Source organism: Phaseolus vulgaris, chromosome 2, assembly GCF_051622355.1.
Source record: "Phaseolus vulgaris cultivar YP4 chromosome 2, ASM5162235v1, whole genome shotgun sequence".
Lineage (NCBI taxonomy): Eukaryota > Viridiplantae > Streptophyta > Magnoliopsida > Fabales > Fabaceae > Phaseolus > Phaseolus vulgaris.
The window spans coordinates 19,630,118-19,702,060 of NC_143499.1; the positions used below are offsets into that span (position 1 = coordinate 19,630,118).

General features: G+C 34.4%; 6 protein-coding genes across 8 annotated transcripts in view; 4 read left to right on the plus strand and 2 right to left on the minus strand.

Moving 5' to 3' along the window:
* Window positions 1-18,092: 18,092 nt before the first annotated feature.
* LOC137810882 (glucan endo-1,3-beta-glucosidase 14) lies at window positions 18,093-20,502 on the plus strand. 3 transcript variants are annotated; one of them, XM_068612364.2, is made up of 3 exons: window positions 18,093-18,351; window positions 18,528-19,582; window positions 19,876-20,502. In XM_068612364.2, exons 1-3 carry the CDS (start codon window positions 18,288-18,290, stop codon window positions 19,957-19,959), a joined length of 1,203 nt encoding a protein of 400 aa, XP_068468465.1. In that variant the 5' UTR covers window positions 18,093-18,287; the 3' UTR covers window positions 19,960-20,502. The 3 variants fall into 3 exon arrangements, with proteins under 3 accessions (XP_068468465.1, XP_068468467.1, XP_068468468.1); XM_068612366.2 differs by having other exon boundaries at window positions 19,879-20,502; XM_068612367.2 differs by having other exon boundaries at window positions 18,159-18,351; window positions 20,096-20,502.
* A 2,494-nt stretch (window positions 20,503-22,996) lies between these two features.
* SDH6 (succinate dehydrogenase subunit) lies at window positions 22,997-26,798 on the minus strand. The gene is made up of 4 exons (XM_068612363.2): window positions 26,504-26,798; window positions 25,885-26,093; window positions 23,772-23,874; window positions 22,997-23,514 (listed from the first exon to the last, which is right to left on the minus strand). The coding sequence occupies exons 2-4, from the start codon at window positions 26,068-26,070 to the stop codon at window positions 23,363-23,365; spliced, it is 441 nt and encodes a 146-aa protein (XP_068468464.1). The 5' UTR covers window positions 26,071-26,093; window positions 26,504-26,798; the 3' UTR covers window positions 22,997-23,362.
* A 5,279-nt stretch (window positions 26,799-32,077) lies between these two features.
* Window positions 32,078-33,690, minus strand: LOC137809175 (uncharacterized). The gene is made up of 6 exons (XM_090297898.1): window positions 33,455-33,690; window positions 33,242-33,380; window positions 33,069-33,156; window positions 32,405-32,994; window positions 32,210-32,324; window positions 32,078-32,091 (listed from the first exon to the last, which is right to left on the minus strand). Exons 1-6 carry the CDS (start codon window positions 33,688-33,690, stop codon window positions 32,078-32,080), a joined length of 1,182 nt encoding a protein of 393 aa, XP_090154024.1.
* Window positions 33,691-36,934: 3,244 nt separating this feature from the next.
* LOC137809644 (cytomegalovirus UL139 protein) lies at window positions 36,935-38,164 on the plus strand. The gene is made up of 4 exons (XM_068610743.2): window positions 36,935-37,093; window positions 37,191-37,378; window positions 37,434-37,596; window positions 37,744-38,164. The coding sequence occupies exons 1-4, from the start codon at window positions 37,016-37,018 to the stop codon at window positions 37,969-37,971; spliced, it is 657 nt and encodes a 218-aa protein (XP_068466844.1). The 5' UTR covers window positions 36,935-37,015; the 3' UTR covers window positions 37,972-38,164.
* Window positions 38,165-49,787: 11,623 nt separating this feature from the next.
* On the plus strand, window positions 49,788-53,015 carry LOC137810880 (uncharacterized). Its single transcript, XM_068612362.1, has 5 exons — window positions 49,788-50,072; window positions 50,169-50,309; window positions 52,230-52,469; window positions 52,549-52,608; window positions 52,716-53,015. Exons 1-5 carry the CDS (start codon window positions 49,962-49,964, stop codon window positions 52,818-52,820), a joined length of 657 nt encoding a protein of 218 aa, XP_068468463.1. The 5' UTR covers window positions 49,788-49,961; the 3' UTR covers window positions 52,821-53,015.
* An 18,085-nt stretch (window positions 53,016-71,100) lies between these two features.
* LOC137810878 (cytochrome P450 89A2) overlaps window positions 71,101-71,943 on the plus strand; it is a 1,858-nt gene continuing 1,015 nt past the window's right edge. Inside the window, exon 1 of the mRNA XM_068612361.2 lies at window positions 71,101-71,943. This exon is cut by the window's right edge and continues 1,015 nt beyond it. Coding sequence (XP_068468462.1) covers window positions 71,177-71,943 — 767 coding nt within the window. The 5' untranslated portion in view covers window positions 71,101-71,176.

Below are 71,943 nucleotides of genomic sequence, written 5' to 3' on the forward strand. Positions count from 1 at the left end.
CACACGTAGCTCCATCTCAAACTTCTGCAGGCACACAGCTTTTGTCTCTCAAATTGAACCAAAATCAATTAAGGAAGCCCTCGATGATGAGAAGTGGGTTGAAGCTATGCATGAAGAGTTAAATCAGTTCGCAAGAAATGAGGTATGGTTTCTTGTCCCTAAAACTAATGAAATGAATATTATTGGTTCGAAATGGGTTTTCAGGAACAAGCTAGGTGAAGATGGTGTGATCACAAGAAACAAAGCAAGGCTAGTTGCTAAAGGCTACAATCAAGAGGAGGGTATAGACTATGGTGAGACTTTTGCTCCTGTTGCTAGATTGGAGGCTGTGAGGCTGCTGTTAGCCTTTGCTTGTATTAAATCTAAAGCATAAGCATTCTCAATCTTTGTGAAAGTAAAATGTTTTCAAGCTAAGTTAAAACAACTGATTGTTTTGTCAAAACAACCGATTGTTTATACTTAGGTGTTTTGAGAAAAAAAAAAGATTGAAAACTGTTTTTTAAATGGTTGAACTGTTAAGTACCAAAACAACCGATTGATTCGATGAAACAACCGATTGTTTGTTTTGGGACCATAACAAAAAAATTGTTTTATCTTTGACTGAGCTTTAAATGTTTTAACTGCTTATGCTCCAATCATTAAATGCTTTGAACAATCTTTTAATGCAATTTAAGAGTTTGTTAAGATTTGATAACAAACTACATCTTTGAATATATTCAGAAAAACAGTTTTTGACAAAAAAAAAAAATCTTTGACAAGTTTTTGCTAAGAGTTTTAGAGTTTTCAAAGAGCTGAGATTGCTAAGAGTTTGTGATTTCAGATTATCTTCTATAACAAGTGTAATCCTTGTACTCTGTTAAACAAGTTTCGTTTCTATGTTTGCTGAGATTGGTTGTGTGTTCTTGACGGGATCAAGATCAGCAATCTTAGTGTTGGTGTGTTGGCCAAGGAGAGTGTGTTTCTTGAGGTGTTCAAGGTCATTCTCTTGATTGTTGTGTAAGTGATCAAGGTGTGGTTGCTTAGTGGATTTCCTCAGGGTTCTGAGAAGACTGGATGTGATATGATTCCAATAGCAAAATATAGATGATTCTTTGACATTTTATGGAATCAACTTGAGTTGGAGAATGAATAGGCACTTTTAATAGAAATGGATCAATGTTCTATGTTTCAAGAACTCACCAAAACTTGCACCAAACACCAAACTCACATGGAAGACCCATTTCTTGCCAATTGAACCGATTAAATTGAACAAGAAAGTAAATGAACCGATTGAAACTCTAAAGAAAGCAATTGAACCGAACAAAACATGAAAAGGAGCTACTGAACTGAATTAAAACAGTAAGAAATTGAAAAGAACCGAACAAAAGTGCAAGAAAAGGAAGATGAACCGAATAAAAGAAACTACACTTGTTTTAGAGTTCATATGGACATGGAAATGGAAGAACTAAATGGAGAAGAGAGGAAACTTATGTGGATGAAGAACTTGGTTGATGAACACGCCACTTGAAGTGTGATTGCTCCAAGATAAGTGTGAATTGCCGCCACTTGAGGGAACCAAGGCTCTCAAGATGAGACTAGGAAGAGGAGAAATCAAATCTCACTCACTCAATCACCAAATTGGGAGAGTTTCTTTACTACAAATTCCAAATCTGCATTATGAAGGACCTAAGCCCTCCTTTTATAGGAGCAAGGGCTGGTCATGAAGCTTACAAAACAAGCTAACCAAAAGTCCCTTGCATGCTACTCACTTCTAGCACCTAAAGTTAAGCATGAAGAGTCACCTTCTAGAAAATTCTAAACTAATGCCTAAAAATGCTTTTACAAAAGAGGTATCTAAGGTTTCCCTCTAAGCACCTTCCTAAAAACTATATATTTAAACATTCTACATTTTATAAAAGAAACTATAAAGAGAGATATTTATTTTAAGCCCATTCTTTGAAGGCTTGTAGACTTCTTTGGCTTTAGGCTTGATCCTCTCTTTATTTTATGTCTTCTTTTAATTTTGAAAAGACTAGAAGGAAGAACTTCAAATGTGTAGGTGAATGACCTCTCCCTTCATTAATAAAAGCCTCCTTTATTTGATTCTCATCAGGATGTAGCTCTGGGTTTGGAGTGAACCAGTATAAACAATTGTGTACAATCTCTCTATCTCTAACTCTTTAAATTCAGTTTTATTTTATTGTTTGCTAACCGATTGTTTCTGCAAAACAACCGATTGTTTTTCTGGTACTGCAGCTTTTGCTTGCTGTTTTGGCGAACTGAATTTCTGAATCAATTATTTCTTGAGATAATTTCATTCTTGTTTTAAAAGTTTGCGAAAATCCTATTTAAGCAATTCACCCCCCTTCTAGTTTAAAGCCATCTATTCTAACAATTGGCATCAAGAGCGTGGTTCTTGAAAGTTATTCAAGTTGATCTAAAAATCTATTTTAAATGGTTGATAGACTACGTTTTGGGGAAGGTGCTTCAATTAACAGACCACCTTTGTTTTGTGGTTTGAACTACCAATTTTGGAAAGTAAGATGGAAAATATTTATGGAATCTCTTGACAAAGGAATTTGGGATGCAATTGAAAATGGTCCTTTTGTCCCAAAGTTTGAAAAGGATGGATCTGTCATTGAGAAACCATGGTCTCAATGGACTAATGCAGAAAGCAAAAAGGCCAAATTCGATTGCATTGCCAAAAATATTATAACCTCTGCTTTAAATTCTGATGAGTTTTTCAGGGTCTCGCAATGCAAATCATCAAAAGAAATGTGGGACACTTTGGAAGTCACTCATGAAGGAACAAATGAGGTGAAAAGAGCTAGAAAGCATGCTCTTATCCAAGAGTATGAGATGTTTAGAATGCTTAAAGTAGAAACAATCTCTGAGGTGCTGAAAAGATTCACGCACATCATCAATCACCTTATGAGCTTTGACAAGACCTTTGATAAAGAAGAGCTTAACATAAAGATCTTGAAATGTCTTGATAGAGCATGGCAACCAAAGGTAACTGCTATTTTCGAATCTAAAGATCTAACATCATTAAGTTTTGCTTCTTTGTTTGGAAAGCTTAGGGAACATGAGCTAGAGATGAATAGACTCAATGTTAAAGAGAGTGAAGATAAGCACACAAGGAGCATAGCCTTGAAAGCATCCAAGCACAAGGGAAAGTAAGATTCTAGTGATGATAGTGATGAGGAAAACCTTAGCTTGCTGTCAAGAAAGTTCAGCAAATTCCTAAAGAGAAACCGCAACAAAGACAACAACAAAGATAGGTATGGAAACAAGAAATCCAATGATTTTAATTCAAATAACTATACTTGTTTTGGTTGTGGTGAGCAAGGTCATATAAAGGCAGATTGTCCAAACAAGAGCAAAGAGAAAAAGTCTAACTACAAAGAGAAGAAAGGCAAGACAAAAAGAGCCTACATAGCTTGGGATGAAAATGAGGTGTCATCATCAAGTTCTTCATCAAGTGAAGATGAGAAAGCAAACATATGCTTGGTAGCTGAAAATGATGATGAATCTTGCAACTCAAGTGAGGTAAGTTCATGTGCTTCCTTAAATGAACAAAATTACAGTGAATTGCTTGAAGCTTTTCAAGAAACACATGATGAAGCTAATAGATTGGTTCTTTCAAACAACCGATTGAAAAATCTTAACAGTTGGCTTGAAAAGAGAGTTAAATCACTTGAAGAAGATCAGGAAAAAGAAAAAAGTGATTTTGAAAAATTGGAAAACCATTTCAAAAATGTTTCTTGCAAGTGTGATACTCCCAATTGTGAAAATTGTGAAAATCTTGAGAAAAAGGTTCACTATCTTGTTGGAACTGTGGACAAGCTTTCAAAGGGAAAATCTAACTTTGAGAATGTCTTGGCATCTCAAAGCTGTGTTTTTGGAAAGGCTGGTTTAGGCTTTAATCCACAGAACAAGCAAGATAAGTTTTCAAAAAGTTTTTCAAGAAAATCATAAAAACAACCGATTGTTAAGACGAAACAATTGATTGTTACATGCTTTTACTGCATGAAGAAAGGCCACTCTGTTAGGTTCTGTAAAATAAGGAAATATTTTGTTCCAATGAAGAGGATTCCTAAGGGATGTGAAGTTTCTAACTGCAAAGAAAAGTCAAAAGGACCCAAATTTGTAAGGGGACCAAGTCTTGCTACTTGAAATCTTTTATGCAGAAAAACTAAAGAAAAAGAAGGGACTGAGTCATCTGATCAAGTTCTTGAAGAAAAAGACAGTCATTGAAGCTGAATCAATGTTGTGCAAAAGACCTCAACAGTGAAAAGAGGCTTCTTGATCATAAAGCACATGGCTCATTGAAGAATCAAAATAAGGATAAGACTTTCCTTTATTTGTTCTTAACTTTTGTTTCAAAGTTCTTTCTCATGGTTAAACAATATTTTTATGATCAATGTTATCTGCTTTGAACTCCTTCTGCTCATGGTTAAAATTCAAAAACAGTTTTAACTGCTGCAGAAAAACAACTGATTGTTTCTTCGAAACAACCGATTCTTTTGTGTCTGACAACACTATGAAGAAATTGCTTTAATTGCTAGTTTAAATTTCTATTCGTTGCAGATCAATTCAAAGAGAGAATCTTGGTCAAAGAATCTGTGTTGAAAGCTGAACATGTTCACAGAGAAGTCACAACAGTCATAAAGGAAAATATTCCAAAATCTTGGAAATTCAAGAGCCTTAATGACTAGTCAAAGATCACATGTGAAGACCATGTGATTCTCAGCTTTTTCTGACATTTTCTGTGCAGAGCAGAGTCAAGTCCTCTCTCTCTGAAAATCAGGTACTCACTAATGAAATTAAATGCTAATTGATTCGTTTTCTGCTATAAAATCTGGTGCAGATCTCTTCAACAAGAACAACCAATTGCAACATCTCTTGCAAAAATATGTGAAGTGAGTTCTTCTCTGTTTTCGTCTCTGCCATCATGGAATCAACTCCTCCCACTTCAAAGAGAGTCAAATCCAGAGCTGTAAGGTCTGGAGGAAGACTAGAAGGCTGGTTTTCTGGAGACAATGATCTAATTGAGAAGTATAGGTATGAAACAAGTATCAAGAAGATAAACAACCCCAAGGTTGTATGCTTTGATTGGCTGAAGAGTCAAAAGCTTGATAATGTGAGAAGACTGCTCAAGGATCAATCTCTCAAAAAGTTCCTGGAGATGAAGGGAAACATATATCCAGATTTGGTGAGGGTGATCTACACAAACCTCAAGTTTGAGGGAAACAATCTAGTTTCTCATGTGAAGGGTGTAGAAATGGAGATAACTCATGAAGTGTGGACTGCTGTTGCTGGTCTCAAGTTCTCTGGTCTTAGAATCAACAAGGGAAACCTTGGAGTGGTGGAGGATTTTAACAAAATCCAATTCTACAAGAGTTGCTTGAAAAATCAACATGCTCAAGTAAGTACATGCTCGGTTAGAGGTCTAAAGCTTGATGAGAGATTGCTTGCTCTCATTGTAACTTGGATTCTAACTCCAAGGGGGAGTAATCATTCTGTGCTAACTGAAGAAGATCTGGTATATATCTTCTGCATCACCAAGAAAATCAAAATCAATTGGATCCATATCATCAAAGAACACATGCAAAAAGCCATGAGGTTAGATGATTATCATTATCCATATGCTGTTTTGATATCTAAATTTCTACTCTATTTTGAAGTTAACCTTGAAGATGAAACTTCTGAGTTGGTCAAGTCCACTCAAGAGTTGAACAATGGATCACTCAGCAAGATGGGTTTTACCAAAGTAGGTGGAAAATGGATTAGTAAGGATGGTGATCATGGTGCCTCATCTAGTGGTGCTGCTAATCTTGGAACAAGATGAACCTGCTGATATGGATGTTCAACATGAAGATCCACCTGAAGATTATCAAGATGTTGGACCTAGTGCTGGTGCTAGAGATCAGGAAGATGGAATGCCAACTATGTCTTCTTTTGAAAGATACATGATCAATAGGCTTGATACTTTTGGGGAGAATCAAAGGAATCTTCATTATCTGTGTGTTAGCAACTTCCAGAACATTGATAACAGATTCAACAACATGGATGCAAGGTTCATGTCTCTGGATGAACAGATTGAAGCTGTCCATAATCAAATCTTTGATCTTCAGTTTGCTGATGAAGAAGAATGAAGGAAAAACAATCGATTGGTTATCGGAACAATCGATTGTTTTCTTGCTGTTATATCTGGTTTTTAAATTTCTTTATTTTTGTTGTTGCTGCTTTAATTCTGATGTAATCAAAACAATATCTTGTTTTATCTCTTATCTTTGTCTATTTGTGAAGACAAATAGGGGGAGATATATGTTGTGTTTAAGTTTCTGTTTTTGTTTGTTAAAACAGTTTGGGATGTGTAATATTTTATGATATTTAGCTCTGAAGTTTATTACTGTTTATATGTGCTAACCAAATATCAAAAGATATCAGAAGTTCTATGATTTGTTCAAAACTGTATTTTGCAGGAACTGCTTCAGATTCAATCAGGTACAACACAAGCATCAGGGATTTGTCTTCATCAAATAGGGGGAGATTGTTGAACCAAGTGGTGTTCAAGTTTTGAAGAATCCAAATCCTTTTAAGGATGTTGAAGCCTCTGTTGTGCTTGATGTTGCTGTGCTGGTTTAGCTTAGTTCTGGGGTAGTTTGGATGTTGTAATCCATCATTTGATTAAATCTAAAGCATAAGCATTCTCAATCTTTGTGAAAGTAAAATGTTTTCAAACTAAGTTAAAATGACTGATTGTTTTGTCGAAACAACCGATTGTTTATACTTAGGTGTTTTGAGAAAAAAAAAAGATTGAAAACTGTTTTTTAAATGGTTGAACTGTTAAGTACCAAAACAACTGATTGATTCGATGAAACAACCGATTGTTTGTTTTGGGACCATAACAGAAAAACTGTTTTATCTTTGACTGAGCTTTAAATGTTTTACTACTTATGCTCCAGTCATTAAATGCTTTGACCAATCTTTTAATGCAATTTAAGAGTTTGTTAAGATTTGATAACAAACTACATCTTTGAATAAATTCAGAAAAACAGATTTGACAATTAATCTTTGATAAGTTTTTGCTAAGAGTTTTTGAGTTTTTCAAATAGCTGAGATTGTTAAGAGTTTGTGATTGATCAAAATGTATGGAATAGGATTCTACTTGTATTGATTTCAGATTATCTTCTGTAACAAGTGTAATCTTTGTACTCTGTTAAACAAGTTTCGTTTCTGTGTTTGCTGAGATTGGCTGTGTGTTCTTGAGGGGATCAAGCTCAGCAATCTTAGTGTTGGTGTGTTGGCCAAGGAGAGTGTGTTTCTTGAGGTGTTCAAGGTCATTCTCTTGGTTGTTGTGTAAGTGATCAAGGTGTGGTTGCTTAGTGGATTTCCTCAGGGTTCTGAGAAGACTGGATGTAGCTCTGGGTTTGCAGTGAACCAGTATAAACAATTGTGTATAATCTCTCTATCTCTAACTTTTTAAATTCAGTTTTATTTTATTGTTTGCTAACCGATTATTTCTGCAAAACAACCGATTGTGTTTCTGGTACTGCAGCTTTTGCTTGCTGTTTTGGCGAACTGAATTTCTGAATCAATTGTTTCTTGAGATAATTTCATTCTTGTTTTAAAAGTTTACGAAAATCCTCTTTAAATAATTCACCCCCCCCCCCTCTAGTTTAAAGTCATCTATTCTAACTGTTTCAAGCTCTTCCAAATGGATGCCAATAGTGCCTTCTTGAATGGCTACATCAATGAGGAAGTCTATGTAGATCAACCACCAGGCTTTGAAGATCATAAGTATCCCAACCATGTCTTCAAGTTGAAGAAAGCTTTGTATGGACTGAAACAAGCTCCAAGGCAGTGGTTTGAGAGGCTTAGCAACTTTCTGCTATCTCATGGATATGAAAGGGGAATTGTAGACAAGACTCTCTTCATCAAAAAGTCAAATGCAGAAATAATTCTTGTGCAAATCTATGTTGATGATATCATCTTTGGTGCTACACAAGATAGTTTGTGTGAAGAATTTGTTGCTGCAATGAAATGTGAGTTTGAAATGTCTATGATGGGAGAACTGTCTTTCTTTCTTGGTTTGCAGGTTAAGCAAACAAAGAATGGGATCTTCTTAAGTCAATCAAAGTATTGCAAGAAAATTCTCAAGAAATTTGAAATGGAGAGTTGCAAAGAAGCAAGCACTCCAATGCCATCAAGTTGTTACACGGATGCTGATGCTGCTGGAAAGAGTGTAGATCAAACAAAATACAGAGGATTGATTGGATATTTGCTATATCTAACAGCTAGTAGGCTGGACATCATGTTTGCGGTGTGTCTATGTGCAAGATATCAAGCAAATCCTAAAGAGTCACACTTCAAAGCTGCAAAAAGAATTCTGAAATATCTCAAAGGAACATCATCTGGGATTATGGTATCCTTCTCACTCCCCAATTCATTTAATTGGTTATTCAGATTCTGACTTTGCAGGTTGCAAGCTAGATAGAAAGAGCACAAGTGGCACTTGCCACCTTCTTGGCTCAAGCCTAATCTCATGGCATAGCAAGAAGCAAGCATGTGTTGCTCTCTCTACTGCTGAGGCTGAATATATAGTTGTCGGTAGCTGCTGTGCACAAATCATGTGGCTCAAACAACAACTTGCAGACTTTGGATTACAAATCAGCAAGGTTCCTTTGATGTGTGATAACACAAGTGCCATCAATCTTACCAAAAATCAGATTCAGCACTCAAGGACCAAACATATTGAGATAAGACATCATTTCATCAGAGATCATGTACAAAATGGGAATTGTGAAGTGAAGTTTGTGGAGACCAAACTGCAGTTAGCTGACATCTTCACAAAGTCTTTACCAAAAGAGAGGTTTTTCTTCTTAAGAAATGAGTTAGGTATCCTTGATCTTAATAATCTCTCCTAAATCTGTTTTTGATACATGCTAAAGTCTATTTGTGAAGACAAATAAGGGGAGAATTAATTGGTTCTTGTATATCTTTATCTGATACTGTATAAAATGTTAAAATCTCTGATATGAAAGTGTTTTCTGTTGTTGCTGATAGAAACAACCGATTGTTTTGTGTAAACAACTGATTGTTTATCATGTTTTATGCTTTGAATGAGTAATAATCTAACTTGCTGCTGTAAGAAGCATTGGACAGTATAAATGTTATTTTTTGCAGGAACTGCTTCAGATTCAATCAGAACGAACACAAGCACCATGGATTTGTCTTCATCAAATAGGGGGAGATTGTTGAACCAAGTGGTGTTCAAGCTTTGAAAAATCCAAATCCTTTAAAGGATGTTGAAGCCTCTGTTGTGTTTGATGTTGATGTGCTTGATGTTGCTGTGTTGGTTTAGCTTAGTTCTAGGGTAGTTTGGATGTTGTAATCCACCCTTTGATTAAATCTAAAGCATAGGCATTCTCAATCTTTGTGAAAGTAAAATGTTTTCAAACTAAGTTAAAACAACTGATTGTTTTATCGAAACAACCGATTGTTTATACTTAGGTGTTTTGAGAAAAAGATTTATAACTGTTTTTTAAAATGGATGAACTGTTATGAACCAAAACAACCGATTGATTCGAGGAAACAACCGATTGTTTGTTTTGGGAACATGACAGAAAAATTGTTTTATCTTTGACTGAGCTTTAAATGTTTTAACTGCTTACGCTCCAGTCATTAAATGTTTTGACCAATCTTTAAATGCAATTTAAGAGTTTGTTAAGATTTGATAACAAACTACATCTTTGAATATATTCAGAAAAACAGTTTTTGACAAAAAAAAAAAATCTTTGACAAGTTTTTGCTAAGAGTTTTAGAGTTTTTCAAAGAGCTGAGATTGCTAAGAGTTTGTGATTGATCAAAGTGTATGGAATAGGATTCTGCTTGTATTGATTTCATATTATCTTCTTTAACAAGTGTAATCCTTGTACTCTGTTAAACAAGTTTTGTTTCTGTGTTTGCTGAGACTGGTTGTGTGTTCTTGAGGGGATCAAGATCAACAATCTTAGTGTTGGTGTGTTGGCCAAGAAGAGTGTGTTTCTTGAGGTGTTCAAAGTCATTCTCTTGGTTGTTGTGTAAGTGATCAAGGTGTGGTTGCTTAGTGGATTTCCTCAGGGTTTCTAAGAAGACTGGATGTAGCTCTGGATTTGGAGTGAACTAGTATAAACAACTGTGTACAATCTCTCTATCCCTATCTCTTTTAATTCAGTTTTGTTATTTGATAACTTGTATAAACAACTGATTGTTTCGGTAAAACAACCGATTGTTTTTCCAGTATTGTGCTTTTGCTTTATGTTTTGGAAAAACTGATTTCTTAATCAAGGTTTTCTTGAAGTATTTTCATTCTAAGCTTAAAAGTTTCTGAAAATCTTTCTTAAACAATTCACCCCCCTCTCGTTTAAGGCCATATATTCTAACATATATGGCTTTGTATGTTTGTGTTTGATTGAAAATAGATTCTTTATGGATTGGTAATTAATTTTTTTTATATATAAATAGTTTATCTTTATATGTAATGTTAATGTGGTGATGTATTATGATTGTACTATATACATGAAGAGATATAGATACAGGTGCAGTATAAATATATTAGAGTTTTACTTGTGACTCTATTTTTGTAAAAAAAAAAATATTTACAAACATATATTTTGTATATGTTAAACATATTTTAAAATACTATATATTTTGTAAAATTCTATGTTAGGTCTATAGTAAAAGGTATATTTTTTGTGAGGGTATTACAATTTTTATTTTTAAAAAAATTTCCCAAATAAAAAAATTATTTTATAAGTGTTTATGGTAATTTACGTAATTTTAGAAGAAAAACACTTCCATAATATCATAGGTAAACAAGTTAATAATCAATTTTAATTAAAACCCGCCTTTTGCAATTATAACATCACGTTAATTTTAAAATGCTTTTATAAAATCATTTATAAATAAATTACTTTTTAAAAAGCTATTATTTTTAAGCTTAATCAAATAAGGAAATAATATAGAGGTGTATTTACTGACTAAGGTTCAAATGAACAAGATCACCGACATCCACATCGATAAACCAATTCCCTTACGTTTAACAAAAAGTTTAAGCTTCTAGTGAGAGAGAGAAAAAAAATCAACTAAGTCAATTATTTATAAAGAAATAAGTCTTATTTTATCTAAGAAAAAAGATTAGGTGAATTTCTGAATTGGGGCACATGATCCATGAGGATAGCTTTGCCTAAAAATATTTCTAATGATAGATACGTTTTTCATAGTCAAAATCTTGAAAAATGAAATTATTGTTTTAGTATTTAATAAGAATGTGTAACATTTAAATGATAATATGGCATTAGTTTACATATAAACTATTTTGTTACTATATAATTGGTTTAAAGAAAAATAAAGAAAAATGTTTTGTTAACACCTATGTTAACTAACACAAACTTGATACCGTAGATGTGACACTGGGTGAGGATGTGGTAGTGAGGTTTTCTGTAACTCATATGGGAGTGATGTATCAGTTTTGTAAAAGTGTAAGAGTTTAGCTTTTGAGTGCGGGTGCGGAAGCGGCAGAATTTCAAACGAAAGGGAAGGTTAAACGAAAGGGAGAAAGAAGTAGCGACCTCGTCGGAGAGAGGGAGAAAGAAGCAGTGGGAAGCACATATATTACACCGGTTAGATGACTTAACTGGTGTAATATTGGTCGTATATTACACCGGTTAGATGGCTTAACTGGTGTAATATGGGCCATATATTATAGTCACCCTACCAGAACTGGTTACCCAACCATAGGTTCTGGCACACGCACACGCAAAACTGATTACCGTGTGCTTGTAAGTGGTTACTTCTGTGACGTTTATGGCCACCCACTCTTCATGAAAAAAAATTCAAAAAGTTGTCATATATTACACCGGTTGGATGGTTTAACCGGTGTAATATGGGTCATATATTACACCCATGGCAAAACTGGACACCTACCATATCAAAACTAGTTACTCAGCCACAAGTTCCTCCACATATACTGACACACGCAAAACTGGTTACCCGTGTACCTGTAAGTGGTTACTTATATGACGTTTATGACCACTCACTTTTGATGAAAGAAATTCTAAAAACTTTTGAATATGGGTCATATATTACACCGGTCAGATGGTTTAACCGATCTAATATGTTCTGAGTAAAAAAAGTAATATATTACACTGATTGTTACAAAGTGGTGTAATATAATTTTTTTATCCTATTTTAAAGTTCACGTCTCACTGCTCAATTATGTCACTACCCTATTTTAAATTTATCACGTCATTATCATCTGCAGCGTCAAATGTATGTTATTGTTTTTTAACTCAAAAATAAATTAAATAGTTTTATGAAAAACAATATAGTATATATTTTACACGTGTTTGTGAGTTTGTGCTGCGACGAAAAGTGGGAATCACACGTCACCGCTGAAAATTTTCATTACAAAAAGATGGGGAAGTCATAAAGGGTCAGTTCCGACTGCCGTACCAGTCTACTCCACAAAAGCACTCTGCCTAATATAAAATACTACATGCATTAATCAACATTGGACCCTAAAATATAATGTATGTGATTAATAATTGATATTCAACCACAACTTTTATATACATTAAGTGTAATTATTTATTTCATAAAAGGGAGTTACTATTTATTATAGTTACAAGAGCAATAAACTAGTTCCTTGCTTATTATTGTTTTAAAAATTAATGTATTTGAATAATTCGTAAATTAATATCTTAATTTTAAGTATCTCATAAATTTATATTTTTTTTAATTTTTTATGTTAAAAAAATTATTATATTAAGTCTTTAAAATATTTTTATTTTATTTAAATATTTACTTTTTTATTTTTATTGTCAAAAGATTGATATGATTGTTACTTGTCTTCAATTTATTAATCAACTTTTTCTTTTTTTTATTTTTTTCTAATTTGTTGAATAACATGCTCCTTCTATTTCGAAGAGTAAGTTGACTAACAGTTGAAAGATATTACAGAGAAAAAGTACAAGTTGATCAATAAATTGAAAATGAAAATACAGAAGTAATGATGAGTATTTCATTGGTAGCAAAATAAAAAAGTACTTACGTAAGAAAAAAAAAATTGAACATTCAATAAAATGTTTTTTTTAATTGGAACTCAATTAAAAATACTCATATTTATAAGTTAGTTAAAGCTAATTAAGCCTAAACTAATTATCAAGGCCATTAATTTTTTTTTTAAATCTAAAAATTCCTCCCAAATTTCTCACAATAGAAGATTGTGATGTTAGACGAATCTTTAAACTATTTGTTGCATAAGAGTAAGAAGATCAATTATTATTGTCTTGGGTGAAATCTTTTACATATTAGGAAACATTTCCTCGTGACATTGAATGTAAGAGTACATAGTCTAAGGGAGAAAATGCATGCACATTTGCACTTTCTCATAAATGCTCATTAACCATAACTTAGAAGTGAGATTTGCATTACAACCTTCGATGATAGATAAATTTTGAAGTATATTCTTAAATTGATGTGATTTCTTGAAAGACTATCCAAAGATTGTGAGACAACTAAAAGAAAGCATTAACTCTAAGAAAAGAGTTTGAATAAAAACAATTGTTAGGTTAAGAGTAATTTATTCGTGTAATAGAAAAATGAGACTATACATGTTGATTTTTATTGGTTCACCCCAACTTGAGTTACAATCAATTCCCCTTTTCAAACCATAAATGATTTCATTGATTAATACTCATTATAAGTATTATCAATGTCACTTCTAGCTTACAATGAGTACATAAAGTCACTTTTGACTATCTATTAATGATTACCTAAGATTAAACAACATTCATGACTAAGTACACAAAGTCTCTCCTAACCATACAACAAAAGTTGTTTATTTGCACGGTTATTGTTCTCTTAGTATTTGGTGATTCGGTCACTGACTTGGGCGTTGGAGTGCGATCGGCCGCAGCGGCGCCGCTCTGTTTCTTTGCAGGTTCTTGAGGTGGATCTTGAAGAGGAACGGAGGTGTGAAGCGGTGCACACGTCGATCCTTTGACGAGGCAGTTTCCAGCGTTCTAGTCAACAGGCAGGATCATCAAATACTAAGAGAACAAGAACCGTGCAAATCCTCTCTCACAGTCAGCTCTAATTCACCGAACAAATTTCAAGCAAACAGCGAACGATGGTTGCACCAGCACAAAGATATTACAAGGAAAATTCTCTACTAATGAATATTCAAATGACCATTTCATGTTTGTCACAATCATTAAGGATTTACAAATAAAGTTCACTTAGTTTTCTATTATATGCACTAAAAATTATAATGATTAGAAGCTTGAAAGCGTAATGTACATGTGACATTTATGTGAGGTATAGATTTTCACTTGTCCATTAGCTTTATCTACATGAAAAAGCTTCATTTTAAAGACATCTTAAATAAACTTATTGTAGTTTGCATGTTGTGGTGTGTTTATTTCATTGGCTTTTCATAGTCATGCTTAACTTTATGTTATCACATTTAGCTGTTGTACTCAAAGTGTTGTATAAAAAAAATATTTTTCTCTATTACTTCTCTATGCTTTTCACAATACCTTTTTAAGCACACAAATTCTGATAATTGGTGCATTATGTCAGGATCATCCTTGAAATGTGTTATTGGTCAACTTATTTCCATTAAAAAAAATCATAATAGAGATGTGTCTAGTGAAGAAAACTTGTAGTTTGTATTTGAGGTTCTTGACTAGTATGTATATATGAGTGAATTGTTGTCAAGTTTGCATGCTTTCTCACTCCTTTGTATAGACTCTCTAGGATAGACACCTTGATCTTCTTTTTAATCTTTTCCAAGTGATATGGCATAACCAATCACTCTACCTACTCCTCATGCACCTTCAAGGAAACCATAGCTCCATTGAAGTCATCATTTCCGCTTTCTTGGATCTGGCCTTTACACGTATCTTGCACTTTTGAACAATCTTAAAGTCTTTATCTAACTTCTTACAACTAAGCACCTTAGGGTTGATGTGTACTTTAAGACGACAAAGATCAAGAGGAGGTAGTCGTGTGCCTACTCAGTTTGAAAATCACTAATAGTTTAATCTTGGACGAATGTATTGTAGGGGACAAAGGCTAAGTTTTAAGTCTTGATGTTTGGTTTGATTAGAATATGAGTTAAGGCCTTTGGGTAATCTACTTGAAAGGTTATTTCATGGTGGTTTATGGGTACGTGGGTAAAGCATGAGATGAATGGAGATATGGTCAGGTTGAGGTTTTAGAGGCTTTTTGGTGTGTCAAAGAGACTTTGGACAAGAGATCTTTGTAGGTCAACCTAATGCAACTAATGGTGAAGCAACCATAGTTTACTTCTTCTTCTTTTTTTGAATTTTCCTTCCTTGTATACTCCTTGGGTAGACAAAGTTTAGCAAGACTTTGTGTTACTTGTAGCAACAATTTTCAACAACCTTTTAAAAGGATGTAATAGAGTTATCCCTAAATCTCACCTCCCATATAACACCAAAATGTATGTTTAAGTTTATATTAATGATATTATCATCACATATAACAATATTCATAAATTTCTCTCAAGGAATTGGGTGATTTGAATTATTTTCTTAGAATTAGAGTTGGTTATCAATCCAATGATTCTCTTCATCTTACTCAAGCAAAATACATTCAAGATTTACCTTCTAAGACTAATATGTTTGAAACTAAACTCATTTCCTTGTCAATGGTTAAAGGATTCAAGTTAATCAAAGATGACTATGCCACTTTATCGTATTCATCGTTTTAATTTATTATGGGCTCACTTTAATATGAAATCATCACTCATCTAGAAATAAGTTTGGCTATAAATAAAGTGTGTTAATACATGTTTTCACCTCTTGAGGATTGGACTAGTATAAAGTGCATTTTGTGCCATTTAAAAGGAACCATTTCAATGGGTTAACATCTCATACTTGCTTCTCCTTATTTGAATGTTTATTGTAATGTTGATTGGGTTATAAATTCATATGATCACCAATCTATACCTCAAGAGCCTGTGTTTTCTTGTCCAAACATTGTCTCTTGATGGTTTAAAAAGCAACTAATTATGACAAGATCTAGTATTGGGTTGAATATCATAGTCTTGCTTGGCTACATTAAAATTTATTTGATTTATCTTTATTATTTGTGTTTAATGTTTATCATAATATACTTATTTGATCTATTTTGAAAATGTTAACATTGTTCTCTTCACTCATAATCTAGTTTTACATGCAAGAACCAAACATCTTGAGTTAAATATGTTTTTTTGTCAAAGAAAAGGTTCTTAGTGAAAATTTTCAAATTGTTGATGTTCCTATAATAGATTAATAAATTGATATTCTTCCAAAATCTCATTCTCCTTCTTGATTTTGCTTACTTCATTCCAAACTCACTCTTAGTGATTATTCTTGTCAATGATCTTTATTAGTATTACTTATTAAAAAATAAAAAAACTTTTTTTGTAATTTATAGATTAAAATACTTTGTTTGTAATTTGTAAATTAAAATTTTAATTTTGTTGTATTTTTCTTTAATTTTTAATTCTACACTGTACTCTTTAAAAAAAATAGCTTTAGTTTCATTTAAGATTAGAATTCAATTGAAGATTCAATCAAAAGTCTAACTAATAGGAATTTTGGATAACAAAAGGGAAGGAAGTTTCAAAGAGAGATTAGGAAGCATGAAAAGATGACAAGGCATGTAAAACACATTGTATTTTCGGCCAAGAGGAACAACAGAACTTTTAGATTTAGGATTTAGGATTTGAATTTGAATTTTCCTTCTTAATTTCTATTTGAATTTCATCCCCCTTGCATGTAACTGGTTACATGTAGTCACCATTCACTAAAAAAAAATCTTTAAATTGAATAATTTTATAGATAAAAACTAATAAGTCACTCATTTGATACTATTTTAGAGATTAAAAAAATTATTAGTATCTAAAATAATTTCTAAATTTATAAACTAGTTTCTAAATTGATATCTAATTAGTTAGTTAGTATCTAATTAGCTACTAATGTTTTGGTTACTAATTTTAGAATCTAAAATTAGTTGGTAGCATACCAACTAACTAATTAGATACCAATTTAAAAACAAGTTCATAAATTTAGAAACTATTTTAGAGACAAGTTTATAATGATTTTGAATGAGAAATTGAGAAAATTTAGAGCATTTGTATATTGAGAGAGTGACTTTTTTTAGTCTTAACTTGAAATCCTAGAAATTCAAGTGGTGATTCTCTAATACAATTATCTTAATCTTTATATAAATTAGCGCGTTCTCCATTTCTACGTTTTCTCCACATTTTCTATTTGTTTTATTCTTAATTTCAATCACCACTTGTTCCTCTATCGTTTCGTTCACACTAATTCTTTTTTATGTTTTTATTCATGTAATTGTTTATGTTCTTAGTTCATTCTATATTTGCAAGGATATTAAAACTTACGAAAGCTTCAAGTGCCTACTTGTTTTCCCTCAATAACCCAATTTGAGCTTGCATTAAAGTATAAGTAATAAAAGGTACTTTTGCTTCAAAGTGTTTTTTTTTTTCTCTTTTACTATTATTAGGTTGTAGTTATTATGTTCTCTAGTTATTGGGTTGCAGGTATGTAAGTGACTTTTCACTCTTCAATAACATTGTTAGAATTCAAATTTCATTCACTATAAGATGTCATATCTGAATTGTATTTTATTTTTATGTATGTTCTTAATTATTTGATTATAATTAACTGAAAAGACGGTTATTGTTGTTGTGGGGACTAAGAATATTTGTAACTGCTAATTGGATAGTCAAACACTTGTACTATTTGATTCAAGTAAAGTATGCGTTAATAGTGAGGTGATGTATTTTGCGAAAATGCATGGAAGCATGGTAGTAATACGGAATCATACAGTATTTCACCTAACCTTAGAATCTTGCTGCGATGGCGGGCTAGCCTATAGTATTTTACCAAGTAGTGGAATTGGTCTTTGCTTTATGGTTGAAGAAAGTGACTTGTTAAAGAGTATTTACAAGAATTGGCAACTTGATTTGGGAAGAGACAACCCTGCCCAAAACAATATAAATACAAGGACAAGCTAAGAGAAATATTGAATACCCCTTATCACTAAGGAAACCAACCATACATAAATCCTCTTTTTTTTTTCCTGTGTGTTGCCTCCAAAATTTTGGAACAAGGAAAGAGAGGAAAAAACCTTGCTCAAGATAGTCCTATGTTATTATTAGCAATCGTATCTGAGTCATCATTTTGAAACTCTTCAATCTCATTCTGTCACCCTTAGTCACAATGGCAACATTTTTCCGAAGAATGGCAATCAGATATATATTTCTGACATTGTTTTTCTGCGAAGGTGCTTTGTTTGTTTCATTTTGTTTTGTTTTGTTTTCAGCTTTTTATGCATTGCATGTTTTGTATGTTTTAGCACTACTAAGTTGATAGCATTGATATGAAAAAAGTAGAACAAGTTTTGGTTGCCGTGAATGTTTCTTGGTGGAGTAACGATTTTTGCTGATTTTGCAACCACAGATAGTGGATTTTTTGCACGTGTTGCGTCATTTGGAATCAACTATGGCCAAGTAGCTAACAATTTGCCGTCACCGGACAAAGTGCTTGAACTCTTGAGCAATCTTAAGATCACAAAAACAAGAATTTACGACACCAATCCGGAGATTTTGAGTGTTTTTGCTAAATCAAACGTTGAGGTTATTGTGACAGTTGAAAATGTAATGCTAAGCCAGCTAAATGACCCCGAACAAGCCCTTCAATGGGTGAGTGGCCATATCAAACCGTACCTCCCAGACACAAAGATCACTGGGATTCAAGTAGGGAATGAGTTATTCACTAATGGTGATACCTCTCTTATTCAGTATCTAGTGCCAGCTGTGGTTAACATTCACAATGCTCTAGTTCGGCTAGGCATAGACTCTAACATCCACGTTTCAACACCAAGTTCCTTGGAAGTGCTTCAGGAATCTTACCCTCCTTCAGCTGGTAGTTTCAAAAGTGAGATCTCTGGGATAATGTCCCAGTTTTTGAGCTTCTTGAAGACCACTAAGGCACCCTTTTGGATCAATGCGTATCCCTACTTTGCTTACAAGGATGACCCTAATAGGATTCCATTGGACTATGTATTATTTAATCCTAATGAAGGAATGGTTGACCCCAACACCAACCTACACTATGATAACATGCTTTATGCTCAGGTAGATGCAGTCTCATTTGCCATTGCTAGATTGGGTTTTAGTGGGATAGAGGTTAGGGTCTCTGAGACTGGTTGGCCATCCAAAGGAGACCCTAATGAGACTGGTGCCACATTGCAGAATGCTCAAACTTACAATAGGAATTTGCTGAGAAGGCAAATGGCAAATGAAGGGACACCTCTGAGTCCTAGAATGAGGTTGGAAGCATACTTTTTTGCACTGTTCAATGAAGACATGAAGACTGGAGCAACCTCGGAAAGGAACTATGGCCTCTTTCAACCTGATGAAACTATGACTTACAATGTAGGGTTGGCTGCTTTTGCAGCCTCATCCACTTCATCCACTTCAATTTCTCTTACCTCCTCTGCCACTAAGACAAAGGTAAAATAAAAACCAGTCATTTTTTCCCCCAGCTTATAGCAAAACTTGTATGAAAGAAAATGAAAATGTAGTTTATAGGATTGGGAGAAGTGTATCAATTTGAAAGGGATTTTGTATGTACTGTCACATAGTCAAATTCATCCCAATCACAAATTTTAGCAAAATATTTTCAAATTTAATACTCTCGTGTTATTTTTAGTATGTAGTTAGTAGTTGGTGCATTCTTATGTGGGTCAATCTAATTATCTTTCTTTTTTTTTTCCTTCTCTAAAAAATCAAATTTTACATTGAAGCAGGCAGCATCAAAGGAATTTCAAAGCTTGTTCTTCTGGATGTTTGTGTGTTTGCTGACTTCAGCCTTTTGTGGCTTTGTTTGAGAAGAATATTATTGCATTATTATGGAGTGATTCATGTGTATATATCAAAATAACGAAAAGTTGGGATTTTACATCCTTCAAGTTGCAAAATGGAGTATCTCTAGTATGATCTATATTAAAGGTACCTATTTTGCAGAAATCAGGAGCAACACACAGTTTCTTAACAATGGGGCAACAAAGTATGCATTACGGCGAAGAGTTGAATTGAATTGGACGATCACCTTTCACAGTGGGTACACTTTCCTCCATTTACCCCACCATTAGTCACATTCCAGCAACAAGCATGTGGCGCTGACGTTAGGTTGAGCTTGTTTTAGATAGATAAGGTCCAAAAGGCACATCATTTTTTTATTCACTGAATTGTCAAATAGAAAATGTATTGCTGATTTTGTACAATTTATTTCATTTCATTCATCCAACCAAAGCAGAGAAAAAAAATTGTGTAAGTTGCTGCTTGAGGAAAAGGTAATGAGGGTGTAAGACAAGTTTGCCTTGTGCCTCGCCTAATTGGATGCTAAGAAAAGCCCCCTGTTATGGGACGTGGAATCCATGACTGTTCTCATTTGTATATATATATATATATAAATATAAATATAAATATAAATATAAAAGTAATTCCTGATATACCATTCTTTTCTCTGCTTTCCCTCTTTTATCAACTTGTGTATTTTATCATAGTACAAAGTTAATTAGAAATATGATATAATGAAAATCTAATTAAAGTGAACAAAGTTAAGGCTTTGTTTGCCTCTTTTATTATCCTCATGCGGACAATAGGACGGTCCTGCTTTATTTCCTGGCCAAATAACCGTCAGCATAGGGTCATTGCCGACCCCTTTTTCAAAGGTGCCTTTATCAGTTTTTCTATTTTAATGGGGACAATCAAACTTTAGCCTTATCAGAACATGATGGGTATTGGTCTAGCTCTTTGACATCAGTGAAGGTGCTTCTGCACATGAACCCCTCAACTTCTCTACCTGACCCACCACCCTCAAGGGAAAAACATTTTTTTTTTCTTTTGGGGCGCAATAAAATACAAGGGCAATCTGCAAACAAATCCCACCCAGAATTTTTGCATCGTCATAGTCTTCAGGAACTCAACATTCTGATATAAAATTGCTTCCTGCAGACAATTGTGATGGCAGCAGCAATTTCGCTTTTTATCAATTTTGATTGTAAGTCCAATCACCAATGCGACATATTCCAAGAAGGGGCCCCATCTCTTAATAATTTCAGCAAGTGCTTGACCAAGTTAAAATTGCAAAATTGTTGTCCTTCTATCCTATTATGCCATTGCAAAATTATTCATGTCTTTTACTATGCTCAATTATAATGTTGTGTGGTAAGTAAAATTGTCAATTTTCTATTTCATCATATGTTCTCTGTTGTCTGTGTTGTCTAGTTATAGAGTATCAAAATCTCTATTGCTCTGAACGACCTTCTACATGGCCCTCCTAAATTTTAAGGGCAACGGCCAAAATAACTGTCATGATAATTAAAAGCTTGCTCATAATTGTAGTCATTTTTCTTTCTCTTCTTGAAATGCATACTTGTTTTCATTATTTCGGTTGTACGTTTCCCTTAGGTGGTGGCTCACTAGGGAGTCTCCACGTGTCAATTTTTGCCCTTAACATGGCATTATCATCTGAAACCTTAGTGCAGCATCAAAAGATGCTTGGAGCAAGAGCACCCCAAGTGCCCGATTGTAGAGCTCTTTAGCTACTTGTCTTTTATTTCTACATCATAATCTTACTTTTACATGCTGTTGTTCACAAACGAATACATGAAAATATAATAAGCAAATTACGTAGCGGCTGATGTCCCCTCTTTTTGGTTTGTGATGAACCAATGAACACCAAGGAAAACATAAGAAATTGAATATCGTAATCACTCACAATCTGTTTAGTAATACTAAAAACAATAATAGTGACATGCTCTACAACAATTGATTAGGCTAGCACAGTCCTTCCAACTAACCCCAGTGGCACTAGTACCTTGCATCGCAAGCGGATGTGTATCAGTTGTTTCTTCTATATTAAAAATGTTCCACTAAATCCACTGTGGTTCTTCCTCTCGAAAAGCCAATGCAAACTAGCTCAATAACTTCTGAAACAAATTGCTATCCCATAATGACTTTACTTTCAAGTTTTACAGAGAAATGAAGCTTCAAAGGAATGACAACTTTTACACTGACCTTTATCATATTTATTAATTAAAATTCGAATTACAGAAAAATTAAAATTGAGCAAACAATCACCTTACAAACTAACTATATTTGATATATAAATGTTCATTTTTCTTGTGATTTTACGCAACACTTAATTTCATGTTGATAAAAATAATAATGGTAAAATTAATTTTAAAAAAATGACAAGTGACGTGTATTAAAATGGGATAAAAAACATCTATAGTATATAAAATGAAACTATCAGAACCATAAGTGAAAAAATAACATTTGATCCCAAACAGACTTCAAAGAATGAAATAGATAGGACAGACCAGTGTACAATATACAGGAGAATTTCATTTTTCCACCGTAAGATCACTTGAGCTGAGATTTTGTGCATAAAATCCAGTACCATCAATTGGAAAGCAAGCACAGAGCACGAAAAGATAGACAGAAATTAGGTACTTATTTAAGGTGCCTTTGTTACAGGAAACCTCTTTTGGAGACGTGTTTTACTTCAAATGTCGTACATAGACGGCTCTAAACTTGATTCTAATGAAAACAAAATTCCTTTACTTTTTACATTTAGAAATTTTTCATTTTCAAGTATTAACAAAAATATCACTTTCATTTGATACTATATTCATGTTATATCTTAGTAATTTTACATCCAAAAGTATTTTGTATAAACACTACCTTACTTCGCAAGAAAATATTTTCCAAACAAGAACTAATTCACTCAAATTCATTTTTAACTAAAATCAAATTTATCTAAAATTAAGTGTACAAACTATGATCTAAAGGGACGCTTAACAGACCCTTCATAAGAAGCCCGTGGTAGTAAATGGGAAAGGAAAACGAAGAAATCAATTACAAAACAGTACGATTCTAATGTGAAACTTAATTTTGACTCTAACTATAACTGCTCTCAGAGCATGTTCTCTCGATCGTCCCAGAAGTGGAACAATATGAAAAAGTCAGCTCTTATGACCTCTAGCCCAAGTGCCCAACTATTATTAAAAAACCAGACTAATGAAGAACAGCACAATACAGAGAAAGAATGGCACAAGTCACAATTTGTCTTGTGATGATGCATTAGTTTTAAAACTTAACAACCCATGCCACACCAACATACTTATTCAGTGAACACAAATCGTACTGGCAACACGGAAAAATATTCTTCATTTTTTCAGAAACGATAACAAATGTAGCATTATTTCCTTGAAGCCAACAGTTTTAATACCCTCCAGTCTTCTTATTCCACCACTCCAGAAACTTGACCTCAGCAGCCAATGTGTCTACCCTGTACAGTTGAAGAGCATGATTTCCGATTTCATGTCCAAAAGTCCAGCCAAATATACCTCCGGCTAAAAATGACAATCCAGCTCCTGCTCAATATTGTAGGGAAAAGTAAAAGATTAACAATGTATATGAAACGGTTCCATACTACTTTTATCAAAAAGCCTACATCAAAATTTCTTGTACAAAATATTATAAAACCAATTTAGAGTGTAAACCATATTAAGTGTCAAAAAGAGAGCAAGAATTGTGCCTGTTTTTGCTTGCAATGATATCAAATTAAGACCTACGCAAAAGCATAGTGAAGTATAAAAAAATTTCAGTAGCATGACAAATGGTAGATTACCGTGTAAACTCCTTGAATATTTCCAGGCATAGCCTGCAGTAAACAATGCTCCCAAAGCACTTCCTCCGATGCCAAATTGCACTGCATCTCTGGCGGTTTTCAACTGAAATGGGAAAAAGGACTTGAGATCATATCTATCTTGAAGTAAAAACTCAATCAACTTTATACTCCAGTGGGTGAAATGTTCATATTTTAGAAAATGCAAGAAATGATAACAGCCAAACAGTTATAGTTTGTTTGGCTGGAAGGAAGGAAATGGAAATAGAGGGATTGAATTTAATTAGGTTTGTTTGGTAGAATAGAAAAGGGAATAAGAGAATTAAAAAGTGACTGGACCCCATCAGTACTTGTTCGCCTATTTCCATTCATCTGCCTATCTCTTTCCTCATCTCTTCTCTATCTCTCTTCAACCAAACACCTTTAATTTTAACTTATTTCCACTCATCCTTTTTTATTTCCATTCACCCTATTTCTCTCACTACCAAACAGGTCCTTACTGATATAGAAAGGGGTTAGAACATAGATAAATAATTTACAGCCAGAGTTGATAATATAAATAGAAAACGGGTTAGTAACAAAGATTTGCTGTCAATTGGCATTTATTTAATGAGCTCCAACATGAACAATAAAATATGAAACAGAAAAATACAATATGTCCATCGTGGTATTTTTTTTATACAATATCCATTTTCCTCTTTTAGGGAGGGTCAGGGTTCCAAGGGATCACCTTTGATTCTTTTGAACTATTTACATCACAAACACCCAAAGGTAGATAAATGTTGTCATGTCTGGTGAGTGATGACATTATGACAACAAAGCATATCAACAAAATCAACGAATGATGAAAAGTGATTACCACCATACTGATGTCCAAAGGGCATCCAATTGATGGAAAACTCTATTATGTTGAAAAGGCAAACATTTGAAAAAGACAGTTAATGACCAACTCAAGATTGAATAGATTAGAATGAAGCATCTCAAATCCCAAAAACTTCAAAGGAAATTAGAGTTTCTTTTATTGCTACATGAAGTGGTGACTGTTAAATCTGTCTATGCCTAAAAGTGCCACGGCCACTGATTGTTTAAGTGATTCCACTTGACATATCAAAAAATATTTCTGAAAGTCAGAGACTTTAAATGCTTTTATAGTTGTGACAATAATACTGAAGATTGCAAAGTGACACAGCCAAAATAGATAGGCATTGATGTCATGCCACATTAGATTTGCTGGTGCAATAACACCTCCTTTTAGGTTGTTTCAAGGGAATCACCTCACCAGTTGTTTTGGAAACTCACTCAGTTCTTTGATCACTTCAGCCATAAGAATGGGAACCACTCATCTATAGACAAATGCTATGTCTAGTGATGATGCCATTATGACAATAATGCATATTAGAAAAACCAACGAACGATGGAAAGAGATGACTGTCATAATAATATCTGTTGATGGAAGAACTCTAATATGCTGAAAGGACAAAACTTTGGAAACACATGGTTAGCTTAATGCCCAACTCAAAAATTGAGCTACAAATGCAGTATCCTAATAACTTCAAAAGAAACCAGACTTCATTGAGGAGGTATTTGGTAACAATTGTTTCAGGGAAAATCATAATTTTTTTATGTTGCATAGAAAAGTAATTATTTCCTCAACTCAAAGAAAGTTGAACCAATCGGACAAAAACCACACCAAGTAGCTTCCTGTAGTTGTAATGTAACTAACAGTGTCGTTATCATTGATCGTTAACTGGGTTTAGAATTATGATCCACAATTGCAATGGCAAACACAAGCTTTGGTGACATTTCACTAAAACAACATTGCCCAACACCAAGAAATATAACATCAGGAAGCATACTTAAACATGCAGTGCAATAGATGGTAAATTTTCAAACTAAAACTAACCAGGCACACTTGAGAGAACACACTCAACAACAATAAAAATAGCAAATATCACCCAACTAAAGATCCAAGACTAAAATATAAAAAAAATATCTCAGAAAGTTTAGGTTATGATCAAGAAATTCAGAAGACGATGTAAACATTCAAAATAACAAGAAAACGAAGATTAAAAACTAAAGGACACAAATGTAGATGATAAATTGAGAGAATTATTACGACGGGTCCATTAACAGGATCAGAAGCAATAAACTCCTCGACGTCAGAGCTGGACCAGGAAGGGATGGGTTTATCACGGTTGATGAACTTGGAATAGTTTCCCAAAAAGGAGAACCTCTTCGACCAAAACTCCTTGTAACCTTCCCAATATGACTGAGATGACGAACCTTGCGTGTTGTCTGCCATCACTACCTTTCACTCGAATCCCTCTGCAGTAACCAGTCAAATTCAATTCACCACACAAGATGAATAACTGAATCAAGTAAGATTTTATTGTATAATTGAATCAAAGTTTCGAAAATCCAAAAACACTTTTTTTCTGTAGCTATTTTTTTTTCCTCCCTTTCTCAATGGCTGCATTAGAATTAATTACAGGCTCGTACAATCTAAAACGCAGGATTTCTTCACAAAAAAAAGTCATTTGCCTGAAAGTCAAACTCCTGATTGAAATCGAGACAAATACATCCATTATAGAAACTACAATCGAAATCGTTCGGCAATTGCATGATAATTTCGATAATAATACTAGAGATGGCTATAACTATGATGAAATTGTTGAGATTGATGAATCAGAGATTGAATTAAGTAAAGAAAGAGAAGGAGATGAAAAGCACGGTACCGAATGTTCTGGAACAGTTACGGTGAGGAAGAGGTCACGCAGTCGTTTTCCGAAGGCAGTGATTTATTTAGGTTTTACGAGCTGAAGCTCAGACAACACAACAATGCTCATTTATGCTTTCCGATCCATCTGTGCGTCATATTTTTTTCTTTCAACAAAATTACGTCATTATTATTCATTTTTATATTTTTGTTTGCTTTTTCGCTTTCCCAACAAAAAAAAATTATAAAACTCTTTAGAGAAAATATGAATATTATATCATTATATATCTCATAAATATACATAAAATTTAAGTGAGTTCAATTCTGAAAACTTACTGAGATTAATACATGTCTCGCTTTAAAGAAGGCTTACAAAATACATTTACAAATCTTTCGACCATAAAATCCTCGGGAAATTCAAACCAGTATTTGTGAATTGTGAATTCTTACCAACTCAATCAATTTGATGTATCACTATATGTTGTAATGAAAGAGATAACAAATTAAAAATAAATCTCAAAAGAATTTAGTATAGTTACAAAAACAAGTAACTTTTTTTTTCTTCTCTCCAAATCTCCTTGTAAACCAATTGAGATAAAATTAACAAAACTAATAGTCTTCCCTTATTCCTATTTAAATTACATAAAATCTATTTTAGTATATATTTTTAATTCATAGGACAGTATATCTTACAAAAATACATGTAATCTTAGATAAAGAGATTTTTGTACTAAGTACATGTAATTTTATGATAATTGTTTATTTAATTAATATAATTTATCATTATTTACATAAACAGATAATTTATAAATTTATTATTAAAAAATAAATATGAAATAGTATATAATATAATAAAAAAATATGTTTTCATTATTTTTTTTAAAAGATTTATGTTAATTGATAAACAAATATTGATAAAACAAAAGTCTTAATATTAAAAGTTGTGCTTAGATATAGAGTTTAAACCAAGCATATGACTAAAGCTAAAAAATTAAATGTAGTCTTTATGAAATTTTGAAAAGACAACAGATATATAATGAACAATAAACATAATATTGGTGAAGTCCTATGAAAAAGCATAAAACATGTCTTAATGAAGTCTTGAAAATATATCACATGTAGAAAACAATAAAGGATACCTATCCATGTGTTTAAACATAAGATGCATTGCAAAATTTCTTCAAAAGTGCATTCCTAAGATTATTCTTACATAATACACTAACTATCATGGTTTGTTTGCTTAAAATGGTGTTTTGAGAAGAACAATGAAAGAACAAAGAAAAAAGTTGTCCTTTGCACAACACTTCGCATCTAACAACAAAAGGTATTTGTCTAAAGTTAAACATATTTTAAAAAGACTTTAACATATGGATAAGATATAACACATAAGTTTCAATGGTCTGATTTAGAACATCTATAAAAGGAAGCTCCTACATGCAAATATAACTAATAAAACAAGCATGTAAATAAAGCAAGTGCTTAGCCTTATTAGCACGTCTAATAGACCATATAAATAAAGCTTATTTATATATCTTTTAGTCAGTGAAGTTAAGACTCTAAGTAAGGAATGTTCTTTTGTAATATCCTTTTAAGTGAGAGTTTTTCTTGTAAAATAACTTTATTATTTATAGTTTAGAGAGACTTTTTGCTCTAAGTCTAGAGAGGGGTTGTGTAATTTGTGCTTAATCTCAATGGGAGATTGGTTAATAGTCAATAGTGACTTTGTGTACTTGAGTGAACCACAAGTGATAGGGAAAAATGCTTGTAAATTCTTAGTAGGTTGCAAAAGAAGAAATAGACGTAATTCAAATGGAGTGGACCAAATCAAGTGTTCACTATTTTTCTATTACTTGTGTCGTCTACTCTTAGTCATCCTTCTTAAAGGCTTGTATAAAAGATTTGTAAACAAATCTCAAAACTTTTATATGATCTCAACCAACTTCTAATTGACCAAGCTTACAAAAGTTTTTAAAGCTCTATTGATACTCCTATTTTTAGAACTAACATTTTCTTTCAAATATATTCAAAAAAAATTTAACTAACATTTCATAATGCTAAAAGACACACATTTATACATTTCAAAAATGAATTTACACCTATTTCATCATAACTAAGTTGACATGTGATAAACCAAGAAGAAAAGAAAAAATCTTCTATACATTTAGTTGATGATTTCTAAGCTACCATTATAATAAAGAGATTAGTTTAGTTTAAGGTTGATTGAAAGAAATAGTTTAAGAAGGAAAAACAAAGTATGATTTTAGACTTTGCATCTTCCTACTTTGTTTATCTTATAATGGTTTTAAGAATGTAATTGTTAATTATAGAAAAAGTAACTAATATCTCCTCCTCAACCCACATCTCACATTGGTCTCCAGGTGTAAAAAAGATTTTAAGAGGTCGACTCCTCTATTGTAATAATTATCAAAAAATAGGAAAAACTAGATAGAAGATTTAGCCAATGAACATTTTGATCAGTTAGAGGTAAAGTTAGTAATGCAAGGCGACCCATCCCATTTGGGTCCGCCCACATTTGGTCTGCAATAGGACAACTTCTTCCTGCACCTCCATGACTTCTTCTCCCACCCTCATACTAAAAGCACATTTACTAATACACCCTTAAGTAAAAATATTAAAAAATTAAAATAATATTTTAATATACTTTTAACATTTAACATAACCTTCACTTTCTCCTTCGTGCCTCTTCTTTCTGTTTCCTTCCAGTGGCGCCGCACCACACCCCCATTCCAAGGTTTCTTTCTCTTCATCTCTCAAATTTCTCCAAACCTCACATTCTTTATCACTCACACATCCAAAGTACCCTCTTCACAGGTTAGTAAGTTGAATTTTCCTGATTCTGCATTGCTTTTGAAACTTGCTGTTGTGTAATCCGGTATTGTAATCCGTTTGTTGTGTAATCCGGTACTCATTGTATAATCCAGTACTCACTGTGTAATCCGTTTGAAACCTGCATTTTTTCGTAATAGGCACCGGATTATGTAATCCGGTACAGTTGAGAATGTAAAGTAATACCGGATTACTTAATCCGGTTTAGGTTATTTAAGTAATTCCGAATTAGATAATCCGGTTTAGGTAATTAGTAATTCTGGATTACGTAATCCGGTTTAGGTTTACATTGTGTGTGTTTGGATTATGTAATCCGGTAGTGTTCTTACAAAGTTTGCATTTTTGTGATTTTGCGTTTTTGTTATGTATTTAGTTTCCAACCCACTTGTTAAAAACTTTTTTAAATTTTATATTATGTACACAAATTCATGATTATATTATTATTATTTGTAAATAATTGAAATTCAAATTGTGTTGTGGATAGATATGGCTAAAACTAGAGGTGGTGGATCTAAGGATCATGATCGTAGAAGACCGACGACATCCGTCCGTAGAAGAGACCGAGGTGGTGTCGAGGAAAGGATTGGTGATGATGTTCATATTGATAATGACAATGAACAAGGATTACAGAATGATGACCAAGTAGACCAGGGAGAAGGGTTTCCTAGAGGACCTTCTGATATGTCTTTATGGTAAATTTTGTTGACCATGTTGTTGTTAAGCTTTGGGAGGGTGAGGTAAGAACGAAAAAACCTTCAATTAAATTATCTTTATTAATTATTGTTTAAATTTATTTAATTATATTTAATATATACAAAATTTATATTAGGATCGGGGAGAACTTAAATTGGTATCTCACGGTAGGAAATTACGTTAATTTGGGATGCCTCATGCTAATATTGAGCTACTTGTACAAAATTCTGGATTGTTTAGTTTGTGCAATATAAGTTATGAAGTGGGTGACAAGGGATTGATTTTAGCCTTTTTTGAAAGGTGGCATCGGGAGACAAACTCCTTCCACCTTCCCGTAGGTGAGATGACCATCACACTTGCTTATGTGTCATCTCTTTTACACCTCCCCATTTTGGGTCAATTCCCAACATATGTGCCCTTAGAGTACAACGGAGCTGCAACAATTTTAGCTGAGTTACTAGGGTGGATGAGACTCGGGGGAAGGCTGAGATGAGGCAGTGTCGAGGCGTCCACATACGATTAAGTTGGCTTCGAGATATATATGAGGAATGTTGCGCTCAGGAGGCTTGGAAGTGTGCTACCAGGGCTTGTTGCATATGCTTGGATGCACTATTTTTGCAAATAAAAGTGCCACCTCTGTATCTATATCGTACTTATTGTTATTCAACAATCTACATATGTGCCATGGATATGCATGGGGAGCAACAACATTTGCATATCTATATGAGCAGTTGGGGGATGCATCTTATTTTAACACGAAGCAGTTGGCCAGTTATGCGACACTGGTTCAGGTATGAAACCATACAAATAATTAGCAATCACATGTTACATTCCATAATATTTTGTATTAAATATTTTATAATTAATATGATTGAATTACGTAGGCATGGATTTATGAGCACTTCTCGGGCATGGGAAGAAGGGATATTAATCCCTCATATGACGAGGTACACCCGCGGGCAGCACGGTATATTGTTGCCCATCAGATTTGCACAGTTGGTGATGTGCGGGTGCAATTGGATGGGGTCACACACGATGACATCATCTGGACTCCGTATGAGGACCATAGATTGAGCAGACCATTTATTTATTCTCGGGTCACTTGCGATTGGGCAGCTTATCACAAAGACATATGCCCGAGCGTGTCTTGCGTTAATTTGGGTACGAGCAGAGCATTCCACCATCACCGATGGTGATTGAGGCTCCTGGTGCACATGTCATTGATCAAAGGTGGTTGCAGTTTGATCACCACGTGGTGACAGGTTTGAGAGTTTCTTCTAGTCCATCTGCATGTGTTCCTGTGTACATGTCTTGGTTTAGGACGGTATCACACCCATACATTCACAGAGGTGAACTTGGAGATCAACCCAGTGTTGTACCACGTCGTCGCCTTCATAGTCCAAATGCTGAGCAGGCGGGTCATTTGTCTCAAGATGAGCGTGCACAGGCGGTAAGTTTTTTTATTGTTATGTGATTAAACAATATATTTGACAAGTTTAATTTATTTTGAAATTGGTGCAGGGTATATTTAGGCGCATTGTCAGTATCCTCCAGCGCATGATAGATTGTCGTTAGGTCACTGAAGGCACTGACGCATATGAGAGTACGGAGGCAGCGCTGCAGTTAGCCCGGAGTGTGATAGATGACGGGGCAGTCTACACGAGACGATCATGTAATGTTCGTGGACGTCGTTGATATTTTTTTTATTACATGATTGTAATGATAGTAACTTTGTATGTGTACAATATGGTTTAATTAATTTATGTTATAATGTTTGTTATTTTATTTTTATCTGACATAAATGCGAATAAATTATGAATCGGAATTGAAGTAATAAATTATGAATCAGAACTTAAGTAATAAATTATGCATCAGAAACCGACATAATAATTTATGTTTACATCAATCGTCTCCAAGGTTCACATACGTCAGGCTAATACTGATTAATTGGGTAAAAGATTGCATCCGAACAATGTAATATGATGACCATAACCTTGCCTCTTGGTAACAATGTGTACACCATAAAATGTCAGCGGTAGGTATGGGACAATCATCAAGCAATTTTACCTGCACCACAAATGGAAATTAGCAAACAAAGGAATATAAATAATGTGTTGAGTAATAACCTTACCTGCACAAAGTGTGAATCATACACATGACCAATACATAGTAATCGGTGTAGTACCTAATGGAAAAATAGTAATATTTTGTTTCAATGACAAACAAACTAAGATAATATTGTATCTGTTTGCTATTAAGTATCCCATATTTAGTGTTGTCATCCATTTTTCAACACTAGCCTGCAAAATGCAATAATGAAATTAGATTGCATACAAGTTCAATTAATCAATGCACATGAGTCTTAAAAATATGCACTTACCACTGACAACTCATCCACTAGTAAGGACCTCTTGATATCTTCTACTCGTTGATAACCACCTAACAATAATGCGTATTCTTCACGCCACTGAGATATTTCTTTGAATAAATCCATTATGATGAGTGGCCATGACTCTTCACCCATCCCCAACAATGAGGCAATAGCACGAAACCCACAATGTCCATCAGCTTTAACATCTATTACATCCAAAATATAAGGGTGACATTTCGGATGAAATTGATCAAGCATGAGAATTGCATTGGTGTTGGTCATCACTTTAACCTTTCCCTTACGAGTCTTCAAAGATGATGAACTATCATTTACAAAATGGATGCGATCTACATGCTCAAAATATGAAGGGGTGCCTTTTGCAGACCTCTGAAATTTATTTGTTGGACTCTTTTGAGATCCTTTTGTCTTAACTACATTAAGTGGTGCACATAATGTTGTCATGTCCGGATAGGCAATTTCACGCAACTTGTTTTTAATTGTCACTTTGCCACAAATATCAACCTCGTCAAACCGGGATAGAATCACATCCCATTCTTGTTGAATTGACAACCGAGATGATGAATCACATTCAGATAAACCTGAAAAACTCAGTCTCGTCCACATAACATGAACTTCATTAAGAGGAATGACACACATAGCATACCTGGCTAACTGACAAGCTCATGGTAATCCGTGAGTCTGTCTAAGTACACATCCACATCGTTCACTATCAAACCCCACATCATTGACCCAATCAAACTCTTCAACAATGAGAATCAAAGCATGTTTAGATATAAAGCCAACCAACATTTTATACAATTGCAGATTGAATGTGTATCCTATCACATGTAGACTCATTTGAAATGATGCCTTGATCTCGTTATGTTGAAGTATAATAACATGTTTGATAGCATCCCAACACGAGCACAGGTCTCCCATGCTATTTTGTAATATTCGTTTCAAAGACCAATGAGCTGATTCAACCCTATATAAGTATAAAACATAATAAAACAATTACACGTTATACACGTTCTAAACAAAGTAAAGGAATTCATATACCTGTTTGATGTTGTATTTCCCAAATACATTAACAAATTTGTCCAACACTTGACAAACTTTTCTTTGTGCAGAATAATCCAGGTGTTCTTCACATATTCAAAAAGTAATGGCCACGGTGAACAAATAGTTTCAAATATTTTCACAAACTCATCAAATTTAGCAATCTCTGTACAGTCAATGATAGTCTTCCATGAATCCATCACAACTTCCCAAGCCTCGACAAAATCTACCAACATTTTACACTTTGCTTTAACATTCTTATTGATGTGAAACCAACAAAGAAGATTTCTTGTTTTAGTAAACACAATATTGATGGCATTCATTAAAGCTCTCTATCACAAACAATGACTTCAGGCCCCACATGCGATGTCAAAAGTGACCCTCTAAATTTTTGTAGTGCCCATATGAAGTTCTTTTCTTTCTCGCTAGATAAGAATGCAAAACCAGCAGAAAAGGACAAACTTGTACAAGTTACACCAACAATCTCAAAGGCAGTCGATATTTGTTTGTTTTGTAAGTTGTATCCATTAAGAATACAATGTTAAATGCATTCAAGAGTTTCACATCATCAGGATGAGTCCAAAAAATATCACTAACAATATTTGAAACTCCTGACACATACTCTAGTGAAGATAGTTGTCACGGTCTAACAACATCATTAATTCTTGTAATTCAGATCTTGGTCCTCTAACTGATCTCTTGTACGAGTATCTTGCATTGTATATTTGCTTTATTGTTGTCATATTATCCTCATTATTCTCCTTCAAAGTACGTAGAATGTTACCTGACTTAACCATGCTTTTAGTCATATCAACAAGCATTGAATGTTCATTCATTTTTAATTTGTCTGCATATGGATGACCAACTAAGGTATCATACAAATCATGATTATGAGTACCACATATTACCTTAAGTACCCAACCTTGACCCTTTCCAAACAGGTTTACCTCGCAATTTAAAGGGACATTCACATTTTCGAGTACCAGTTACACTAACCTCCAAACCATCCTTGTACTTTCTGTAACTACCCCCCCCCCCCCTTCACAACCTAACAAGACATATGTCTTTCTCCCTTGCTTACCATTTGCTATGTCAGACCTAATAATGAAAATAACAAAACCAAGTCCATAACCAACCCTACAGACCCATTCAAGTAAGTCTTCTCGCGAAGGAAACGCCTACACAAAGTTATTCTAACAATATTACAAAATCACTTCTTCAAATTATAATGCAATAAACATAAATGAAATGAAATTTTATTCACCTCATCTGTTGTAAAATGGATACCTAGTCCCCTTCAAACAATCCATGTTGATGCACAGGATTCATTAATTCTTTCATACTTACACCTTCATTCATAAAACATAAATTTTCATTTTATTATAATCTCCATAAATTCACATAAGTATGCAAAACAAAAATAGCATAAGATTTTGTAATTGACAACTTAAACATGACTTCCGGATTGTATAATCCATAAGTCAAATTTTAACAGCATAATGAATTCTGGATTACGTAATTCATAAGTCATTTTAAGTGACTTCCGGATTGTGTAATCCATAAGTCAAAATTTTCACAGCAAAATGACTCCCGGATTATGTAATTTGTAAGTCATGTTTGATGTTCCAAATGTCTTCCGAATTGTGTAATGCGTAATTGAAATTCATATAGCAAAATGAGTATCGGATTACGTAATACGTAAGGCATATTGAAAGTTCTAAAATCACTTCTGGATTGCGTAATCCATAGTTCATTTGGTATCGGATTACACAATCCGGAAGTATGACTTTGGCAGGTTCCGGATCCGGTATGCACAGGAGTTATCTAATCCGAAACGCTTTACTTAAGCACCAGATTGTGTGATCTGTGGATCCACCGGATTAACTAATGTGGAAATATTTATTTAAGGCAGAAGAATGAGAATGAGAATGTACCTCACCAACGGTGACAATGCCAACACCACCTACCACCGCTGCTACCTACCACCGTGCACCACCTCAACCACCTTCTCGAGCACCACCTCCAACACCACTTCAAGGACCACCACCACTCAAGTTCGAGCGCTGCACCCCACCACACGAAGTAACTTCTTTTTTTTCACTAGCAGACAAACAATATTTTCATTTTTATCTTTTTACTGAAGGATAATTTTGGTATTTTAAAACTTTATGGAGGTGCCCGAAGAAATCATGGAGGTGCAGGAAGAAGCTGTCCTACAATAGACATAGTCTGGTTCATATGAAACTTATTAACTAGATTGTTTCTTCCTACACCTCCACATGTTCTTCTCTCACCTCCATAAATTTTTGTATTTCCAAAAATATTCCTTTGTAATATTTTGGATTACGTAATCCGAAAATCTATTTTCAAATTTGTAAATAGTTTCTAGATTACATAATCTAGAAGCCTTTTTCAGATGTATGATTAGTTTTCAAATTACATAATTCGGAAGCTACTCTATGGGAGTGACACAAAAAAGAAAAAAAAATATTTTTATGTTTTGTGGGGTGAGAAAAAAATATATGGAGGTGAAGAAAGAAACCGTCTATTAGCTAATATGTTTGGTTCACCCCACATAAATGCAAGCTTGCAAGCTAACCCTCATAATTTTAAAAAAATGTAAAAAAAAATCAACAAAGTCTTACGTAACTTTTTAAGATAAAAATAACTATATTTAGTATCTTATAAAAATAAGTATATTTAGTCTTACGTAACAAAGTCTTGAGTATCTTATAAAAATAAAGATTTAATACAAGTATAACAATAATATAAATTATTTTAATATTAATGGTTTATTATTAACTATAAGTAAATATTATGAAATAAATATATTAATACGAAATAAATATTAAGAAGTGGACTTTAAGTCTAACTTAATCTTATAAAATTGATTTATAAGATAATATTTGCGTCCACTTATTTATTATTTATTATGAAATGTTCTTATTTTTAATCGATGTGAGATCTCCAACACAGTCATCTCATACACGCAGACTGTCAACTTGTAATATATTATAGGTGGTCTGATAGCGGTCCAATAACAAATGACTTGATAAACTCAATAAAGTCTCGTTAATATATACCTTAAATGATTTTGATATTATTAAGGGAACTTTAAGTCTACTTATATAAAAAAACTCTTAAGTGTAATATTCTTTGAGCCTAAAAGCTTTGCTTAAGAGAAAAAAAAGTTTGCTATTTATTTAAAAATAGCTATCTCATAAAATGTAAAATAATTTATAAAATATAAATATAGTGTAAAATTAAATGAATTTATATAAAACTATTTTTATCATAATAATCTTTTTGCAGCATAATAAAGAAAATGTCATAGTACAAATATATTAAAAATAAATAAAATATAAAAAAACTATTCAATTGATAAAATACTGTTTTAATAACACATTTACTAATAATATGTAATATCAATTAAATTATATTAACAATCTGTTCCGCTGTAATTAACAATTTGTATTAATTGATTTGTTGCATCACAGGAGTGATTTCCCACACACCACTCTACCACCTTCGCTTCACTGTCATTGTCTGCTTGTAGTAGCAATGGCGCTTTCCTCCGCATTCCACGAGCGCCTCCACCACATGGACCGGACTCGAATTCAACGCCTCTCTCTTCTCCAGGTTCAATTCGATTCACCTCCACCGCACTTTCTCTATTTTCACCTTCAATTTCCCCATAACGATGCTAAGATCTGAATCCTCGTTTTCTACTCTGCAGGCCGAGAAAGAGTCGCAAGCCGACAAATCCCGAGCTTTGGCTTCCAAGCTCGCAAACATCAGGGCCTCGGAACAGAGGTGCTCCTGGCTCGATCAAAAAATCGCGTCACAGCAATTCAAGCTTCTCTCTGTCAAGTGTCAAATCGAGAACCTCGAAGCCAAGCAGGATTCGCTTTCACTGCAACTCAGGTAGCCACGTGCGTATTCAAAACCTGATATCGTTGATTAATTGGACTCGTTTTAGGTTGTTGCAGAACGAGGTGGAGGAGCTTGAGGAATTGCGCGACAAGAGAGAGAGCTTTCACGAGGCCAAGAGGATAGAAATGAGGGAATTCAAGGAAATTGCGGAGAGGTTTGTGGTGAAATGTAGAATGGAAGTTGATAGTTTGAGGAATAAAGTGAACCTGGTAATTACATGTTATGTATAATTCAAAGGAAAACAACAGTTAACAGTTTCTCTTGCTATGAATTTGCTTGAAATAAGAACAAATGCATGAAGTGAGTTGACTGTAGATTGCTGAGTTTTTGGAGTGGCATGTGTTTTTGGTTTTCAGTTGAGGTCCTCTTTCATGGAACTTAAAAGTAATAGTGGCGACTCTTGCAATTCCGAGATTACTGCTGCTGAAGTGAGAAGGTTGGAACTCCAGGCTGAAAAGGACAATGTGTGTAGAATCATTGATTGTAACCACCAAATAAAAGCACAGTTGCAAAAGCAGCTTCAGATTATTCTGATGACGCAAACACAAGATAAGGGGTCAGAGTTGAAGAGTGCCACTCGCTAACTATTCTTCTACTTGAAGAAAAACCTTCCTTTTTCCAGTTTCTACTATTCTTAGAGGCTTAGCCCTTGGTATGTACTTGATCAAATAAAGAAAATTAGAATTCTGATATGAGACTAAGAGAAGCAATACATCTTGTAAGTGAGTAGAACCCAAATAACAAACATTGATAAAGGATTGCTGAGGTTTCAAGTGACTTTTTCCACTTTTTCTCATCACAAATACCAAAGAGACGTGGAAGACGTTTGTTAAAACTTTTAAAAGCTATATTTCGGCATCTAGATTATATATGTTTTAAAATTACAAATTTTAAACATTTTATTGAAATTTGTATTCAACCACTCAATACCTTATTTAACGACTTATATTTGGACATTGATTAATCTAGTTTTAAAATTCTATAAATATAGTTTTCCTTTTTAGAAAATACGCAATCTCATTTTTATTCATTAAATACTTCTTAAATATTTTTTTAACTCTTAATTAATTTAAGCTTCGAAAAATCTTTTACATATGAACCAATCAACAAAGCTCGACAATCATTTTAAAAGGATTCAACTCCATCAAATCCCAATTTTCTCAAAGCCTCTCTCTATCTACATTGGACAGTTCCGACTTAGTTTTAGTAAGAACATTTAGCGTCCACCCCAAGGTATGAATAAAGTTATTCTAAGACCACAACTCTTATGGTACTCACCAAAAGTCATACTATAGCGTTAACATAATCATATTTTGAGAAGAATGAAATAAATGTCCAAAACATCATTGATGTTAGAATGTATGACTGAAATAAGAGGGGGTGAATTGTTTTCGCAAGATTTTCGAAAAAACGGGAAGAAGATTGAAAACAATTTAATGCAGTAGAATACACAAAACAATTTATATAACAGTTTATCATAAGGGAAAGAGAGATTCACACAGAGAGATTTTATATTGGTTCACTCTTAACCAAGAGCTACATCCAGTCCTCAGTTTATCACTGAGAATTCATTAAGTAATCAAAACCAGATTACAAACCACAACCAAGAGTGTGATCTTGAATCCCTCAAGAACACACAACACTCTCAACAAAACCACAGTTTCCATAAACACTATCTGAAACTCTTTTTCACACAATACAAAAATTGAAAGAAAGAATTAGAGTACACTTGGGCTTTACAAAGCTGAAGAATAATAGAACAGGAAACCTAGATTCCTACTTCACACAAAAGCAATGATCCAGGACTCCGAGAATGATTAACAAAGCTCTTTGATCTTCTCTTGAAAACGTTTTTATCAAAACTCTTGTCTTCTTTTTGAAATGATCATAAACCAGTCTTTATATAGACTTTAAAAAGTGGTTAAAATTGTTTGATCATTAAATGAAATTTGTTAAAACCATTTAAAAACAGTTTGAAAATCATAAAAGAATTATGTTAAAAACACTTGATTGATTTTTCAAACAAATTAATTGTTTTCTTTTTCTGTTAAAAACTGAACATAAAAAGTCAATTCATTTATCGAAATAACTGAATGTTTTTGTTTTTAAAAAAAGACAAAAGAAAACAAATCATTTTTAAATCCTTTTAAAAACCTTAAGTGTAATTCAATCGGTTGTCGCAATAAATCAACCTATTGAAAAACTTGTAGTTACCAGACTTTGAACAAAAGTTTTTTTTGTTGAACCAAGTGGTGTTCAATGTTTTGAAGAATCCAAATCCTTTGAAGGATGATGAAGCCTCTGCTTTGCTTGATGCTGTTGTGCTGGTTTTAGCCTTGTTCTGGGTAGTTCAATGTTGTAATCAATACTTAGATTAAATCTCAAAGCAATTAGTATCTCAATTTTAACAAAGCAAAATGTTTTTCAAACTAAGTTGAAACAACCGATTGTTTTGTCGAAACAACCGATTGTTTACACTTAGGTGTTTTGAGAAAGTTTGAAAACTGTTTTTGAATGGTGTTTTTGTTAAGTAACAAAACAACCGATTGATTCGAAGAAACAATCGATTGTTTGTTTTAAAACCATAACAGAAAAACTGTTTTCTTTGACTGAGCTTTAAATGGTTTAACTGAATACGCTCCAGTCATTAAATGCTTTGACCAATCTATTTTAAATGCAATTAAGAGTTTGTTAAGATTTGATAACAAACTATATTCTTAGATATATTCTGAAAAACAGTTTTTGATATATTAAGAATCTTGAAACAAAGTTTTAAATCTAAGAAGAGTTTTTCAAAGTATTCTGAGATTGCAAAAGAGTTGAGAGATTGATCAAGGTGCTGAATAGGATTCTCTTGTATTGATTTCAGATTTCCATCTGTAACAAGTGTAATCTGTGAAAACTACTGAACAATTCGTTTGTGTGTGTTGCTGAGATTGGTTGTGTGTTCTTGAGGTGTTCAAGATCAGCAATCTTAGTGTTGGCCAAGGAGAGTGTGTTTCTTGAGGTGTTCAAGGTCATTCTCTTGGTTGTGGTGTAAGTGATCAAGTGGTGATTGCTTAGTGGATATCCTTAGGGTTTCTGAGAAGATTGGACGTAGCTCTTGTTTGGAGTGAACCAGTATAAACAACTGTGTACAATTTCTCTATCCCTATCTTTTTAATTCAGTTTGATATTTTGGAACTAGTATAAACAACCGATTGTTTTTCCAGCTTTGTGCTTTTGTTATTTGTTTTGGAAAAACCGAATCTGTGATCAAGGTTCTTTCAAAGAAGTTTTATTCTAAGTTTAAAAGTTTTCAAAAAATCCCCCTTAAACAATTCACACCCCCCCCTCTCGTTTAAGGCCATATATTCTAACATTTTTAACTGATTTAAAACACAAAGCAACTAACTAAAATTAACACAATTTTGAAAAACAAAACTTTCAAAAGAGATTTCAAATTATATGAACTTAGATCATAACAAAGTGCAAATTAACAATTCAAAAACTACCTAACTACAAACACAACAACAGATTCTTCAAGTTTTCAAGCTTGATTTGGAAATCATCAAAGCAACCTTGTTCAACAATTGATGGCATGTAATATAAGTTTGACAAGGACCCAAAATTTTTACGGAATTAACATTGTGAAAGCCCACCATAATGACATGCAAGCTCTCCACGAGCAACTCACCATAATACACAAAGATCGGACCACACATTGGTCCAAACAAAATTTGCAACCACAACAAATAAAATAGGTTGTTGAGTCTCCTCTCGTTATCCACACTAAACTTGTCGAGGATATAGGTCGACTGGTGCAGGTTACTCGACCATAGATGGTACCTGCGAGTCACGGACACAATGAATTCATATTGAAATTCAGTCCCAAGCTCTTGACAAAACTGTCAACTTAGCACAACTAGTAGGCCAAATTCAAGGGTCCGCCACACATAGGGAATTGCGAGTATGTGATTAGTAAATACCCTTTAAAGTTGTGTCGACTTTCCTGTTGAATGCAAAAATATGAGCCAACTCGGTTGGTTTTCACCCCTTCACGTTTGAAGTCATGAAAGCCCGAGGTGTGCCTGGTAATACCTCTATCTAATACTACGCAGGCCAGTCTTTCCTTTGCTTCGTGTGCTCCCTGTCAGAATGCGATCTCTTCTCTTTGGTAAGTATCGTATATAAGAGAAAGCTTTGACTCATCTCCCCGAGTGGGGCTTCTCCCCGAAAAAATGGAAGTGGTTATGTGTTGAAAAGTACAATGGATAATCGGACCCAAAGACACATTGTTCTCGCCGGTTGACTCAGTCGCCGTTGACTTCAAAGGCAAATGGTGGCTCCTCTTATCTCCTGGTGGTTTACGCTCTCTCTTTGGTAGCTGAGAGTGGCTTCGTTGAAACAGAGGGGGCCCTACCTGTCGATTGCACTTCGATGATCAAGTCAGTACTGGGCTAAGAAACAATAAGTGTGTAAAGCAGTTTCAGTCTTAGAATGACTTACCTTTTCTAGGGTTCTTACCACCCTTTATATAGGTTGAATTAAATCAACTTCCCTATCCCTCAAGGGTCTTTCCTTAAGTGGAATTAGGGTTCACTAGTGAGACATCCTGTGAGGCGTTGCTCAAGCTTAGCGCAGCCGCGACACAAGACTTGCCTCTTATGGAGTGCAATCTTTCTAACAGCATAGCCGCCAGGGTACCTACTCATGTACCAGCGCTACAACGTTAACTGTTCTGTGGGTGCCCTAATTATTCACGTGCCATGCATGCAGTCTTTCCCTGGAGACCCTAACCCTCGTGGGCCTTAGCGCCTCTAGGGAACACTTGTTGTGTCGTACCCAAATGTACTATACAAACCCCATGCATGATCCTCTCGTGACTTAGGTCTTTCTAGTATCTGGGTGTTAACTCATACTATTTGTGGGGCCCAACTTACGTGGCCCACCGATGTCCGATGTCTTCCTCTGGTGCTGATGACCAAGGTTTGGCCAGTACACAAGCCCCCCAGGCTCGAACTGTAACTTGTTTCAGCGAAGAGGCTAAGTGATCGCCTACGGTGACCTATGTGGCACTTTAGGGTGACAGGACGTAAATAGTGCACCGAAGTGACGTCTCACCATACTTTTTCAATTAGCGTACACGTGGCAAGATCAACGGTTGAGGCTCGTTGTCGCTTGCACTTCTTTGTATTCATTAACCCTTCAAACCCCTACGCTCCTCCACTGTTTCATTACTTCTCCTCATCATTTCTCGAGCATTTTCTTCTCTCAAAAACGCTTTCTCTTCTTCCTCGACCATTTCAACCTTCGAAACCTAATTGCTCAAAGGTATGTTCTTTGCTTTATGATCATCCCTACTTTATGGTTTCGATGTTCATAACATGCTATAACTGTTCTGGGACTGTTTATGTTTTCTGCACTTTATGACTTATGTTCTTTGTTTTTGCATCTCTGTTTTTCTGGATTTGCTGAGTCACACAATCTTCCTCCTCTAAACCTTCGTTTTTTTCTTCTTCTTTTTCTCCTCTCCTTCCTTACTTTTTCCTTTCGAGATGGCTAGAACCAAAACTACATTGAACCCACCTCCCTTTGTCGACTATAGATCGTTATACTACTGGGCTCCTGATAGCCTTTCCACAGAAACCTCTCAAATCACCTCCTTTAAGGCGTACAAAGAAGGCGAGTCCGACGAGAAGTTTCACATTTTCGGGAGGGAGCACGATAGGTTTGTGATTGAAAGGGTTGAACAACTGGCTTGAAAATTGAGACAAGGCATTAGAAGAAGAGTTGGAGAATTCAAAAACTGATTTTGAAAATCTTGAAATGCTTTACGAAAACTCTTCTTGCAAGTGTGACTCTCTTGTTTTTGAAAATTGTGAATCTCTTGAAAAGAAGGTTCACTACCTTGTGAAAACTGTTGATAAGCTTTCAAAGGGTAAATCCAACTTTGAAAATGTCTTGGCATATCAAATTTGTGATTTTGGAAAAGCAGGTTTAGGTTTTAATCCACAGAGCAAGCAGAATAAGTTTTTAAAGTCTTTCTCAAAACTGTCAGAAAAACAACCGATTGAAAAATCGAAACAATTATTAGTTACATGCTTTTATTGCATGAAGAGAGATCATTCTGTTGGATTCTGTAAAATTAGGAAATATTTTGTTCCTAAAGGTATTATGAGATGGATTCCCAAAGATTCTGAAGTTCCCACTGATAAATGTAATACAAAAGGACCCACTTTTGTAAGGGGACCAAATCTTGGTACTTGAATTTGTCCTTTGTAGGGAAATTTGATGGAAAGCATGCAGTTGTGGTACCTGGACAGTGGTTATAGGAAGAGAATAAAGATTTGAAACAGACCTTTGAAAATCAAGACATAAAGTTGGAAAAGGCTAAAAAAGAACTGCTTTTACTTAAAGAGAAAACAGGTAAAAAACCCATTGAACCATCTAATGATCAAAGAATAGATGGTCTAATAATTGAGAACTCAATTTTGAGAAAACTTTTATCCTAATCTATTATTAGTGAGAAATCCTTAGATTTATTGATAAGAAACTCAATTAAATCCATGATAAAGAATAATATCCGAAAGAAGATAAGGAAACTTTTCATGGATCACATCATTTTTTCATAGGTGCATCTTCCAGTGGTGTTTATAAGAAGAAACCATGGAAACAAACTAAGAATAAATGTCCTAGAAATATCCGTATGTAACTCTCGCACTATGAAGTGTGTTCCGTCCGGTTGGCTTGGGACGTCTTCGTGCGCGACCTCAACCGTCAGCTAGGGACTCCTTCCCACTGGTTACCTGTGGATTCCTGCAAAGAAGGACAAAAGGGCGCCCTAGCGGCCGTTTGCACTCCGACGCTCAAGTCAGCCAGCAAGAAACACCAAAAAACTATGCACCTCCGTATCGGAGCACCGCGTATGGCACTCGGAAGGTGGTAAAGAAGGAAACTGTGTCTAGTGTATATTTCTCCTTCTAGCAAAAACTTTCCCTAGTCCCTTATGCGTAACCTCAAGGCTCGAGCAAGCAACTAGAGAGTTTCTGGGAAATTTGCCAAAAGTTCGAACCCCGTTCCCAACATTCAAAGCGCTATTTAAGCTCTTCCCGCATTCAAAGCGCCTTAAAGCGCATTTAATTATAAAAACGCTCAACGCATTTAAGACGTTCGAAACGTTCGAAACGTTCGAAAGCATTTATAGTACCTTAAACGCTCGAAACGGAAAACTGTATTAAATGACTTTAATTACCTGGTACCTGACTAGAGGGTGTTTCTATTCTGACCTGGCTGTCGTACACGTGGAGGACCTCACAGCGCCACGACCCCTTCTGGGGGCGTTTCTGCCCATCTGGGGACGTTTCTACGTGTGAGTCCTCCTGCTTGGGAGTGCTAGTGCGCGAGGGGTGACTTTTTTGGGTGCCAACTCATGCCCCCAATCATCTAGTCACTCACTTTGAGAGCGTATCTGCCTTCCTCTCGTACCCTGCGCCTGGCTACCCTGGGCTTGACCCTCCCCTTGAGTCGTATCTGTCCCGAGGGCGTCTCTGGGGCGGCAGGGGGGTACTTCACGAGTCAGGCTGCCCTACATTGGTGCTATTACTATGGCCTTGAAGCCACATTTTCCTTCTCTTTATCACTATTCCCTGGTTATCAGGGGTCTGAGGCCTTCCCACGGCGTCGCCCCCTCCATGGTCTTTCGGGGAGTGGCGCTGTGGTCACCTTGCTTTTGTGTCATTCCACCTTGGCGACGCCCTGCTAGGCGACGCCTTATCTTGGTGACGCCCTGCTAGGCGACGCCTTATCTTGGCGACGCCTGCGCTTGGCGTCACCCCCACCTGGGCGACGCCTTGCGTTGACTTTGACCTCGACGTTGACTTTGACCTTGACGCTGACTTTGACCTTGACTTCGTCAACGCTCGGGTATTGGGGTGGAAATTAAAATAAAATTAGTATTGGATGAGATTTAAACTCAAGTTCTCTCAGTAACTCAAGAAACTTTAACCACTACACCAAACAAATTCTTTAGTATTATTATAATTTTTATTATACTTATTATTATTAATAATATTAATAATATGAATAGTATGAATAATATGAATATTATTAATAATATTAATAGTATTAATAATATGAATAATATTAATAGTATTAATAATATTAATAGTATTAATAATATGAATAATATTAATAGTATTAATAATATTAATATGAATATAATACTAATAATATGAATATAATTTATATAATTATTATTATTATAATTTATATTATTATTAATATAATTTATATTATTATTATTAATATGATTTATATTATTATTATTATTAATATAATTTATTATTATTATTAATATAGTTTTTATTATTATTATTATTAATATAATTATTATAATTATTATTAATATATTTTTTATAATAATTTTTATAATAATTTTTATTTTTATTATTATTATTATTAATTATATTAATAATAATAAGTATAAATTATATTAATAATAATAAGTATAAATTATATTAATAATAATAAGTATAAATTATATTAATAATAATAAGTATAATAAAAATCGCAATATGACCAAAGAACTTGTATGGTCTAGTGGTTACTGCTTCTCTGCTTCTCTGAGAGGACCCGGCTTTGAGTGTTGGGCAATGAAGCATATCGACTAAAAATTCTCAGTTAGAAGTTTATGTTCAGTTATTTTATAAGATCGGACCAACGACCCTCAACAGTTTCTACAACCCACCCGACTTGATTGAATCTTAAGATCGGACCAACTCGATTGTCAACGGTTTCTACAAACAGACCCACTTCGTTGAATCTTATGATCGGACCAACTCGACCGTCACGATTTCTACAAACAGATCGATTTGGCCAAATCCTAAGATCGAACCAACTCAGTCGTCAGGGTTTCTACAAACAGACCGACTTGGCCGAATTTTAAGATCGGATCAACTCGGTCGTCAACAATTTCTACAAACAGACCAACTTGGTTGAATCCTAAGATCGAATCAACTCGACGGTCACAGTTTGTACAAATGAACTTACTTGGTCGAATCCTAAGATCGAACCAACTCGGCCGTCAACAGTTTCTACAAACAGACCGACTTGGCTGAATCCTAAGATCGAACCAACTCGGTTGTCACAGTTAGTGGACCAACTTAGCCAAATCCTATGATCGGACCAATTTGGTCGACGACTTCTATGAGTGAATTTGACTGAATCCTATGATCAGACCAACTTGACTAACAACTTCCACAGTCAGATATTCTTGGATGACGATAACCACAGTCAGACTACTTCAGCCAACCAATATATGGGCAATAACTTCTATAACAAATTTACTCTGATAATTCACAATGGATCTATTTGATTAATGCTTTAGGTCAAGTTTATTTAACAAGATATCAATTAAGCTCCACCCAACCATTTGAATGTAATCCCTTTGAAGGGAGTAAAAACTTAATGAAAGTTTGATGAAAGCTTGGCATAAGCATAATAAACAACTTGGTTGACGACTACGATCAGACCGCATTAATAATTGACAAACCCACATCTTGCCTTGAGCCACATGCAAAATTGCTTCCGTTGCAAAGGGTTTTTTCATGTGAACATTGACTATAGCCTCATCTCCTCACTCGCTCGGCTCAAGGCTAGGAGGTTGTGTACTGTCCCGGTTATATCAGTAATATGACCAATATGATATTAATCAGATATAAACCGATGTGAGGTAATCGGGAAAATGGTTGTTACGTTTTGGCAAGATATAAGAGATTCTATGTCTTTTAGTTACATGGAGATAGGAAAAAACTAATGAAATAATGATTGATAAAGATTTTTTATTCAGATTTTTTTGTACTGGTTTAGGCCGAACGACCAACTCCATACCTCAGCTCATGCGATGGGCCGACCGAATTATGCACGTCCGAACAGGACGATCGACACCCTCGGTTCATTAACGCTCAATTAAGGTCAGTAAAGCTAAACCACCATTAAGAGCTTGATAATACACCTCTAAGCAAGGTCCACTTCACTAATCCAGCCAACAAGGTAAGCCCATTAAAATAATATAAATAGTGCACATTCCAAGAAGAAGGTATGTCATTAATTACTGTTCTCTGATAACCAAGTGTTGAACGCCCTTTGTTGACTTGAGCGTCGGAGTGCCTTCAGTAGGTACCCCTTATTAGGCATTCTCCCCGGAGACTGGGCGACTAGGCGATCGAGACCTAAAAGAATAGTACGAAGACTGAAGGAGTAAGCTGAAGTGTGGATTGAATGACCGATACAAGGGAAGAAGACAAAGCCAATCAATAGTTCTTTAAGTCTCATCTCCCTAGCAGGAACACTTTTTATTCCTTATAAACTCATAAATTGATGCATGAAGATAAAATATATGATTGTTATTATGAAGATAAAATATATGATTGTTATTATTTAATCTGGTGATATTATTCTGAAGATAAAATAAAAGATATGATTGTTATTATTTAAATCTATTGTAATATTATTCTGAAGATAAAAGATGTGATTGTTATTATTGAAATACGTTGTGATATTATTCTGATGAAAAACTCAATTTAAATAGAGGACAACCCCAAAAAGAAAGGAGAAGTATTATTCTATGAAATACATACTACATTGATATTTTATGCTTTCACTAACTTGATCGTTAGAGTATTGTTAACATGTGGAACTCCCCTTATCTTATTGTGACCTCTAAGCATTGAAAAGCCGCAGTTACAAAAGATTCGTCTTGGAGATCACTTCCAAGCTTTCGACCTCCAGTTTGACGAGAACACGGAAACTATAGACCTCTTACAAAACTTGATCAAATTGAAGGTGCTAGGTGATTTACAATACCTCTTACAACATCTAAGCTTTATGGTTGTCCACCATTCCTGTCTCCATGAAAGGTCCAAGAACATAGATGTAGACTATTGTTATATTTAAGAACTGTTCAACAAAAAATTCATTAACAAAGTTTTAACTAACATGAAAAGAAAGTTTTTTCCACCTTTTTATCATTGTATACAAAGTAGCAGGTGCAAATTTTATGTTTTCCCTATTAAGTGTAGATAATGCATTTGTAAATAGCTTTTGTTCTAAATATGAAATGATAATAGTTAAAATTTGGCAGATTCTCTCTGCACCATATCATTTTTAACCTACACCCAACAACATTATGTGAAATATCTTTGTATCCTTAATGAACTATGTGAAATGTCTTTTATACCCTTAATGAAATAAAAGCTAGGTTCCCACTACACCAATGCATTCCCTAAACCAATCCTTATGCACCCAACATTCAGTGAGTTCCTAAGACACGACGGAGGAGAGAAGGCTTGCGGAGAGAGAAGGAGTTGTCGTTGACAGAGGAGGAGAAGAGTTGTCATTGCGAGATTTAATGCATAGTGCAGAACTTCGTAAGCTTACTCAAACCATTTTAGATATAGAAATCCAAAAATCTAGAACTCAGAACCAACTTCTAAATATGGATATTCAGAACTCAAAAAAAAATTCTGGATATGGATATCCAAAACACATAACTCACTTCTGGATATGTCCATTCGAAAGGCTTAAATGGAAAATAAAAATCACCTTCCGAATATCTATATCCGGAGGCCATGACATTGACTTCCAGATTATTGCATTCGTAACCATACATGCAGACCTTCCAATATCGGGATCCAGTGACATCTCAACTAAAAAAAAAACGAAGAACGAACATGGTGGCTGGTTTCTTACTTTAGAATAATCTGCACCACAACTAAGAGTGAAAGCTTCCCTCCACCACTATAGCTACTACTACACCAACACTTTCTCCATTAAAAATGTATATCAAATATTCCTCTGCAGTTTTTTTCAAAACAAACAAGACAAAGACAAAGTGGGATTTAAAAAGTTATGTTGGGTGGATGTAAAAAATATAGGCAAATGCTCCCTGCACCATATGAATTTCAACATGCATCCAATCTGTTATTGAAAATGACAAAAATGCCCTTCCAAAATGATGAAAAACCTTAAAAGAGAAGGCTTCAACTAAAAATTACTTCCATAACCTTTTATACGGAAATATTCTGGATTTAGATATTCAAAACACATTTTGAAATTTCAGAAATTTTTATCCAAAATGCATTTTCAATTTTGTTATGGATTTTTTTTTATCTATAATGTATTTTTTTATTTTGAATTATATTTACTATTCCGGACTTTTAAATCCAGAATAAGGGTAATTTTGGAAAATTAGAAAAATAATAGGGTGCAGTTAAAACTGATACGGTGGAGGAAGAAATTGCCAAAAATATATTGTGCAGTAGAAATTGCCTTTAGAATTTCAAGACTATGATCCAAGCCCAATGGGAAATGAGGCCCATCATTTTGTAATACTAAAACCTGGTCGCAGCATCCTCTATCTCTCTAGAATCTTCCGCAATAAATCCTAATAAAGAATTAAGGACAATCCAAAATTGCCCTAATTCAGAAATTTCAGTTGTCTATTCTAGTATTTTCCAAAACCCACTATAAAAAAAAACAAACTCCTAAGATTAGTTCTCTGAATTTGCAACTTCAATTCCAACACAGAGAAGCAATGGCGCAAGACTTGACATTGGATTTGGAGGAACTTCGCCACCTCCACAGCATCGCCAAAAGACCTCGAACCCTCTCCTTACTCTCCTCCGAAATTAGCAACCTTGAAAAGGTTCTCAATTTAGACATACATTGCAAATTTCCTCGTTTTAGCACTTTTTGTTCATTGTTTCTAATTCCTTCTGAAAATTTATGAGGTGATTTGCAGATTTCATTGGAGGCACATGCTCCGCCTGCTCCGCAGATTCCTACACCGATTTCAACCGGAGCTAAAGTGGCACCTTCACCTGCACTCACCTATTCCACACTAGCCTCGTTCAGTTGGGATCAGGATGGCGACAAAGTCAAGGTTAGGAGTGTATAATTCTATTAGTGGAGATATATCATGGTTTTAAAATATACATCTGAATGTTATTAATTCAAATAGTGTTTTCTACCCGTGTTCAAATTTTGATTTTTCTATTTCAATCATTTATCACCGTGGTGATTTGTGTCATATGTTAAGCATTACCCTGTGTTGTGCTTAGTGAGAAATTATTATATGATCTAAAACTACCAAGATCTCAATTAATCTCACCTGACTCGTAGTTGATGAGTTTTAGTAATTCTTTCAGGTAAGGTGAAAGTCTGGAATATATGTGACATTGAGATTGGCCAAATCTTAACTGTGTTACCTAGAAAGTGCCAAGTCTTGGCCTTACAATTTCTTGTGGTTTATGTACTTATAGTTAGTCACAAGCTAAATCACCAAGTTTGGATTTTGACTGTCCCAAAATTTGTTTGATGGTATTGGAGATATCCAATGTGTTCCTATCCCGGGACTGGACTTCAAGTTAGGCCTTTTAAAGGATTTCTCAAAAGGGTTACCCACACACATTGTGGTGCTGTCCATCGCTAAGATTGTGCAGAGGTAGAACCATGGAAACACAATGAGTTCATATAGGTTGCCAAGGTGGATATATTGTCGGAGGATGCATGTTCTTTTCTGGAGCATTGGTGAGAAGAGTGATCTTGTTGGAGCAGCTACGGAGGCCATCTTGTCTATGTTTGTGGTGTCAGAGGATGTTTGTTGGTGTCAGAGAAAGAAGGAAGAGAATGGATACATAAAAGGGAAAGTAGGAGAAGTTTAAAAGGGTTATCTATAATGTGTTTATAGCAATTGCAGTTTATTTAAAACCATCAAAAAATTGTTTATACATGTATAAAGCTAAAATAAGTATTGGAGGTTTTAAACCGCCAAAAAAATGGGAAGCTAAAATAACTAAACAGTTTTCTTATATTTAAAGTAGCAAAGGTTACATGTGTTTTGAGCATTGACCAGGGAAGGGAGAAGAAGGGGTTTGAAGGGATCTTTGTGGAGCAGCAATGGAGGCCATCTTCTCTGAGTTGAGTAATCATGAGTTGACACTCCTCGTTTTTTTTTTCTTACATTTACCCTACAACTCAAAAAATATTTTATTAAAATATAATAAAGCACATGAAAGGTGAATGTATATTTTCAAGAGTGGTGTCAAAAATGATTTATCCCTCTACGTTTGTTGGTGTCAGAAAGAATGCAGAGAACAGACAGAGAAGAGGGAAAGTTGAAAAGGGTTATTGGTAATGTGTTTATAGTAATTTCAGGCAGCTTAAAACCACCAGAAAGTTGTTAATACTTGTTAAAAGGTAAAATAATTATAGGCGGTTTTAAACCCTTAAAGTGGAAACTTGCAATTTTTTCTAATGTTTATAATAACCACGGAATATAAAATAAAGACTAAATTGAAAATTTTAAAATATGAAATACCAAATTAAACGTAGAATTTAACCTTTAGTTTTTGTGAGTGAATAGGATATAAGCAAAGCCGTCATTCAGGATTATCTTACAATGGCAGAAAGCAAAGATTCCGCCATATTATGGCATATGGCACTCCTCCTGCCATTTAACAGCATTGATTAGAAGTTGATTTTATTTTGTATTACCAAAAATTAGAGATGTTGACCAAAGTTGGATATGAAGCATAGTTTCAAGTTGCATTTTATTCTAAGCTATGTGAGCAATGACAAATTGTCATTCCATTTTAGTTTAAAAAGAATAGCTTAATAGCATGTCTGGGTACACGTTTCCTCCCCCTTATATATGTAAGATAGAAGCAAGAAACCATTACTTACTGCTGCAATTTTACACATCAATAGCCAGCAAAGCACACACCGTAAGTTAACAGTTATATTTTTTATCAAAAGTATCAAATTTCTCCTAGTCATACTTGTTTTATTTGTTGTTTGACAGATATATGTATCAATGGAGGGAATTGATGAGAATAAGATTGAATCTGAGTTTAAGTCAATATCATTTGATGTTAAGTTCCATGATGTTCAAGGGAAGAACTACCGTTGTGCAATATCAAAACTGCATAAGGAGATAGTACCGGAGAAATGTAAGGTTTTGGTCAAGCCAAAAAGGGCAATCATCACATTGGTGAAGGCTTCCAAAGGAAACTGGCTAGATTTGCACTTCAAAGATGACAAGGTAGTAAGATGCTTAGATTAAAATGAGTTTCCCTGTTAATCAACATGATAAAGTAGTAACTTTCGTTTTGATGTTACAGCTAAAGCCAAATTTGGATAAAGAGAAAGACCCTATGGCAGGAATCATGGACATGATGAAGGTTAGATTTCGTCTTTAGTTGGCTTCAGCTACTGTTTTAACTTTATGCATGTGTGTATTTACCACTGGGAACATTCAATTTGACTTTATATGCATGTAATATTGCAGAATATGTATGAGGAAGGGGATGATGAGATGAAGAAAACAATTGCAAAAGCATGGACTGATGCTAGATCTGGGAAAACAGCTGACCCTTTAGGTGGCTACCGTTGAGCAACAAACAGAGGTTCAGATTCTTAGTTCCTGTTTCTAGAGAATGATCTGCTTTATCTAATTACAAGATTTTGTTATAAAATGAATGTTTGGCCCATGTTCATGGCACTTGTAGAAGTTCAGATGTGCAGTTAATTATTACCGAAGTTCTACCTTTTCATATAATAACGTGGTTGTTGTCTGTGGTTGCTCCAATATTTTGCCTTTTGTGACTCACTACATTTAGTGAGTCTTTCTTTCAATAATTACTTTTTTTTATTTACAATTATCGATGTTGAGATTTTACTTAAAATGATAGTACCATTTAAAGTTGGTGATTAAAATTACTTTGAAATGATGTAATTTATGTTTTTGTTTTTATTATAAATTAAGTTGATGACAACATTCAGTAGAATATAGACCAAAATCAATTTTATCATGTAAACTAAAACATGAAAAACTTGCTTAAAAATTATGTTAAGAGGTATTTTAACAGGATTATTAAGTACATCCTGTTGATTTAAGTGGGCGATTATGTTTGGTTTACTTTTAAAAGTAAGATATTAATCTTTAGTTTATTTATGTAAATGTCACCAATTTGCTCAAAAGTAGAATGAGTTGGTTCATTTAGTCTATTTATAATTTATTTATTTATATTTCATGATGTTTTTAAAATAAAACAATTTCATTAATATTTAAAAGTTGATAAGACTTTTCGAAATGTGGTTAAAATATAGTATGAAGAATTTAAAATTATAGATTTTTTTATAACATTATTAAAAAATTTATGACATTTCTCATTACTGATTGGAAGACTATGTATAAAAGTATTTTCATAAATTAAGTTTGCCATTTTAATATATAATATTGTATTTCTTTTTTAATATAATACTTGTACTATTTATTTAAGGTCATTAAGCTTTCAGAGTGGAGGCTTTTAAGTATGTGCCCGATCTAACATGAGGCTTGTTTTGTACTTTGCTTTATATATCACATTTGTACTATTTGTAGTTTACTTATTTTTTTACTATTTTTATTTATTTTTATTTAACTATTAGATTTAATAGTAAAAGTAATAAATAATTAAATTTTATTGTGATGAGAAGAGGATAAAAATATTTCTCTTCGACTAAGCAACTATTTTTTCTACTTATTTGTTATGTATTCTTTTTCCTTCTTTTATTTTTGACTTTATTGCTGTTTATTTTCTCTTCAGTAAATATAACATTAAACTTTCTATGAACCGCTCTGGGTTACCGACTACTGTTTTAGATTAAAATACGGGACAATTTCTTCCAACACCTTCATAATTTCTTCTTGCACTCCCATACATTTTTTATTTCCAAAACTACCTTTGACAAAAAGATGTGTTTTTTTTTTCAAATTATATAATTTATAGATTTTTTTTAACTCTAGAGTAAATATATTTGGAGGGTAAAATGAGACATTTTATTTTAATTTATTCATATAACCTATCTCTCATTTTACTTACTAAAGTATTTATCTATAATGTGGAGGGATGAGAGATCTGTAACAAATAAATCGAGTTCACACCATGTTGATCAACTTTTCAAAATTTTATGAATGGGAAATGGTATTTTTTATAACTGATTTATTTTACTTGTTTGCATTTTAAAATCTATTTTGATTTATTTATAAATATTTTAATTTCTAAAATAATATAGATTGAATTAAATTTATAATATGGATATTTTATTTTTATATTAACCTAACTATTTAATTTATATTTAACAAATGTAAATATTTTAATATTTATAAACAATTTAATTATTCAATTTGTATTTAATAAATGCAGATATTTTAATTATTTAATTGTTACAAAAATATTATTGTATATAATTTTTTACAAGAATAAATAATGATTATTAATTTTAAATAATTCTAAATTAAATGAATATTATAAAGTTATAATTACTTAAATATTTTATGTTAGTAATGAAATCTTTAAAAGGTTAACCATTTTAATTTGCAACTTTTTTAGGCAAACTAAATATATGTATTGAACTAGTTGTAATAACAGAAATTTGTTGCAACCATAAGAATTTGATATTAAAGAAAACACACTAAAAAAATATATTGAAACATAATTTAGAACCTTTTATTAGAAGTATGAGTTACTACTCACTTTATGATTGTTGATTTGAATTTCTTATATGTGGTAAGGGCGTTTTTTCTTAGATGATTTAGATTCCTACACAGAACATCTTTCTGGCTGTCCACTTTCTGCCATATTCATTTTGATGTTTATGTGAGTTGATTTTTCACAATCCTTTTTATTTTCGATCTTAATATTTGTGGTTCCTGACCAATAATTCAAAATAATTTTTTATATATAATGAAAACATATTTCAATATGTATATTGGATCTATATAAGTTGTGCAAGGTGGGTTAACACGTTTACTATAAGCATTTAATGAGGTTTTGTTTTAGTTGATTAAAGTATGTTTTTAATCTAATAAAATGTTCTTGGTTTTGTTAGAAAAACTTTAAAGGATTAAAATGTTGATTTACTAAATTTGAGTAATGGGTCAAATATACTTTTTTATAAAAGTTTTCATGTTAGGTATCACTATGTATTATAAAATGGACTTTAAGTCTAACTCAATCCCATAAAACCGGCTCATAAGGTTGAGGTTTGCACCTACTTATATACAATGAAAGGCTCTATTCTCTAGTCGATGTGGGATCTCCAACACCCCCTCACGCCGAGACTGCCAACTCGTGCGTGGGACTATATATTTTGGGTGTAAGTATAGGAAATTGTTCATCGGCTGTTCTAAAAGGGGCATCAGTGTAGGGTTTCCATTTGAAGAGGAAGCCGGTGTGGGATTTGCATTAGCCATCGCCTACAAGGATGAAATAAATATCAGAGAGAAGCACAACAGAGCTCTTCGACGCTCTTCATTCGAAATGAAGATGATGAATATTCCTTGCCTGATGTGATGCTTTAATGTAATTGTACGTAATCGTAATGAAGTAATGAAAAAAAGGTTTTGATAAACCCTATTTGTAGAGAAAACTAAATATAAAATAAACTTTTATTCACTTGTATATTAAAGAGTAAAATACATGGTGTATATATAAGAGAAAGATTAAGACCTAACTAAAATAGAAAAGGAAAGTTGGGCCAAAGAAACAAAGCCCAATAATTTACAATAGAAAATTAAATATTGTAACACTCCCTCAAGCTGGGGAGTAGATATCTCAGCGAGGCTGACACCTCAAGTAACAACAATCATTTGTCATCACATGAAAAAAAATATTATTAAATAAAAGAAAAAGAAAAAAAATACAAAAATATGGGGAAAGTAGACTAAAAACAAAGAAATTAGTATCTCAGTAATTCTCTCATTGTTCTTTTCTTTGCTTCAAAACTCCAGCGCAAGATTACAAATCGTTTGAGGTAAATCATTTTCAACTCCTCTGATTTTCATCTCTCATTTGGTATTATCTATACTTGTCTCTTATTTGCTATTCATTTTTCTTATACTCTATTTGATTTTTCAATGGTTTTCACTTTTCCTATTTCTCAAACCCTAAATCACATTTTTTTGGCTAATACTTAGTTAGTTTTTGTACCTGTATGGATATTGGGGACTGAGTAATGTTGATCCACGTCGATACGAGGTGTCTTCTTCACTCTTGGTTGTCCTATTCTTCAAGTCTTCTTTCTCTTCGCGTGCTTCGGTCGGCCGGCGGGGGTACCTGCGATTGCACTCCGACGCTCAAATCAGCGATGGTGCTCAAGTGAGAATTCTCTGATAGTATGGAAAACGTACCTTTCCCCCCTTTTCAGAAGTCCCTTTAGTAGGTTGACCTGGGCCTTGGCCATGTGGGCCAATCAGTTGATGGTTAGAGACATGCTTAGTGGTCTTTGGGTCGTGCCTGGTGGTTTCCTGAAAACCAGGGGAGTGGTCTAGAGGACGTGTTTTTACTTCGTCAATGGTTGTTATAACTGCTCTTTTCTACACGTGTAACCACGTTCTGGATTAAATTAGATTTATTCGACATAAACCACTCGTTCGTCCGGCTAGAGGTCATGGAAGGACGAAGAGTCGTATAAGACGCAGGGTTTTGTGATGATTTTACCATGAGTATCCTGCGGTCGTCCGGTGCGGACCGGTACACTTGCCCCCCAGGCTCGAGGTCATGGAAGGACGAAGAGTCGTATGAGACGCAGGGGTTTTCTACACGTGTAACCACGTTCTGGATTAAATTAGATTTATTCGACATAAACCACTCGTTCGTCCGGCTAGAGGTCATGGAAGGACGAAGAGTCGTATAAGACGCAGGGTTTTGTGATGATTTTACCATGAATATCCTGCGGTCGTCCGGTGCGGACCGGTACACTTGCCCCCCAGGCTCGAGGTCATGGAAGGACGAAGAGTCGTATGAGACGCAGGGGTTTTTGTGATAATTTTACCATGAGTACCCTGCGGTCGTCCGGTGCACGAAATCTATTCTATAATGCTGCTGGAGGCACAAAATTTCCATTCTATTGGACGGAGAATCCCACCTCTCTTGACCATCGGCTTTGGGAATCTTTGTCTCCCATCGACCAAGAAATTTTGATGGTCGTGAATCAACTACCGTGTAGGCTCCCTACATGGGAACTGATAGCTCTTTATGGGTCGTCCAAGCAGTAGGCGGAACTAAAAGGTGAGCACCTTCTTCTTGCGGTCGTTCGGCTAATAGCGTATCTGTTTCTTACTTTCGTGTTTATGTTGCAGAGATTGTTGTGAGCATAGATCCGGGTTTTGAAGAAGTATATGATTCGGATAGCCGTAGTTATATAATCTCGACCGAATGAACGGTTAATTAATAAATAATTTCGATTTCTGACCAAGGTTGGTGAATAACGTTGAAGTTATAATTCGTTATATATTCTGGCCGAACGCACGGTTAATGAATTAATAGATAATTCGGATGCCGGACGAGGCATAAATAATTCGGATTACCTTAAAGTAATAAGATAATTCTGATGCCGGACGAGGCATAAATAATTCTGATTACATTAAAGTAATAAGATAATTCTGATGCCGGACGAGGCATAAATAATTATGAATAATTCTGATGCCGAACGAGGCATAAATAATTTCGATTTCTGACCAAGGTTGGTGAATAACGTTTAAGTTATAGTTCGGATAACTTTCGTTATGTATTCCGACCGAATGAACGGTGAATTAATTGAATTTCTGACCAAGATTGGTGAATAACGTTTAAGTTATAATTCGGATAACTTTCGTTATGTATTCCGACCGAATGAACGGTGAATTAACTGAATTTCTGACCAAGATTGGTGATTTAAAGTGCCTCGTTAAAACCTTCTCGGTAGAAAACCCTCCTTAGGGATAAAACTACCGAGCGAGGAAAGAGTGCACTAAGTTTATTCATCAACTGTAATAGAATTTGAGATGCGTGGCATTCCACGTTCTCGGTGCAGATTTTCCTGACAAATATTCTAAGTAATAAGCTCCTCCTGTTGCTGTGTCGGAGATGCGGAACGGACCTTCCCAATTGCTTGAAAACTTTCCTCCGTCCTTCCGGGCGTCGCTGCGCATGCGCCAAACTAGATCTCCTTTCTGATAGCTTCGTGGCTTCACTTTGGAGTTGTACCTTCGTGCTGCTCGTATCTTGCATGCTTCTTCCCTTATCTTGCATTTGTCCCTTAATTCATTGATGAGGTCGAGGCCGACTAGTAGACTTTCCTTGTTTAAGTCTAGGTCTAACGTCTGTCGGCGTAGTGAAGGCTCGCCGATTTCGACCGGAATCATGGCTTCTATGCCGTACGTCAGGCTATAAGGTGTTTCTTGAGTTGTTGACTGGGGAGTACAACGATAAGCCCACAGAACCTCTAACAATTCTTCAGTCCAATTTCCCTTGGACGGGCCAAGTCTCTTCTTTAACTCATTGAGAATAACTTTGTTGGCGGCTTCCGCCTGACCGTTGGTTTGAGGGTGTTCGACTGAACTCGTTATATGTTTGATGTGAAGTTTCTCATAGAATTCAGCTAGCCCACGGTCGGTGAACTGTCGACCGTTGTCTGTGATAATGATCTGAGGTAGGCCGAACCTGCAGACAATGTTTTTCCACACAAAGCTTTGTACGTTCCGGGCGGTGATGGCTGTTAGTGGTTCAGCCTCAATCCATTTGGTAAAGTAATCTATACCCACCAGTAGGAACTTGCATTGCCCTTTTCCGGGTGTGAAAGGTCCGATAATATCCATTCCCCATTTCACGAACGGCCAAGGGGATAGGATGTAGTGCAAATGCTCTGGTTTTTGGTGCAATAGGGTGCCGAACTCTTGACATTTCACGCACTTTTGAACGTATTCAGTGCAGTCTCCTTGTAAGGTCGGCCAGTAGTATCCTGCTCTCAGAATTTTGGCGGACATAGTCCGCGCTCCTGAATGGGTTCCGCATATCCCTTCGTGTAACTCGGTCATTACATAAGTGACTTGTTCTGGACCAAGGCATTTTAGGAGGGGACGGGAATACCCTCTCCTGTAAAGATCTTCGCCAATCAGTATGTATCGGGCGGCTTGTAACTTCATCGTTTTCTCCAAATGTGGATCGCATACACCATCGGTAAGATATTGTTTTATGGGAGTCATCCAGTTAGGTTGGGTGTCAGTCGCCATGCATTCTTCGGTACCAACACTTGGTTTAGCCAGGGTCACGTGTATGGCCGACCGGTGGGCGCCTTTCTTTTTTAGGGTAGCCAATCTCGATAGAGCCTCCGCCCTAGTATTATTTTCCCTCCGTACGTGTTGGAAGGAGATTTCTTTGAACCTGTTTAGAAGATTTTTTACGAAATGAAAATACTGTTGGAGTAATGTTTCTCTTACCTCATACTCCCCTGTAAGCTGTCCGACGACTAGACGGGAGTCGCTTTTACAAGTTATATTTGTTACCTCCAATTCAATCGCCAGATGCAAACCTGCGATTATAGCTTCGTATTCGGCTTGATTATTGGAAGTTTTAAATTCAAATTTCATGGCTTGTTCGACAACAATCTCCCCTGGTCCTTCAAGTACAACTCCTGCTCCGGACGAACGACTGTTAGATGACCCATCTACGTATAGTGTCCATCGGGGAGTCCGTTCGGTCAGATAGGGAGTGAGTTCTGCTGTGAAGTCGGCGAGGGCTTGGGACTTGATGGCTCCCCTGGGTTGGTATTCGATGTGGAATTCTGACAGTTCGACTGCCCAACCTATCATTCGTCCGGCGAGGTCAGGTTTGGTGAGAATCTTCATAATGGGATAGTTAGTCCTAACAATGACCTTGTGATTTTGGAAATACATCCGCATCCGTCGTGCGGTGATGACCAAAGCGAAGGCAACTTTTTCGACCATTTGGTACCGGGTTTCTGCGTCATGTAAGACTCGACTTACAAAATATACCGGTCGTTCTTCCGCTTTAATTTCTTGTACCAGAGCGGAACTCACCGCTTCATTGGAGACGGCGAGGTAGACCACAATGGGTTCCCGTGCGTTCGGTTTCTGGATGACCGGTGGAGATGCCAGAAATGCTTTTAACTGTTGGAAATTTTGTTCACATTCATCTGTCCATTCAAATTTACTTGTCTTCTTCAGAAGTTTTATGATGGGTCTCGTTCGTTCGGCAAGCTTAGGTACGAATCGAGACAACGAAGTGAGACGGCCGACTAGTCTCTGGATCTCTTTGAGTCCGTTGGGACTTCACATTTCGGTGATTGCCTTGCATTTTTCTGGATTAGCCTCTATACCCCGATGTGTGAGCATGAAGCCTAAGAACTTCCCCCCTTCTACGCCGAACGCGCACTTCTCCGGGTTTAAACGCATGCGGTATTGACGCAAGGCTTGAAAAACCTCTTTTAAGTCAGAAACATGTTGTTCGCAAGAGTCTGATTTGACGACGATGTCGTCAACGTATACTTCTACATTCCGACCGATCATGTCGTGGAATACGTGATCCATGAGTCGTTGGTATGTGGCTCCTGCATTCTTGAGGCCGAACGGCATGACTTCATAGAAGAAATTATCAGAATCTGTTCTAAACGCGGTTTTTTCTCGATCACGGTGGTACATTTGTATTTGATTGTAACCTGAATAAGCATCAAGGAAACTTAGGATTTGATGACCGGCTGCACCGTCGACCAGCCGGTCGATAGTAGGTAGAGGATACGAGTCCTTTGGGCACGCTTTGTTAAGGTCTGTGTAGTCTACGCACATTCTCCATTTTCCATTCGTCTTTTTTACCATCACTACATTGGCTAGCCATGTCGTATAGTGGGCCTTTTGAATAAAACCAGCTTGAATTAGCTTGTCGGTTTCTTCTCGTGCGGCTTTCCGCCGTTCTTCACCTAGTTTCCTTTTCTTTTGAGCGATCGGCCTGGCCTCTGTATAAACAGACAATCGATGGGTAATCACATCTGATTTTACCCCTGGCATGTCTGCAGCCGTCCAGGCGAAAAGATCAGCGTTCTTTGTTAATGTTTTACCGATCGTCTCTCGGTCGTCTGGTTTGAGGGATGTTCCCATGTATGTTTTCCGGTCTTTGTCCCGAAGGAATATGGGTTGAAGATCTTCTCCTGCTTCCATTCGGGGATCATCCAGTCGAGGATCTAGATCGACTAAAGCGACCAAGTGTCTTCTAGATTCTCTTCCTCTGGAGCGTCTTTCTGTTGACCGACCTCTTCGCTCTGTGGTCCGTTCGGCTGACGTGGTATAAAGCCTTCGGGTCGGCTCCACCTTCAGGCTAGCTACATAACACTCTCGTGCTGTCTTCTGGTCTATATGTACGGTTGCTATGTCTCCATTGACCGAGGGGAACTTCATAGCTAAATGAGGAGTTGAGACAATGGCTTTCAATCTGTTGATAGATGGTCGACCGAGCAAAATATTGTACGATGTATTGGCATTAACGAGTAGATATCGTATGTTGATGGTCTTGCTGAGGTAATCATCCCCGAACGTGGTGTATAGATCGATAAATCCTTTCGTATCCACTATTTCCCCTGAGAAACCAACTATCTGCTCGTTGTAGGGTTGTATCTCTGCTTCTGGAATCTTCATCTTCTTAAACGTTTCCCAATATAGGATGTCGACCGAGCTACCCTGATCTACCAAAACTTTTGCAATTGCAAATTTATCTATCTCCACAGTTATTACCATGGGGTCATCTTGAGATGGATCGATTGCTGTGAAGTCTTCGTCAGTGAAAGTGATTGGTGGTATATGCGGTCGGCGTTGTGTGGGAGTCGAATGGACGGATTGAATTGCTCTCAAATGTTTTTTCCTTGCCGAATTAGAGCATCCTCCACCCGCAAAGCCGCCTGCAATGTAATTAATTTCTTGAGGGGGCTGACCGAGCGATACCGGTCCAGCGATTGTATTGATGACTGTGCGAACTTTTTGTTTAGTTCGACTTCTACGTTCAGGGCTTTCGCTTTTAGGCCTCGTTCGTCTGATCGGACTTTCGCTTCTTTTTCTTCTGCTTGAACGATAGTGGTTGTCACGGGTCCGGTCGTCTCTTCGTCCCGAACGTTCGCGGGGATCATGATCACGCTGGGGTGACCTGGGTGCAGTGATGGTGGTTTTCACGAACTTGCGCAGATGACCGGCCTGGACGAGCTCTTCAATTTTATCTTTCAGTGCTTGGCATCCTTCGGTCGTGTGGCCATAGTTACGATGGTATTGGCAACGTTTACTGGTGTCGGCATTGGGAGGGGTTTGTGATGGCCTCAATGTCGGAATCAATTCAATCTGCAGTGCTTCGTCGAGAACCTTACCCCTTGGTACAATCAAGGGAGTGTAGTTGTGGAAACGGGGTCCCCTATTGGGGCGATGTCGTTCTCGGTCGGTCGGTATTGTGGGGGGACGAATTCCTTTGCTATTGTCCGTGTTCTCAGCATAAGTTTTTCGATGGTAGTCAATATGTTCTTCTATCTGCATGAACTTTGTTGCTCTTGTTCTTAATTCATCCACATTGCACGGAGGTCGTTTGATAAGGCTTTCAGTGAACCTTCCTGGTAGTATGGCCGAGACCAAATGATGCATGGCTATTTCTGGATTAAGATTACGAATGTTCATACACACTTTGCTAAATCTGTTCATGAACGTTCTCAATGATTCTCCCCTTTCTTGTTTGACATTTAGAAGAGACATGGAGGATGTCCGATGAGGTCTACTTGTGGCGTATTGCGTGGTGAACTTCAATTCCAAAGCGTCGAAGCTTGCAATGGAATTGGGTGGAAGGTCCGAAAACCATCCAAGGGGGCCTTCCCTGAGAGAGGTGGGGAAGACTTTACACCATACCGTTCGGTCGGTTGTGTAAAGGGTCATTTGAGTTCTAAATATATTCAGATGTTCGTCTGGGTCTGTGGAACCGTCATAAAGGTTTATCGTTAGGCCCCTCCACTTGTCAGGGAGAGGAGTGGCTATGATGTCATCAGTGAACGGATGGCCTTTCGGGTTTGCTACCTCGTTTGGGGTTACTGGCTTTGCACTCTGACGGGTGTGTTGAACGAGTGACGTGTGAGGTATAGCCTGGGCTATTGTTCTTGTTCCTGATTGGAACGGTGATGGAGAAGGTGCACGTGAATGCCCTTCGCGTTCAGATTGCTCAAGTCTATCCAACAATCTCTTGTTCTGTTCTTTCAATTGTGCTATCTCCTCTGCGTGTTGTTGACGCTCTTCTTCTCGTCTTTTCCTTTCTTCATCCTGGCGAAGTTGATCGATGACTCCTTTTTGGAGTAACTCCTGCATCTGAATCTGGAGGGTTTGGAGTATGGTCCTATGCTCTTCGGAGATATCATTGTTGTTGTTTGCCGTTGAGTCCATCTTCAAGCGTTGGGATCCTTGGGTCTGGGAATAATGATTACTCGGGCCCCACGGTGGGCGCCAATTGTACCTGTATGGATATTGGGGACTGAGTAATGTTGATCCACGTCGATACGAGGTGTCTTCTTCACTCTTGGTTGTCCTATTCTTCAAGTCTTCTTTCTCTTCGCGTGCTTCGGTCGGCCGGCGGGGGTACCTGCGATTGCACTCCGACGCTCAAATCAGCGATGGTGCTCAAGTGAGAATTCTCTGATAGTATGGAAAACGTACCTTTCCCCCCTTTTCAGAAGTCCCTTTAGTAGGTTGACCTGGGCCTTGGCCATGTGGGCCAATCAGTTGATGGTTAGAGACATGCTTAGTGGTCTTTGGGTCGTGCCTGGTGGTTTCCTGAAAACCAGGGGAGTGGTCTAGAGGACGTGTTTTTACTTCGTCAATGGTTGTTATAACTGCTCTTTTCTACACGTGTAACCACGTTCTGGATTAAATTAGATTTATTCGACATAAACCACTCGTTCGTCCGGCTAGAGGTCATGGAAGGACGAAGAGTCGTATAAGACGCAGGGTTTTGTGATGATTTTACCATGAGTATCCTGCGGTCGTCTGGTGCGGACCGGTACAGTTTTTATTCTTGTGAACAAATTGTTCTCACGATTTTTGTTCCAAAACTGCCGTGTACATTTTGCGGATTTGGTGGCTGAGTAGTTTGTTTGTGTTTTCTCTGTACAAAAGATTATTGGCCTTGTCTTTTTAGTTTAATTTAAATTGTATTTGACCATTCCAAATGGATAGGTGGCTCTACAATGTCATAATTGTTAGTTCCTTCAAAATTGTTCTTGTATATTTTCCTAGTCTAGAAAGACAGTTTAATGTAATGGAAGTAAATATTTTTACCTACAAAACTGCAACCTTCAATATTGATGAAGTTTTAAAACTTAGGTTTTTAACGAATTTAACAAAAAAAACTCAGCAACTTTGAGATAACAGTACTGGTAATATTTTTTTCTTGTTTTATTAAACTTTATATTGACGTATTTATGAAATTTGTTGTCATTCCTTGAAATTTTTATGCAGATTATATTTTTGGTGGACTTGGAGTTCGCTATCCTATCTTTCCGTTCCCTGTATTACACTGTCAGATTGTAAGTTTTTCTTTTGCTTTCTTTCTCAATTAGTTTTCTTTATTAATTTTGTCTTGAAGTTCCAAGCTTCTCAATATGCCTTTAATTTTCAAAAAGAGAATATCATAATTTATCCCTAATATTATACATTATTAGCCCGACCCATAAGAAATATTAAAATCATAACTGTTTTTTATTTTTTAAAGAAAATATCTAAGCTTTCTTGTTGTTGTCAACAGTGTTTTAGATATTCATTTGTTTCAAATTGAAGTAGGTAGAGCATTCTTTTAGATATAACATTAATTAATATGAAGCAAGGTTATCAAAATTTTTAGGGTTAACTCGTAAACCCTCACGAGTTTAAGAAGTTGCTCAAGGATAATTACTGTTAATTTAAAAATAATAAATATAATCAATTATTAATTTATAGCTTAAAATATTAATATTAATTAATAGTATTTTAATTGTGATTTAAATATTTGTTAAGGAAATAAAAGAATTGTAAGAATTTAAAAACCATGAAGAATTAAATACTTGTAAGGAATAAGGATGATAAATGAACTCGTCTTGATTTTGACAGAACATCTCCATTCACATTAACTAGGTATAGATATAGATAATACTTGATATTTTTTAGATTGACTAAGAGGACGATGATGGATATGTACATACTCGTTCATTCTCATTCTTATACCCATCTCAATACTCATCGTTGTCTTCATATTTGTCCCAATCCACTACAAAAAAATGATTTATTGGCGAATTTTTACCTGCGGAACTAAATTCATAAAAAAATTTAGCATTATCTACGGATATTATGCACTAATCATAGTCCATAGGTATATTTAGATATATTTCGCATTACCTACGGGTATTACCCACATATCTGAATCTGTAGGTAAATTAAACTTTATCTACAAATTATTATCCATTAATCACATTATTTACAAATTTTACCAACGAATCTATATTTAAAATAAATTCAATATTATTATTAATTATTAATATAAATATTTTTATTAAGAATATTAAAAATATAAATAATCTTAATCATTTTAAAAGTTTTAATAATATAAATAATATTAATTATATATAATATAAAAAATAATATTAGAATATAAATAATTATAAAATCATAACTAATATTTATAAATAATAATAATAACTATACTGACTATTAATATTATAAAATTAATAATATTAATAATAATAACATCAATTATATTAATAATATTATAATACAAATAATATTAATAATAAAAATGTCAATAATATTATTAATAGTAGTGATATTATTTTTTTTACTAATATTAATATAAATAATATTAATAATATTTAGTAATATTTAATAATAGTTAATTATATTTAATGATATTTAATTATATTTAATGATATATTTTTAATAATATTTATAATATAATTAATATTTAATCATATTTAATGATATATTATTTAATCATATTTAATAATATTTAATAATATAATTAATATTTAATAATATTTAATAATATTTAGTAATATTTAATAATGTTATAATATTTAATAATAATTAGTAATATCAATAATATTTTTAATATTGATAATATTTAATAATAGTTAATAATATTTAATAATATTATAATATTTATAATATTTAATAATATTTAATAATATATATTATTATTATTATTATTATTATTATGATTATAAATATTATGAATAATAATAATATTAATTGTAATATTAATGTATACCTATATATATACTTTTTTTGGTGTTTATAAATTTTACCCTTATATTAATATTTATTTTATTATTTTATCTTGGGTATTTCATTATTTTTTTAATAATTTAATAAATAACTAATTATTCTTATAATTAATTAAATATTATTTTTATTATTTTTAAAATAGTATTTTATCATTTTGTAAAAAGTAGTTACCAATTTTAAAATTTGAATGTGTAGCAGTTCATTAAACGTTTTGAATGATGTGGAACAATTTTTTTCTCCATATCTTTATCTCTCTTAAAAATTATAGTTGTTCTTCATTCTTATCATTTGATTTCTTATTCTTTCTTTGCAAGAAAATATAAATGAATAGCAACAACAGTTTCTTCACTGATGACTCACTCTATGACTGTGACCTCCGTCAACCGCATTTGGCAGACGATCATCTTCGAATGCGATCTAGATGGAGATGTGAACGAGGAGCAAAATAACTTATTTTTTTCACTCCAATTACATCCTTCTTCACGGATCACCTATTCTACTCATCACAAATGTGGCATTGAAGCTTCTCCAAATTCGTCAATATCATTTTTAGTTTATGATTTCTAACGCGATCTTTCTCACACGAGGCATGGAAGATGTTCGTTGCATTATGAATAATATTATTATAAAAATTAATAATGTTATTAATTTGAAAAAAAAGTAATATTAACAAAATTAATAATGTGAATGATATTAACTATATGAATAATATTAATAATTTTTATATCATTAATTATATTAATAGTGATAATCATACTAATAAGTATAATAATAATCATAACATGATAACAAAATTTGACTAGTGTAATGGTTAAAACTTCTTTGGTCATTGAAGGGACTTGACAAGTTCCACCTGCCGTAGTTTATTTCCAACATTTATTATAATTATAATTACTTCTATAATATTGTAAATAATAATCCTAAAAATAGACATAAGGTAATATTTATAAATAATAATTGAAAACAATAAAAAAGATTCAAATAATAATTAAAAATTTAAAAATAAAATGTACTTTTACCAAAGTGTTGGGCTCAGTGCTCAGGTGATCGGACATCGACATCTATGTGGAGCAGGTCAGCTCAATGCGTGTGTTGAAACTCGTATATATGTCAGGCCTGATTAGTGAAAGTGCATGTGGTGTGTATAGTACATTTGGGTCTAACACAAGTAAATACCCACTAAAGATGCCTAGGCCCAAGAGCGTTAGGATTTTCAAGGGTAAGCTGCATGCATGATACATAAAGGCTTGAATGCCTACAGTGACAGATGAGCCCCATGATGCTAGTACATGAGTTGGTACCTTGGCGACCATGCTCTTAAGATTGTGCATTCCAAAGAGGAAGATTTTGTGCGGTTGTTACACTAAGATTGTGTAACAACGTAACTGTATGTCCTCCCATCAAACTTACTTTCACTCGAGATAAGGTTCTCGTGAGAGGAGGGTTGTTACAATGAGGCAACCTAAATAGTCTATAAAAGGGACTTGAGATCCCTGGTAAAGGTACACCGTTTCTAAGACTAAAACTATTTACTTACTCATTGTTTCTTAGTCCAGTACTAACTTGATCGTTAGAGTGCAATCAATAGGTAAGCCCCTCTGTTTCAAACGTAACCGTGTTCCAACATCCTAGGGAAATAGCAAATCCAGTAGAGGGAGACGGAGTCACGACCTGCTCCCAGAGTCAACCGACAAGAACGCAAAAATACATACAGATTATATACCGTCATCGTCTTCATTTTAAATTATCAAAACACCTTTAATTTATTAGGTAAACTAAAAAACTTATATTAATTTTTCTGTGGTCCTTAATTTTATGACTTGTTTCTAAGTTATACATTTGATAATTTTTACTCATTCTATAATTATTTAACATTTATCCAATTATACTTTTACTTCAAATATGAGAATGAGATAGTCAAATCCACAAATATCCCGTTCCGTTATCATTCCTACTTAAGAGAATGTGAGGTCTCCTTTATATAATGTATAGAAAATAAGATACATAAATATAAATAAATTAAAATTATATTAGTAATGTATTTCCAAAATAAAAAGAAATTAGTTTTTTTATCAGCAAAAAGAAATTAGTTATAAATTAGTTTTATTAGATAACAAGAAATTCTTTTTTCTTAATTATAATCTATTTAAATATTATTTATTTAATTTATTATAATAATTAAGAAAATCAAATTTTATTATTAGAAGATAAAATATAATAATTACATAACTTTTATGTAGAAAAGCACTTTGAGATCTTATAATCCATAACATTTTCTTCCTTTAAAGAAGAAGGCGACAATGATAAGGGGGCAAAAGCAAGGGAGACCTACGACAACGGGTACTGACATTTTAAGGTGCACAAAGAAATGACCTTGAATTTAGGAAGGAGAAGTGGATGAATTTTGGATTTGGGTTAAAAAAGGGGTGTGGGTAGAATTTGGTTTAATAATAGTAATCATATTCATGTATTCATATTTTAGTTAATGAATATATATATATATATATATATTAATAGTTAATGAAAAAAATTATTAAAGAATAATCTATAAAATATTATCAAATCTAAAAGCTTACTAATATTTCATAATATATAGTAGAAAATAATATTTAATTTATGGTTTTATTAAAAATTTAATGATGATATAAGTTATATATTCCATATTTAATGATAATGATTTATTTGACATTTGGTAAAAAAAAAAAAGTTGGTTAAACAAATTAATTGAATTTTTTTTCTTGAAAATAAAATTGAAATTATTTTAAAAAAAGTAACTTTAGTTTTTGCAGTATTTTATTAAAATATGGATGAATAATTTCATTGGTTAAATTGGTTTTCCATATTTCATATTTTAGAATTTTAGTATTACTTTAATCCATCATTAATTATTATTTTTATCCATTTTCAAAGTTCTCTTTTCTAAAGAAAATTATTAAATAAAAACTTATTTTATATAAAAAATAATTAATTACTATTGAATTAAATTATAAATCATTTTATAAATTAAAAAAATTATTAGTACTTTTTATTATTAATAAAAATTTATAAAGTAATTTCTATTATTAATAAAAATTTATAAAGTAATTTTTAATTTGATATCTAACCAATTGACTACTAAGATTTTAGCTATTAATTATTTTATATTTTAAATAATTCTTTATTAATATTTTAGAGATTAATTTAGAATCTGAATTATTCTTAGCTAAAACTTTTATAGCTAATTTAAATATCAATTTAGAACTATATCAATAATTTTTTAGTTTTTAAAATAATATTTAATTTAATTGTTTATTATTTTTATCTTTACATTATTATTTAATAATTTTATTGTAGTGTCTACAATAATATCATATTAGGTTTCAATATTTCAATAACTAATTGGAAAAATAAATATTTAATTTCATATTTATTATAATGGACCACTTTTTGTATTGAATATTTTATACAAAACAGACTCATTTATTTATTTAGATTGTCACAAAAAATGTATAAACCTTATGACCAGTATAATGTATCGTCCTCACTTCTATACAATATTCTCCGATAAAAAAATCAGAATAAATTTTAGTTGTATAATATAAAAAAATATTCTACTTACCTTCTGACCAGATCTCCTATTTATACATAATATATTCTTCTATTTATACAATAATGTATTAGATCTCATTAGTCTTATTGAATTTTTATTATTTATAGTTTTATTTACTAAGTGTAGACCTTGTTATTATATTGTATTAATCACATAATTTCGAATGAATCTGTATGTAATATTTTAAACCTTACTTAGACTTGTACCTTGCTATAATCTTGCTATAATGATTTTTTGTGAGTTCATTGACCGATTCTTTACCAGTTGGGGTGACATTAGAAATGATTAGCTGATCTTGAAAGCTTATTAGTTTTATTGGTTTTATATATGAGTACGTCTGATTGAAAAATTAAGGAAGATCTTGTCTTTATTGTTAGAAAGAAGGGAACGACGGGAATAATGGTGATTAAAAGATATGTAGGATACAACCTACATGTTCTAAGTAAGATTCTCTCTTTGCTAAAATGTTTTTATATTTGTGTAAGAAGTTTTCTATTCAACAACCTACATTATTATATATTTATATCTTACAACATTATTTTTAATTTCAAATCACTCATATTCTCCAACCACGCTAAGAATCTTTTATTATTTTTTCTGAATCTCTTCCACTTAATAAGTTTATGAGAAATAATGTTTTGAATACTCCACCAAACATTTAACAATCCATTTTTTAGGCAATATGATCGATAGAATTTTTTTTTTTTTTTTTTTTTGTATTTTGTAAAGGAAGGAAGAGGATGAATAATAAAATAATAAATATAAAATAAGTGAAAATTTATTGAGTATCAAAATATCCTAAATGTATCTACGTATTTCTTTAACTTAATTCTTTTATAATTTTGAATGGATTTTTGATATAAAAAAATACTCATTTAATTACCTAAAAATTAATATTTTAATAATAATTTTTGTTGTTTAACTTGAATATAATTATATTATTAAAATAAATTCTGAAGATTTTTTAAGGGTCTAAAATGTCCTTTGCGCATTGTTTGGATTGAAGGTTTTGGTTCTTATAATTGATCGCCTTATCTAGAACAACACCACTGGTGTCATTGTAGTGGAAAAGGTGATGCAACAAGCACCACTCATGGAAGCCTGGTTCATCATCCTAGTGTCTGCGTTCGTCTGCGTCGTCGTAAGAGCCATATTCTCCCGTCAAACCAAAACCATCAACACCCCACCAGGCCCTCTTCACATCCCAATCGTCACAAGCATCCTATGGCTCCTAAAATCCTTCAGCCAACTCGAGCCAATTCTCCGAACCCTCCACGCCAAGTTCGGCCCTATTGTCACCATCCGCATCGGATCTCAACGTGCCATATTCATCGCCGACCGCACCCTCGCCCACCGAGCCCTCGTCCAAAACGGTTCCCTCTTCTCCGACCGCCCCAAGGCTCTCGCCGCATCTAAAATCGTCACCAGCAACCAACACAACATCAGCTCCGCCTCCTACGGGGCCACGTGGCGCGTCCTCCGCCGCAATCTCACCTCCGAGATGCTTCACCACTCCCGCGCCAAGTCCTTCTCTGGGATCCGCAACTGGGTCCTCCACACCCTCCTCGCGCACCTTAAATCCGATTCTCTCTCCAACGATTCCGTCAGAGTCATCGACCACTTCCAGTACGCCATGTTCAGCTTGCTCGTCTTCATGTGCTTCGGGGAACGACTCGATGAGGGAAAAGTCAGAGAAATCGAGCGCGTCCAACGACAGTTACTTATAGGGTTTAACAGGTTCAACATCCTCAATTTCTGGCCCAAAGTCACGCGCGTTTTGCTTCGCAAACGTTGGGAGGAGTTGCTGAGGTTTCGCAAGGAGCAAGAGGACGTGATGCTTCC

Excerpts from the sequence above, each read along its gene's own strand:
- LOC137810882 (XM_068612364.2), top strand. The coding sequence starts at position 18,288 with ATGGCAACATTTTTCCGAAGAATGGCAATCAGATATATATTTCTGACA. Across the intron at positions 18,352-18,527 it reads GACATTGTTTTTCTGCGAAG|ATAGTGGATTTTTTGCACGT; the intron begins GTGCTTTGTTTG and ends TTGCAACCACAG. Across the intron at positions 19,583-19,875 it reads CCTCTGCCACTAAGACAAAG|CAGGCAGCATCAAAGGAATT; the intron begins GTAAAATAAAAA and ends TTTACATTGAAG.
- SDH6 (XM_068612363.2), bottom strand. The coding sequence starts at position 26,070 with ATGGCAGACAACACGCAAGGTTCGTCATCTCAGTCATATTGGGAAGGT. Across the intron at positions 23,875-25,884 it reads ATCCTGTTAATGGACCCGTC|TTGAAAACCGCCAGAGATGC; the intron begins GTAATAATTCTC and ends TTCCCATTTCAG. Across the intron at positions 23,515-23,771 it reads ATATTCAAGGAGTTTACACG|GAGCTGGATTGTCATTTTTA; the intron begins GTAATCTACCAT and ends AATATTGAGCAG.
- LOC137809175 (XM_090297898.1), bottom strand. The coding sequence starts at position 33,690 with ATGTTGGTAGATTTTGTCGAGGCTTGGGAAGTTGTGATGGATTCATGG. Across the intron at positions 33,381-33,454 it reads GGAAATACAACATCAAACAG|GGTTGAATCAGCTCATTGGT; the intron begins GTATATGAATTC and ends ATACTTATATAG. Across the intron at positions 32,325-32,404 it reads TAGTGGATGAGTTGTCAGTG|GCTAGTGTTGAAAAATGGAT; the intron begins GTAAGTGCATAT and ends TGCATTTTGCAG.
- LOC137809644 (XM_068610743.2), top strand. The coding sequence starts at position 37,016 with ATGGCGCTTTCCTCCGCATTCCACGAGCGCCTCCACCACATGGACCGG. Across the intron at positions 37,094-37,190 it reads AACGCCTCTCTCTTCTCCAG|GCCGAGAAAGAGTCGCAAGC; the intron begins GTTCAATTCGAT and ends TCTACTCTGCAG. Across the intron at positions 37,597-37,743 it reads TGAGGAATAAAGTGAACCTG|TTGAGGTCCTCTTTCATGGA; the intron begins GTAATTACATGT and ends TTTGGTTTTCAG.
- LOC137810880 (XM_068612362.1), top strand. The coding sequence starts at position 49,962 with ATGGCGCAAGACTTGACATTGGATTTGGAGGAACTTCGCCACCTCCAC. Across the intron at positions 50,073-50,168 it reads AAATTAGCAACCTTGAAAAG|ATTTCATTGGAGGCACATGC; the intron begins GTTCTCAATTTA and ends GGTGATTTGCAG. Across the intron at positions 52,609-52,715 it reads GAATCATGGACATGATGAAG|AATATGTATGAGGAAGGGGA; the intron begins GTTAGATTTCGT and ends GTAATATTGCAG.